The sequence below is a fragment of the Pinus tabuliformis genome, chromosome 9 (genome assembly GCF_031772625.1).
Source record: "Pinus tabuliformis cultivar Carrire ecotype Pingquan chromosome 9, CPIR1, whole genome shotgun sequence".
Lineage (NCBI taxonomy): Eukaryota > Viridiplantae > Streptophyta > Pinopsida > Pinales > Pinaceae > Pinus > Pinus tabuliformis.
Genome location: NC_142307.1, coordinates 363,302,272 through 363,374,360, shown reverse-complemented (window position 1 = coordinate 363,374,360; position 72,089 = coordinate 363,302,272). Strand labels below are relative to the sequence as shown.

The following is a 72,089-nucleotide window of genomic DNA, read 5'->3' as shown; positions in this document are numbered from 1 at the left end:
GTGGAGGCTTTGATATGGTATGATGAACCATAAAGTCACAAACATTTCCCAACCCAACATTCACGTAGATGAAGTGAAAGAGTGTCATGTTCAAGAGTGACTTGCTGCCAATAATAGGTAAAGTACTCTAGTTTTCCAATTTACCGAACCATTTCTCGTGAGTACCTCTTTATCTTTTACAATCTCGAGGAGGATAACATATGTTTGATGTGTAATTTCATCCTTCAAATGAATCCCTTTGAGTATTTTTAAATAACCCTAAGAGGGAGTAGTTCTTTCTTGTCATGTTTGACAGTTCCATCATTGTTTGATGTTTTTACAAGTCTAATGAAGCTGAAACTCGACTCCTTGTTCATGTTTTGAGAGTTTGAAAAAGAGGTGAAAAAGAAAACTCCAATGTTTCCTTTTCGTAAATTTGTCTCTTGAGTCTGAAAAGAAAGAAAATGATACCCATGAGAACCTCATACCCATGTTCGACTAAGCTATTCCTTTTTCATAAATAGTCTATCTCAGTCGAGAAAAGGGTTAAAATTATACTCATTAAACGTCTTTTCATTTACCTTAATGAGTTCTAAAAGAAAAGTTCTTGGTAACCTTTTTATGTTTTGAGACTTTGAAAATAGTTGAAAGATGACTCCAAGGGGTTCATTTTTCGTAAGTTTACAAAGATCGAAAAAGTGATAAAGGTATGCTCTTTGGTAAAAATGATATGTTTCAATTCAGACACCATCAAATCCAGTAAAAAACTATTAACCTACTCAAAACACCACTAAAAGATTAATAATACCTAATTCATCATAAAATTAGGTCATATTTAGGTCAAAATAATAATATACTAATAAAATAATCATTAAAATGACCATAAATAGGAAAAAAGTAATTCATTTTTACCATTTTACATTTTACCTCTTTGTGAATGAGTTTTCAGTGTTTTTTCCCCTAATCGTCTGCAACTGATTGCGTCCAATATGGTGGATCGTTTCAAGTGTCGTCACTTCCAGGTAGGAGATCTCACCTTGCTAAAAATTTTTATCATTCCAATTTTACATTTCATGCATATTTATTCCAGTTTTGGGTGGCCTAGGACTTTAATTTTTCTCCTAGCACCAGTGCAGCCTAGTAGTGTTGAAACGTACACTACGCAATAAAAGTTTTCACTATGGAGGGTGTTGCAGCACACTGTTTTGAAAAATATGTATAGACTGGGGGGAATGAATTAGTATTTTCAAATCAATAAGTTTTCAATTTCATTTCTTGATTTATGTATGCAACTTTACAGAATTGAACTAAGTAAACTTAATTGCAGTTAATTAATTTTCTGTTTATTTTTGTCCAGTGCATCAATACTTCATTAAACATTGAATAGATAGTAATTGTGTGAAGTAAGTAAAAAACCCATAACACATAAGAAACACACATGAACACTAGGATTTAAGGTGGAAACCCAGTACGGAGAAAACCACCTTCTCTTTTTGTCTCTATCTTCTTTTTAATATAAATAAAATATTTTACAATCTTGTACTGGCACATACTGATAGTAGTACGCACACACCCACTTGTAGAACACTACAACCTTCACTCATTCTTCAGCTCCTCCTGGAAGGGAGCTTCAACCCCCTGAATCTTGTACTAGCATAGACTTACACCAGTATGTGAGTGCCAACCTACAAAATGCTACAACCTTCACTCGTTCTCCAGTTGTTACTGGAACAGAGCTCCAATATCCTGATATGATTTACTAGCTACCACTGGAAGGAAGCTCCAACTCACCAATCTCCAGGGACCAGGTTTCATAAATTTTCATACTGGATCAACTACCAACATTTAAGCTCAATATCAATCATCAAATTGAAACGTATCTCAGTAACTCAATCATCAATCTTTGATACAACTGAATCAACTAATCACTGAAACCTAATCAACTGAAACTCAACCAAAAACTCAACCAACCAACTAGAACAATTAGATCACTGTAACCAGAACACCAAACAACTTATAATACATCAAGAAACCACATTTTGTTATTGGAAACCTTGATCAACTCTCTGTCAAAATATGTATGCTACTTTGCAGTAGAAAGTCCACTTGTGTAAGTGCCTTTCATGATGCATATCCGTGTACAGATATTAAGCTTTTGAAAACTAGAAAATTCAACCGCTATTACTCTAAAACATATAGTGAATTATACATAGATCATTCCGAAACAATCACAGAACTTTATCTGATGTTCAATCATGATCAACAAGTAACCTCAACATTCTTCAATCAATAAATCCACAATCAAAAGATCATTTTTTAAAACTTGATCATCAAGAAGACTTCATTGACAAAAAATAGAAACACATCAGAATTGATAAAATTGATCAGCAACCCTTTCCTAAAAACCCTAATTTCTCTATGTGTTTTCTTCAGAGAATATCTGTGTGTGTATACACCTTTTTTAAACCAAACCCACATGTAGACAACCTAGTAGAAACATATCCACATGTGTACACACCTTGAAGGCTATAAAAACCATGTACAAATATGCAAATTTAGATTCAAATCTTTGATGTAACATAGAACTTCAGACATACCTAAATCTCAACATACATAGAAAAATCATGTGTTAAGTCACCATCAACACAAATGAAATCATCTTATAATCATCATTTTCATCTCAGATCTATTCGACCTGATCCATCATCAAACTTTTGTGTTCATACTTAGTTTAGATCAAGCAAAGCATTAATAGCCCATAACATGCATATTTGCTTCAGATGTAACTATTCATAAGATTTCCATCGCTTGCACACATTGCAGACATTTCATTGCATTGATCTTCATCACGTTATATAACTTAGCCTTTTTGAATACCACAGGTCAAAACCATACTCCAACCAATGGTTTTCTTAGACAGGATCAAAACATCTGTTACTGGGCTCAATACCACAAGGAAATATCATTTCAAGTGCCCTTGTTGTTTAGAATACCATGGTGTAGAAACTGTATGTGCCTTTTATTCTTAAAAATAATGTGTGTACGATGCTTTTCTTAGCTGAACCCACTTATATTTCTTTAACTTACAACTCTATCTATCCTCTACCTCTAAAATTCTATGCCTTTTTCAAAACACTCTCTCACATCTATAAGCACATCCTATTTAAATCTTCAATAAGTAGGTTTCCATCAAGAGACAACTCATCAAGTAGGCTTCCACTCATCAGATAGGTGGCCATCAAGGAAAACTTCATCAGGTAGGTTGTGATTAAGGACAACAACTAATTCATAATACCAACATTGTCTCCCTTTATTAGGATGCGCTCAGCGCATTTCAAGAAGTTGTTTTTCTTATTTCACTCAAAATTCTCTCAATTTTTTGCATGAGATTCACTCTAATGGTTCTTCTTGTTATGTTTTAGGTTTCTATCAAAACAAAATGTCTCTAATATGGTGATAAAGGGAACATAAGGAACAATATATGAATTCTACTAATGATCCAGCCACCATCCAAACATTGAGAAACTATGGGCTTTTGAAATTCTTCTGGCTTCCTAGGATGAGGCAACAAATGGAGGTTTTAGAATATCTTGTTCAAGCATGGGATGTTAAGGCATAGGATTTTACGCTTGGAGAAGATATGCTTAGTGTAAAGTGGAAGATATATATTTCTTGATGGGTCTATAGGAGAGGTGCACATATCTCGTTATCGTTCTTGAGGTGCCCATATCTTGTTATCATTATCAGTACACATTGTAGACCTCGATCCCAACCAACCAGAGATGGGAAAATCGAGATAAAGGGTGTGATCTATTTTCACTTGAGGACAATCATGTTTATTATTACTAGACTAGATGAGCATTCTAACTTGCATTTGGCTAACATGTCCCAAATGCAGTATTATTTAAAGTGCATAGAGCCAACAGTGTTCAACTAGAGAGAGGGAGTACTAACAAACATGAAATAAGAAATGAATAGGGAAAAGGATGGAGAGTTGAATAACTTTGGGTATGGTTTGATTTGTATTACATTTATCTTGGAGAATATTCCAGTACTCTGACCATATCATATCTCACTTGAGCTCCAAGATATGAGAGTCTCACAGGTGAGGAGATGGGTGGATTACATGCCTAGACATCTAGGTCCATCATCTATGATCTTTACACTAGCCTTCTTTCGATGGTCGCACATGTAACTCATTATGATTGAGGACTACCCATATCCAAAGATGGATTTCCATGGAGACCCAAAGATCTTTCTTTTTGATGGCAAGAGATGGGGTGCCATAGGTTAAAAAAAACATTTTCATTATTTTTTGAGTTTTAAGTTTTACAATTTTTATATTTTTTTATGTATCTGAAACTAACTGTCAATTTTTACATGCAGACGTTGGACCCGTTCGACCTGTGGGTTCATCCTATATTCAATGTGATGGATATCCACAAAAGGAACCAGTTGGAGTACATATTGTCGTAGGAGGATGAGAGGTATTGTAGGATCTTAATGTGGTCAAGACTGTTGCGGATATCTAGTGGAATGTGGAGAGACTAGGGTCGATCAAAAACCTATGAGACTACAACATCATATTCTTGACATTCTTGGACATATCAACTAACTACTGTGTAAGATGTCTTTCATAGTTTATTTCTATCATGAGAATCATTAGGATTATTCTGCTAGGACGCTATGTAGTCCTATTTTGACTACATGTATATTTTTTGATGTGAAAAGTTGTGTGGCTATATGTGTCTAAGGCACAATTTTTTGTAAAACCAAACTTTATATATATATATATATATACCTATGAATGTTCCTTATGCATTATGTTATTTTATTCAATGTATGTGATGTGCATTGAGTTGAATTGACATATGTCATAAATATCTGTCTAAAACATGATTTGCTAATGCATCTATCATTGTATTTATACTTCTAGAAATGTGTTGATATTTGATATAATAAAAATTTCTTGCTAGAAGGTGAACCCTTAAGAACATAGTTATCACAATTGGAATTCTAAACTAAATAGACATTAGTCGAATGTAGCACTACAAGTTGTGAGTCAATTCTGATAATACTAGTACAAAATGGCTAATTAGTTACTAAAAAAGCAACTAAATTTTGCATATAAACAACTATTTTTCAGTTGGTGACCAATAGTATCTAATTTGGTACCTTATAATGTGACCAAATTTCAGTCATTTTCAACTTAGTGATTAATTGGTTGTCTCAATTTTATTATCTAGTAGTATATTTAGTCATAGATTTGGTCATTAACTTAGTCATTGAGTTAGTCATTAATTGCCACAATTAATGACCAAATATAGAACAAAATATATTACTATATTCTCACCCGAGAAAACCAATTAATGACCAAAGAAATATAACCAAAATTTTGGTTGTGTTATAAGATACTATAAATTAGCTGCTAATAGTCATATTTATGCAAATTTTAGTCATTGTTTGAAACCAATTAATGACCAAAGAAATGTGAATAAATTTCATTCGTTCTATAAGACACTGCAAATTAGCTACTAATAGTCATATATATGAAAAATTTAGTCATTATTTGTAATCATAAATTTATCATTTGCAATAGTGATTTATTTATTTTTGGTAGTTTCATATTCATTATATAAATGATTGATTTAATAGTCTATATTCATTTCAATTACTTTCATTAATAATAATTATAAATGAATAATTTATTCATATGTTAATTTTATTTTTATTCATCATTAATCAATATAAACTACTAATTTAGTAGTTTAGATTGACTTTATGTGCTCATTATTTATCAATGTAAATTAATTAGTATGATTTTGCAACTAAATTAATAAAAAAGTTATACAATGTGCATGTTCTTCTAATATGAAAAGACAAAGTTACATATGTTAATTACAATACTAAATAATATAATGTGAAGCTATAAATAATTTCAACCTCAAGTTATATTATATAAAATTTCAAGTATTACAATATGAGTTTCCAAATTAATATTGGTTGGAATACATTTTACACATGAAATATTGTTTCATCACTTCAAAATGATCCCAAGGCATTACACGTCAATTCACTAACTCGAAAGATTTGACCATCAGTTTGTATGTGTGTGTCTCATTTACAATATTAACTTTAAGGTTATCTCTTCTTTCTCTCTTTCTACATTTGTCGCTCGAGTGCTATTTTCATCCAATTTCTTCAATTTTTTCACCTTACTAACAATAATAATTTTCTCTTCTGAAAATGAAAGAATAGACAAAGAAAATTTTAAGGCATGAAATACGTTGAAAACTAGACTATAAACTAAATTAAATTATAAATTAATTATACACCATATACCTCAACATCAGTAATGTCTACCATTTTTCTCCAGAAAAGCAAGAAACTCGAACAAGTTTTCTTCAGTGGGGAAATAGTGGCCACCATGTGGCTAGATGACCTATATAAACAAAGAAAATAAAATGTCATCATATGAAGGAACACCTTTGAAACATACCATTCAATCTTCAGTAAAATCTTAGACACAATCATGATAACTAAGTTACAAGCTAAAAATCTCAGGTTGTAGATAACTTCTGAAAACAAGTGGGAAGAAAAAGAAAACCTATAATAAATAATGTATGATGGTTGGTTGGTAAATTGCATCATAGAAGAAACAAGAGTCATGTGATGGCAATGTCACACCTTTTGTTTTTTTTTCACACTATCACTAGGTGGTTTTTGTTTATTGTGCAAGAATGAAATAAGCCAATGTGTGAACTTTTAGGTGTTTTTCATGTAGCAGAATGTTGGGACCATTTTGAATAAAATAATTTATTAAGAGTATAAAATCCTTTTAAATTAAGTGCAAGAGTGATACGCACTAAATATCAAGTCCTAATATTGTTCCTTGTAAGTTATCTGTCTCTAGTGTTACAAGATTCATGGTTGGCTTTAAAGAAAACATGAGTTAAATTCAAAACATATTAATGATTTGGTTGAAAGTAACTCCAAGGTGCTACCTTGTCTAGGTTTGAATGGTAGTCTTCAACTTTTTAAAAATATAATTTTAATAATCGAGGAATCCAAGAAGAAAAAGGTGTTTCAAATTTATTGTTGGTATGTACACATAGCCTTTATTACTTCCACCACCATTGGAATCCAATCTCTCCAAACAAAATAGAGAAAAAATCTCGAAAAAGCAAAAAAAATTATTTATTTCCCCATATCCTAAACATCAAAAGCATTCTCGAACATGCCAAAACATATTTCTTTAGTATGGCTCTACAAGTTTGCCAAAAATTATGCTTGCATATACCACTGGCAACCCCAGTTCCTCCTCAATTCGTAAGAGCTGCCAAGGTGAAAATAAAGATTGTAAATAAAAGGTAGAATAAATAACTGACTCTAGAAAAATCAAAAGACCAAATTATAAAAGCACTTGATTATATTTGGCAAGTCACTCAGACCTGCAAGGGGCACCTATCTTCATTTGGCCATGAAGGTGCAGACACACAACCCTTGTAGATCACAAGTGAATTTATACCTTAATTGCTTCATGATAATAAAAAACCTTCAATACTCAATTATATAATAGAAAAATGATTAAACACTCAAATCCATACACACTAAGGTTTCACATTCGACACATATTGAACTCGCTAATCACTCTACACACATTAAAGCAACAAAATACAAAAAAATGAACATTATCATGGCCAAACACAGTGATAGATTTGCAATAAAGGTGTTTTTCATTTCACCAATACATACACACAATAAAAGAAACATTAAAAAATACACATCAATATCACATATGATGTAAAATTTTAAAAATGAGGGAAAGAAAGAGACTAGGAAAGACAACATTAAATCAATACTTGTGATGGATTGTCATTACTCGCCATCCAGCACATTTGGACATATTTAATTCTTCAATACTTTCAGTAACAAAACCAATTTGGTTCACCTACAACAACTTTGAAAAAATTATTAGAAATAATATGTCACATCAACAATAAATATTCATAATTAAGGATCAATCTATTTACCTTTAGTAAAAGAGAATTGTAATATTTTTCATTGATTGCCTTTCCAACATGCTGCACTAGTACATGTGCATATATCAAAGAAAATTGAGGAAAAAGTACAAAAAAACAAGATGACAGTGAAGAACAAGTTGGGGTAACGAAAATTCTCAATGATTAAATTGAAACTAGGTGTGAAAAGACAAGCAGTTACCTTTGGATTTATCACCAATAGGTAGTCCCCAGAAATTTTCACATTTTCCCTAAATGTGGCTGTAAACTGTCCATAGTGATCTAAATCATCCTAATCAATTGGGTCCTCTATAGATATAATTGGATAATCCTCAATAAATTATTCGTAAATCTTAATTATCTCAGATCTTGATATCTTTTGGCTACCACTGTTACTATGCACCGATCAAATTCCAAGGTAAGAAGATAATTATATCCAAATAAATAACATAATTTCTTTAATGGGTTTCCTTCTAATTAAAGCCTCTCGTTTATATATCTTGTTTACAATGGAAAAAAGGGTGTAAAACTTGAGCGATAATGGTGATGTTCCTTCTTCATCCATTGAAATTATTTTTCTGATGTTAAAAATGCTCACACGTTAATGCACATATTAATTATAGAGAGCATACTAAATGCATTGCATTGGTATCAATAATGAAAAATAGAGACTCACCTCCTCCTTGAAGTTCAAATCATACTTTTGATCCTTCTCAGTGTAGAACTAAGAAGTAGCTACATCCATGCCAATAACAACCTCCCAATTAAAACAATATTTCATGAGTAACTAATCTCAACATTATAGCTAATAAAAAATCCATAGAGGAAAAGAATAAAACTTAAAAATAATGCTAACCTTTCTAGTATAGCCTGCATTCTCAATGGAATCTTCAATAATTCCATGGCTCCTTTATTCTCCTCGAGTTCAACAAGATAACATTTAATACAATAATAATTATAGAACCAAAAAATGTCATAGTTTAATATTCACTCTTAATTCAATGAAGCACGTGAATGTTTGGAGCAAAGCCTCCTTCGTCTCCAACTTTTGTTTCATCTTGACCATACTTCTTAATTACAACTTAGAAGATGCACAGAATCTTGGGAAATTTGGACAAAACCAATGCAAAAAAAGAATATTTATTAAGAAGGAAAACTAAAAATAGATTATGCACATATTCTCTAGTTTAGTGTTCAAACTTTATTTATAAAACAAACCTGAAAAACAAAATATTGGTGAGGTGTCAAAGGAGCATAAGCATGCCTTCAAATAATTGTAAGATTTTGAACCTGTCTGCGTGGCCTCTCTAAATTAAGAAGATCCAATAGGTAGAATCATAAACTCCACTGTTACAATGATCATCAACATTTAAGCTCAGTTATAAATTTCAATATCTACTTATCTATTCTCAAGTACATTTGTGAACACTTGGATCTCTTAGGAATGAAAGTGATGATTCCATTACATGAATGGCTTGGATAAAATTCAATAAAACCTAGACAAAAAATAGTTTTGTAATTTTAAATTACAGAGATAAATTCCATATAAATCAAAGCTATATACCTCAATTTCAAGCATGTGAACCTCCATTAATGACATTGAAAGAATGTGCTAGCATCACCAAGATTTTTTTACCAACAATGTTAGCAATTTGCGGCATTGAATTAAGGTTAGTACCTACCAATGACATTACTATATGATCTCTCAATCAATATTGTACCTAATAAGAATTCCATAGACACTATAAATAGGAAACGTATAGGAAACACACCACTAAATCCTTTTCAAAAATCCTCTAGTTAAGGATACCTTTAAAGAAAATAGCTCCCTCCAAAAAGATTGGAACTCCATAAGATGAATTTGAACTATAACTTCAAAAATATTTCACAATTAATTCAAAATATTCCAACTCTAGAAGAAAAAGTACCAGATAAAGAGGTATCTCTTTAACCTAAGAACTTTCTTTACAAACAAAAAGAGATACAACTAATATTTTGTTTTCTCTAAGCTTTTCAAATTCATAAACATCAAAATACTTAGGCAAATATTTTGTATGAACCCGTTTAAAATAAAAAATCAAATAGTTTCAAAATATAATAGAAAAATGAAGTGGTGGACACCTTCTTTTTGCACCAAACCCATTGATTTTGAGTTCCATCAAGCTCCCATACCGTGAATATATTGAATCTAGTCTGATCTACTGGGTCCTACAAACATAAATATTAACTCCCATTGAATAATAATACCAAGACAAAATTTAAAAGTATGGCATAGCAAAAGAAAAGGGCCCTTCCCAATGGATTTGAATACCTTCCCCATCAGAGTAGGTCCATTAATTTTATTGAAATTTTCAACATCATGTCAAACAAAACTAAAATAAGATTCAAATCTACTCAATGAACTAACTATAAATATTATGATAAACTAAATATATATAGATTTTACTTCATTGTACTGGAAATACTCACATATATATATGATGAAAATTTGCATATCCAAATAGAAAGAATGGTAGTTTATTCCATAGTAAAAGATTTATAAAAAAAAATGCATGTTATGAATCTCATTTTGCAAAGATAACTCTTTATCTTCTATAATCTATTATTACAATGTCATTATATTAAATCATTCAAGGACAATAACACACCTTTGAGACACCCTTTCCCATCTAGTTCTTCCCTCCATTGTGAAGCTCCAATGGTTCATACACGCATGTTTGAATAACACAACCAAACTGATCATCCAAATATATTTTACATTGGTAAGTCTAACGAAATAGAGAATCATAAATTTTGGCACGTGCTGTTACCAGTTAAAAAAATAGATACACTAATATTATATTTACATTCACATAACATATAGTTGAAACTTACCAGGGGAAGCACCACTTAGAACAATAACTCTAGAAAGATAACCATTAGAAAGATACATGTCTATGTGGATATCAATAAAGAACATTTAATTTATACCACAATTTGAGGAGATAAAGAAAAGAGGGCACCGGAAGGAGAAGAAATCCTATATATCAAAACTCATACCAATAAACATAAAAAATCATGTTGTAAACCAAACAGCTAAGCATGCCTCATCTTCTAAAAGTGCAAGTAATGAAGTTGATGTAATATTTTCAATGGAATGATGGATAGACATCTAAGAAACTCAAAATAAACTATGTTCTTCCTCAAGATGAAATTGCAAATATAAACTTCAATGAAGATAGAAAAAAAAATGAGAAATGCCACATAAAGAGGTTTATCTACATTGTAGATATTTAAAAGAAGAGGGGGTATATTTTCAAGATAGAGATTAATGTAACTCCAAAAGTTAAAACATTATTATTCATGACCACTTGTATTAATACATTTGTCAGTATACATATTTATACATTAAACCACGTAAGTGAAACAATTGGTTCTAAACAAAGTTAACTAAGATACACAAGCTATATAGAACAAGTAAAGCATAGAAAAGGGCATTCTAAGAAATCAAACGTGCTACCCTTAGATGAATAAACAATAAGCCCACAATTAAATTGGAAATGTGAAATTCCAATTTCAATGGGTACGATGCCATCAAAGTCAAGTGGAGGATAGTTTTTTGAACGTTTGAGGAAACTAATAATAAGGTCATATCTCATAAGAGGTAGACATTGCCAAGATTGTGCGGGAAGAAATGATCAAATTACATTGATAAAGTGATATGGAATAAATTTCAATTGTCGTGGATTAGTCCCTCAAAAAATTAAAAAAAAAAAACATAACGTAAATTGTGGTTTTCATTGACCTATTTCAGTTGACTTCAACAAGACCACAAGTTTCATGGCAAAATTGTAAAATTTATAGTGTGCTTCCTAGCTTAGAAGCCAACTAGAGACAACCATTGAAAATCTGAATATTGACATTCATTGAAAGTATGAACCTTTGGATTGGTTAGGAAACAAACTAAGGGCTTTCCCTCACTAGTATATCCAACACCATATATATGCATTCCATCTTGATGATCAGTTGGTTCAACCCTTTCTTCTAAGGATTATTGTCTAGGGAGATCGTGGGAGCCATTCCCTCTATTTCCTACAAGGTTAGTGGCCACCATTTTAGCTAGAAGTTAATAACACCTTCCATCATGGAACGTGAAGTGGGGAAAATATGAGGGGAATTGGAAAAGTACCAATTTTCTCACTCTAAAAGTGAGTGGAATTATAACTCAAAAAAAATTATATGATTGTAAAAATGACCTGACTTGGTCAGTCCATATTAAAAGAGTTTAATAAAAGAAATTGAACTAGAGATGGAGTAGACAAAAAATTTGAAGGGAGTTGTTGATCAAAAGAAAATGGAGATACAAACATTAAAAGTTGACAGGACAAAATTTGAGGAATTGTAATAAGGTAAAAAATCCTCACTTTTTTCTTTAATAAGTCACCAAGACAACTTCAAAAAACTATTAAAAGGAAGAAATGCCTCAAATCTTTTGGTGAGGATATGGGGTGATTGCTTGAGCTCCTAAGCCAAATTCTCTAAAATATTAAAAGTTAAGAATCTGAACCATGAAATTTTAGTAAAATTAGTGCAATATTAAGGTTGATTTAGTTGAGTACAAGGAATTGAACCCAAAAGATACACACTAAATTTTGAACGCTTGTTAAGAATCAACATCAACATGACCGTAATCGAAAACAATCTTAGTGTAGGTATCAACCTATGAGAAATTGACTAAAGTATACACAATAAACATTTCACGTGTCTTCTTTATTGTATATTTCTCTTTTTTCTAGATTTTTAGCATCTAGCAGTGCTATAGACACTCCCATAATCTATACAAAATTTGTTGTATTCTCTAGTACCATTGAAGTATTTCTTGGTCCTCTGTTGGACATTATATTTCTCATTTTTATGCAACTAGTTCCGATCTTTTATTTTTATAATATATTTGGTTGTCAAAGACTTAGACTAAATTTGTTTCAGTGTGGTTTGTAACATGTTAGCTATCTTGATTCCTTAGACAAGAAATAATGTTAGAGTATATGGAAGATAATTGGAAGATTTATGCATTAACACATAAATTAGATCTCAAGATTGACCAAAGTCAACAAAAATGGGTTATGAATAAAGGTTTATTGTTAGACAATTTAAGACAAATCCTACCACTTCTCTTGTATAAAGTCATACTTTGATAATCATCAATAAGTGTCAATTTTTACCAATTATTCTATTTAATCTTAGGTTGACTGTGATTATTTCTCTTGTACATCCCTAGTCCGCACATTGGGATACAATTTAGTATGATATGTTAATGCATACTCCTCTGAGAAAACATTGGTTTCTTTTTTAGGCATGGTGATTCGAGGATTAAAGTTAAAAGGCCAATAGAAACTAGAGACTTGGTACAAAACAAAGAACTAAAAAAATCACATAGAATAGATTAGAAACCAACATTGAGCATGGAAAGTTAGCATTCAACAAATCATATTGGAGGTTCTCAGAAAATCCAACAACTACTCCACTGATAAATGAGTCAGAAAGGAAAAATCATTTCATAAAAGCATACACTCCAAAAATACAAACCTGAGTAAAGGAGGACTCCACATTTTCACGTTGTGCAAGAGAAAATGCATTTCACATTCCAAAAATAAAATTGTTTAAGCTAAAAATGTGAAATATCAAGTTATATACTGGACTGAAGTATTCCAGATAGCAAGACAGGAATATTTTCCTAGAATAAGGCTCGTAATTTAGTTAACTAACCATTATGCATCATGCCTAAATAGAACTACAAATAAAAACATTCTAATGGTGTCCAAGATATTCCTGACTAGAGTGAACTAAGAACTTTCCCTTCTTTAATGAGTTTATTTAGTAAGGTCTAGAAAAAATTGCCTTCTATATAACCATTAGTTGCTCCATCCATTTCTTGAAGCAATTGATGTAAGGAGCTCCAAATTGAAGATAAGTTGGTTGGGACCATAATTCCTTGTGTTGGTCCATGTACAATGGTGGTAAGAGGAGAAGCATATGAAGGAGTATAAAGTTGGTCATCTTGTAATTTCCCTTATACCTGAATACATACATAGCTTACAAAATAAAATAATCAAAGGAATGCCCACAAGACATCCATGATAAATTTAAGACAGAATGAACAGATATTTTAAAATTCAAATGGACAGAGTGGACCTCCTATTTGATTGCAGAGAAAATGGGTAAAAAAATGTTTCCCAACAAAAATATGTCATGGATTGGATGTGGTCTACATAGTGATTCTATAGTCATGGATTCCCATTTCTATTACATTATATGGTGATGAATAATTTGAAACCAACTTCACTGAACCATTATCATGTCCACACATATATTAATATCCAGTTTTTGGAAAAAGTATAGGGTGAAAGGAAGTAATCTAGAAATTGTATTTGAAGGAGGCAGAAAGGAACATGATCCTTTTGAGAGACCCCTCATTTCTTCTTTGGAAAAATGAAAAAAAACCTTGATGTGGCTTTGAGTAATACTTTCATATTACTTTGAAACTAGAAATTGTTATCAATGGACTACAGTAATAGAAATGGGCACCACTACGAAAGATGACAAAGTCTAAACATATTGTGGGTTATGTGAGTAGTTCTACATGTCATAGTCAAGGCCCAAAATAAAACCAACGGTACCAGCGTAAAACCAATGTCATAGCTATAAAATTCCAAGTGTAGGTGTAGAAACCAATGTTTCCTCCATGGAAAATAAAAGGTACAATTGCATGAAAAGTTACAATCTTTTTGCACGAATGAATTGCAGAAATGTGAAATGGAAAAGGAAACACAAGAAATAAAAATCTACCTATGTTTCAATGGCCTAACATCATGGATTGGTGATGTTGATTCACTTCTATATTTCTCATAGTGATTGGAGATCTCACACCATAATCTTGGGTAGGAAGAAAATTCCAAACGAAATTAGAATTATAAAGCTCTTGAAAACATCCAGTTTTCAAGATGTTATACCAATTGATATGATTTTAGTTACAACAATGCCAAATGGTTACGTATGTAGAATAAATAACAAGTGTTCCAATATAAAAACATATTTTTCAAAACTGTACCCATAGGTTATAAAATAAATTATGCATATTTAAGCATGTGGTCATGTTCTATTGAGTCACCTATGAGTTTTTTATAATGATAAAGGATAAATGCAAAAAAATAAAGTGCAAAGTTCCAAAAAATATAATATGCTGTCAACTGAGACCACCAAAAACATATGGACAAAGCTTCACCACCCAGGCATTTGGAAACCTCACATCATTTTCACAACACTAGTATATTACCCATGGGATGAAATAAGAAACGAAAAAGGAGATTGAACAATGTTGATTTAAGGAATTCCTTCCTATTTCTTATGATTTTATAGTGGGACATGTTTCAAAAGAAATGCACAGAATGTTGAGTAGAAAAACTATGGCTTAGGAGAGAAGTTCAATATCAGGTAAGAGTTTCGAAGTCTAATAAAATAAAGCTTTACTAGTTTTACATCATTTTAAACCATTAATTTTTGGAGGAGCTTCATGGAGTTAAAAGGAGTGAAAGTTGAAGCAAAAACAACATGGAACAAATGTTTTAATACTGGATGCAATGGCTAAGACTCTTTATTAACCCAAGAATTATTTAAATAATTTTAGGAGTGGGTGAACAACAATCCTTTTGATGTCACAGCACAACAATAGATTTAGCCAGTGGCCATAATATGAGTGTCTAATAGAGATCACATAAAATAAAAAATATGTCGCAAAACAATTCTACAAACCGATTATATGTAGGAGATGAAAACAGGGGACTCAGTCAAAAAGTGAGTTCTTTTTCCCATGTTTCCTTATATAGCTAAAGGGGAAAACACTTGCAAGTTTCTAAGGATAAACTTAAGAGAAGATAAATTTTAAGACTTGGAATGAAACAAAAGAAAAAATTATAATGGGTGAAAACTATTGCAATAGCCATAGAGACAAAGGAAAAAGTTGATTTCATCTTTTAGATGAGATGATAAGCTCCATATTCACTTTCAAACAATATAATAAAACTCATTGAAGGATACATCGATTTACATAACTTTACCATTTTATCACTTAGGTTCTTAAATAAAATTTATCATGTAGGTTATTAAATGAAAATTGATCATATAATTATTTTCATAATAGATAGAGGAAGTACCTTAGAAGTTAAAAAGTGGATTCATATAGGGCATCATGAGATTATCCTATGATGGTACTTACACACTGCCTACCAGATCATATTCAAAGGAAATTCAAGTAGCAACATTAGACCCACCATCATAATTTCTAGAAACATGCTTTATTCAAAGGCCAATTTCTTCGAAGGCTACATTTTGAACCTAGCTTGATGGATCAATCAAGCAAGCCATCAAAGAGGGTATCAATATGAAGCAACCAAATATAGATCTTTAGGACATAATTGGAAAGTATTGAAATAGGTAGATGCATTCCCTTACATGTTTCCTGATACTCTTTAAACCCACATTAATTTTTGGGTACGCTTGAGTTTAATGAGGACGGGAGGTCAATAGAGTAACGTATGTTCTTGGAAAATAGTTGACATAGTAAGGTTTACAATTTAGATTTCCTTCGTTCGCAAAATTATTTATGAATACTTGTGTTTCCATGAGGAATGCTAGTAGGTGTAGAAGATGTTGGTGCATGATTGTGAGCAAGGTTAGGGGTAAAAAGTGTGGACAATGTTAAGAAAGCGTTGAAAGAATTTAATGTCTAGGCTTGTCATTCATAATGTAGGATCTAAAAAGTAGTCATAATGTATCCTTTCATTTTGATATGAAACCATGAAGAGTTTGTTCTGTAGCTTTCAATTTGCTATAAATTGAGAAATTTTAGGAGCAAGGGATTTGTTGGTCTTTGGAACAACGACACAAAGCCATCATGTGGGTTTGAGTAATAATTTGATATTACTTTTAAACTAGAATTTTTTATCCATGGACTAGAGCAATAGAAATGGACCCCATTGTGAAATATCACAAGTGTTGAAACATATTGTGGGTTATGTGATAAGTTTTGCATATCATAGCCAAGGTCCAACATAAAACCAATGGTACAAACGTAAAACCAATGTCACAGGTGCACAATTCAAAGTGTAGGTGGAAAAACCAATGGTTCCACCATGAAAAACAAAAGATCCAATTGCATAAATATTTGCAGTTGTTTTACATGAATGAATTGCATAAATGTGCAATGGAAAGGGAAATATGTAAGGTACCACCTTACCAACCCTGAGTATGATACTAAGGCTGACTCAAAATGTAATATTATTTTATTTTAAGTTTATGTTTTAAGACATAAATGTTAATGCTAGGTCATATATCTATATTTTTATTTTTATTTTTATTGGTATTCTTTACACTACACACTAATTTCTACTAACTAACTAACCCACGGTGATATTAAACTGCTCATTAAAGCTACAGGGTCATGGTTCGTCAAGATCCAAAACTTATAACCATAAGTCTTAAAATCATATTTAAATGATAGAGTTTTTAGTGGGATAAATAATACCAATTTGTACAAAACACAATTTCCAATAAGCTAATTGTTCATTCTATTGCAATTAAAAGTGTTTAAGAGTGACTAATTTGATTTTCTTCTAAATAATATGCCTATGAATTCTTTGGTAAAACAAAGGAAAGAAAAACAAGATAATTCAACTTATAAAGGAGTTGTTTCAATTTATTAAGAATTCATATGTGAGCTAACAATTACAGCAATTTGCCTACCCAATTTGAATTCCATAGATTTTTAATTCAATGGAATCATCATGCTTATTCATTGAGATATTTCCAAAAACACGTTGGTTGCAAATCCTAAATTCACTTAGCCATATTTATAGGCAATTCATAGATGTAATTAGCTACAAACATTGAAGAATTATGTCAAACAATTTGTAAGCATAAAATGTACAACCATTGAGGCATTTTGTCAGACACTTACAGCCATAATCCTTAAGGTGATTTCACTAGAATTAACTAACATGAATCTAAGATTACATAACTTGTTTTTCATTGCCAGTAATGCCAACAGGTGAACCTAATACATAAGTAGAACTATCATCCATCTTCATTGACGCATATAAAAAAATTTAGGCACGTAAATGACTCTAAAAATTTAAGTAATTTTACAAATAGATCGTAGTGATGTAGCTACAACCATTGGAGAATTTTGAACAATGGTTAGCAGTCACAAAACTAGATGCTAACGATTAAATTGTCAAACAAGCAGTCACAAGTTATTTAAACTATCACTGTATTAACCATTGAGACTTTAAAACAAGAATTCCAAGTTTATATAACATAATGGTTTCATAAATAGAGATTACTAGGTAGGTCACAACTAAAAGAAAAAAAAACAGTGAAACAAACCACCAGGTAGCAACAGGAAATCTGTAAAATATAATAGCGTAAAGAACGAGATTCTGAAAATTTGTTTTTTAAAATCAAAATTTGGTGACATGGCCAAGGGGCACAGATACTGCTTGAAGTAAAACTAAATTGAAACACAAATTTCCAAGAACACGATTCTTTAAAACGACAACCAAAGAAATTCCTACTATCTCATTTATCACTTTTGTCAAACATATAATGTACAAACTTATCTACAACTGTAAAAAGAGAAGGAAAACCCAATGTGTGCTATCAATGTGTTTTCATATACTCATGGCATCCTGAATGCTATAGCCATTAAGACATGATGTCAATCAACTTGCAACAAAACTGTACAAAAAGTAAACCTACGTAAAATAATATACAGTTATTGCAAAATTCCTTCAACATTTAGTCTGTAGCATTTGATATACATGTATGTTTCAGTCAACAACCAAATAAGCAAAACCCATTTAATGAGCTACAAAAAAAAACATAGTATAATGTTGTCAACATACTTTGCAATGAATTTATACAACTAAAAAATATGGGAGTATGCTCCAGCAACAATATCCTTACTAACTCATTGTGAACCACCCGATTTTCATCCCAACCATATCCAGGAAGAACTTCTCCCCTTGGAACTCTCGAGCTACAAAATATCACAAGCAATACCAAAAGAAAACAATAGATAGATTTGTAAGGCAAACTAAGGAAGAAAATTTTCACTTCCTCTCAACACAACTCATGGAAAACCTGATTAGCTAGAGATTTTAGGATTTTAGTAAAAATTTAAGAATTATTTTCGAAGTAATAGGCTACTCTCCATATCTATCCCTCTCACCATTTTCTTTGAGTATCTTCCACTCTTGGCATCATAATCTTCCCCTAAGTGAGAATGCATGAGACTCATATAGAGTAGGAGCAACCAATTCTTGTCATAAATGAGGACTAATGTGCATGCATTGGATTCCATTTAGAGGAGTGTCACTTATGCCATTAAGGAGAGGTATGCATGCATTAGTTAAGGACAGTGTAAGATATGCATTAAAGAGAGTGTAAGGGGAATATTTTATGACATATTTTTAATGAGTGAAAAGGAGTAGGCCATTCTTTGGTGAGTGCATAAAATAGAGTTTAATGTATGACTTAAAAGAGAGAGAGAGTTACATAGAGCCATGAGAGTCATGAAGGAGATGTGTGAATTGATTGAGGAGATAAAGTCATAGTCTCATAAAAGATGATAATAATATTAATAATGTTGAGGATTCAATAAAGATTGAACTATTAGGATTGATTAATGATACGTTAAGTCGTTTTTCTTCAACTTCGCTTGATTACCAATTTATGCAAGGTGATTTACTATTTTTGGAATGTCGTGCTTGAGATGCTTGACATGAATTTCTACTTTTAGAAAGTCATTCCAGAATTGTGAAAATGAAATTTTATTTAAGGAAATTCATCCATGAGTGGTATTTTTCTTTTGGAGAATAGGGATTCCGCACCCCTATTTCATGCATCTCTGTGCCTTAGTAGATTGAGGATACCGCGCCCTCATCTACTCCAAAGATCCAAGATTCGACAACTTGACCTTTTTAAATATTCAAGACTTCGTGCCCTAAATATACAAGACTCCACGTCTTTATCTCTCTTGGATTTATGACGCCACACCCTAGTTTCCATGCTCTCTCATTTACTGTTCTTTGAAACTTTTCATTTCTTCTTATGGTATTGTTTGTGAGTTTTTACCAATATGATGGTTCGCTGGTAAGGCCTTGTTCAAAGACCTGCACACATTACAATCTCATTGATCAAAGGAATCAAATGAATTTCATAATGAAATTAACTTAATTACATTTTACCAAGAATTATGCATGACTTCCACAGTCACTTGGAAGAAATGACTTCCACAATCATTCATAATTGAACATCCTTGTTGGAAAATGACCAGGTACCCTACCACATCCTACTTAGTATAATATTAGACATATATAATCACACAAATCATGTATCATCCATAAATCATAATTAACCATGTATTCTGCATAACCATGATCATCCATCAGTCTGTGTGTTTGAATCTTGGATCATGATCCATGTCATATACCTGCTTCATAAATTAGATGCAAAAAGGGAAGCATATGTATAGCATTTACTTGATCAAAACCATCTAATACAGATAATCAAATATACCACACATAAGAGGAAATATAACTATATAAAACATTGTTCCCCAATCCAGTGTTTAATCTTAAATACATAAACATAAAAGGAAATATAACTATGTATATAAAACATTATTCCTCAACCAAGCGATCAATCTGTCATATATATAACTCATCAAAAATGACCCTTGATAGGAGTGAAAAAACTATTCTAGAAAAAAATGGAACACTACAAAACACAAGAAATAAAAATATAATTATGTTTGAATCTCTCGAGTTCATCGATTTGTGATGTTCATGCACCTATAGATTGCTCAAACTAATTGGAGAGCTCACACCATAATCTTGGTTACGGAGAAAATTATAAACAAGACAGGAATTACAAAGCCCTTGAAAAACTCTAGTCTTCAGGTTGTTATACAAATTGATATGATTTGAGTTAAAACAATGAAAAGTAGTTTTTTAGGTACAAGAAAGAGAAAGTTTGACAGTATGAGAATAGGTTTGTTCGAATTGTACACATAGGCTGTAAAATAAATTATGCATATTTAAACATGTGATCACATTTGATTGAGTCACCTACGAGTTGTTTACAGTGATAAAGGAGAAATAAAAACAAATAAAGTGCAAAGTTCCAAATAAACATATAATATGTTGTCAACTAAGCCCACCAGAAACACAGGGATATAGTTTCACCACCCTAACATTTGCAAACTTCACATCAATTTTACTACACTGGTATACTACCAATGAGACCAAACATGAAACCGAAAAGGAGATTGCACAATGTTGATTTAACAAATTCCTTTCTGTTTCTTATCATTTATAGTGGGATATGTTTCGAAACAAATGCACGAAATGTTGAATAGAAAAACTATGACTCAAGAGAGAAGTTCAATATCAGGTAAGAGCTTTGAAGTCTAACAAAACAAAGCTTTCCTAGTTTTACAACATTTTATACAATTATGTTTCAGATGAGATTCATGGAGTTAAAAGGAGTGAAACTTGAAGAAACAATAACATGGAATAAATGTTTCAGCAATTGATGCAATGACCAAGACCCTTTACAAACCCAAGAATCAATTAAAGAATCTTTTGGAGTGAGATAACAACAATCCCTTTGATGTCTTAGCACAACAATATATTGAGCCAGTGGCCGTAATATTTGTCTATAAGAGAGATAACATAATCGACATAATATGGCCCAAATAAATTTTAGTAACCAATTAGATGTAGGAGATGGAAATAGGGGACTCACTTGTAGAGTGAACTATTTTTTCCATGTATCCTAATATAGCTAAAGGGGAAAACAATTGCAAGTTCATGAGGATAAACTTAAGAGAAGATAAAATTTAAGACTTGGAAGGAAAAAAGAAAAGAAAAATTAGAATGGAAGCAAGCTAATGAAGTAACCATATAAATACAGGAAAAAGTTCATTTGGTCTCCTTATTAGATGAGATGATAGGCTACATATTCTCTTGCCAACAATATAAGAAAACTCATTGAATGATGCATCAATTTACATAACCTTTCCATTTTATTACTTAGGTTCTTAAATAAAATTTAACATTTAGGTTCTTAAATGAAAATTTATGATATACTTATTTTTTTAATAGATAGAGGAAGGACCAAAGAAGTTAAAATTAGGATTCATACATGGCGTCATGAAATTCTCCTGTGATGGTACTTAGACATTGCCTACCAAATCACATTGAAAGGAAATTCAAATAGCAACATGAATCCCACCAACATAAATTTCTAGAAACATGTTTTATTCAAAGCCCAGTTTCATCAAAATAAAATTAGTTTCGTCTTTCAAAATTTTCCAATTAGGTAATATATGATAACAATTGTAAAGCCTTCCTAGCCAAACTACTGGCGTAAAAAAATCTTCTGGGACTTGTAAGTTCTCTAGGTTTATTATCAACAAAATGAGAATAATGTTATTTTTAGACATTTGAAGATCAAACATTTAGTTGAGGACTTGGGCTCCTGGACAAGTATATTTTCATGATTTCCCTTCAACAATGAAATAATTCAATCATCAACTCTTAATCAATGCAACCCTTCAACTGGTGTCATTAACTATGCAAAAATGAATAATGGGAAAATAGGAACTTTGCCAATAACGAAATTTCAAGAATCTCAATTAAGAATAAAAAAAAAATAACCTAGAATCAAGCATGACAAGAATATATTTAATGGAAAAAATATGTATGCATTCCACTATTACCTAATAATATTTAGCTCTTTGGACCTTCATGTAATCCACGATAACAAATATTTTGAAGCATCCTTAGATTTTTATAATTCTCTTAAAACAACAACTACAATGGGAGTATGCTCAAACCTTTCAGCTTTGTGAAGGGCATGAAGAAGAATAATACAATTTTTAACACATATTTTACAACCTTTCAATTATGTTTCTTTAAAAACCTTGAAAGCTTTGTTGTCTTAGTAGGCCTTGACCTAGGTTCAGCATTAGGCAACCAAACAAATCCCTACACTATTGGCCCTTTCGGCATCAGCTCGTGGGGTGCAGACCGAAGTCTCACCCGAGGCAGTATGGGGGGATGCTAGAACCAAGTTTCTGCACCCTGAGATGGTCATGATGTCAGTTTATACCCCCTTCTCCTACCTTCGCATAGGTGGCTAAGCCTTAAGGCTTAGCAATCTACCCTTCATCCCACCCTTTACTTCCTCCTCGAATGTATGTGATTGACCTTTGCGCAACCCTAACCAGTGGTTTAGGTACTTTTGTGCTCCTATGACGATGTATTGTATAGGTTCTTCAGTTATCTCAAGTGTTTACTTATTCTACCAATCAATTACAATTATCTTCACATAAATTGATATTCTTATGTGCGTTTGATTAAAAAATATAATCACATAAATTCACGCATCAAATAAACATGGTAATATCAACCCAGATCACAATATAAATGGATGCATTAACAGAGACTTATTACATAGTAATTGTAGAATACTTCTATTTTTTGATATTTCTAGTTTAATACAGACTCTATCCGCCCTACATAGACTACTGTAGCGGTCCATGCACTCAGCTGCAGACTTCCACACTAGGCCTCTGATCACTTAGCTACAGAGCCTCTACCTATGCTAAGACCGAAGAGCACTTAGAACTGACCACCAAAAACTTCCAAAGCTACCTAAAGCTTACTTACTCAACTTCTTTTTATACAATCCCATGGTCTATGGACAATGAGTAGATATTTACATCCGACTTAATGCTTTACAAAATAAGGGTCGACAACCCTTTATGACTCTTGACAACTTCGCGCTCTGCAACCACAAAATGCAGAGACTTTACAATTTTATTACAAAATTGTCCCAAAACATAGGCTTTTAGCCCCAAAATGCTCTTGGGGGAACCTGTTCCCAGCAGGCGGGCATGGAGATCTTGGCGTGAATACCTCCCAGCTCGAGCTGTATGACTACCACCTTGGCGGTGCACTGCGCGGCCACCTGCTTCACTTCTTCAACCAACTACTTTTCTGTTGGTCTTGAACTATTAGCCTGAAGCTTCTGTTGAGTTGCCTACAGACTATTAAGCTTGCCTTCATTGAAGGCCATGACCGAATAGGCCTCGTCCAACCAAGGCTTCAACAGCGCCTTCAACACTGCCTCTTTGTGCTAAGCTGCATTTACCTATTCCTTGAGTGTTTTGGGATCTTGTAGCTTCACAAGTCTCTGTGTGAGGGCGACAATGTGCATTCTTCCTTTTACCTCGTCATAGCGTTGTTTTAGTTCTCGAGTCTTTGTCTCTAGCCACTATACACTAGGATCTTCTTGCAGGCTAGTTAGTACTTCGAATGAATATTTAAACAGCCGTGTGCAGTCTGCTATTGCACCATCTACTGCTGCCATCGCCTCTGTGGCAATGGTTGAGCACTGCTCCTTTACTTCAGGTGGAGTTGAAGGTTTGGCCTTCAACTACAACTTTGAAATATTGAGATTCAACTCCAGCGGAACCTTGGCCAAATCTATGGGAGAATCACACACCCCCATCGCAAATTTGCAAACATGCACCTCGATTGTTTCTTCCTTAGAATGGCCAACCCTGGCACCATTTGGCATGGTTCCTCTACGACCTAAACTATGTGCTTGTTTTTGTGGGTTATTGGTAGGCCCCAGTATTGCAGCAATAATGTTGCAACTCCTGGAACTCCCTTCTTTAATTTTATCAACCCGGTAGTTCGTAACAAACTTGGAAGCGACTGTGCTATATGCACAAGTACTAGCTCTTGTCGCGACTGTCACTTGATCAGCTGGCACAAGTCCGCTAGGAGCTTAAGCCAACTTCTATGATCTCTTAGAAGAATATTTTAACTGATGGATGAAATCTAACTCAAAGGAGACTAATCTTCTTGCAGAAAGAAACTAAAAAGCTGAATGGAAATGCAAACCCTAGCAAACCCTAGTTTTACCAACTAGCCCTACTGATGCAAGAAAAAGGATGAAAGCTACTGAAAAAGATTCCATTGATTCTTTGGAAGGTTAATTGCATGTGTCTAAGCTACTTCTCAAGTGAAATCTGAAAAGAAACATCTTTTTGTATTTTTGAGTAAGTTGGCAGAGTTATTATGCATGTGCTTTAACTATTTTTGAATGTGCAGAGGTGGATTGGTGAAAGGAAAAGCTTGTAGGAGGTTGGGAAGATTAGAAGAGGGACTAAGGGGTCCCTAGCACCCTTCAAGAGAGTCTCATAGTGATCGGATCTCAAGAAACCACTTTTGTGAGCTTCTACAGGAAGTCTGTAGGGGTTCTATAGGATGTACTGTAGCTTCTACACGATGTTCCGAAAGGGAATTTTGAAGGGCTGATGGTAGAAAAAAGGTGAAGAAGTGGGTATGGAGGTTGGATAAGGATTTTAGGGGGTTGAGGACCTAGTGAATGAGTCTAGGGAGCGATTGGATGCGTTCGAGGATGGAGGGAGCAATGATGCACAACACTGTAGAAATTATGGAAGAGTGGGAAAATGTGGCAAATGGAGTGCAAGAATCTGAGTGAGAGGAGGAAGCAGGTTGTATTAATGGAGGAAGGGTAGGCAAGGAGGTATCATTGGTGCTTTGCATGTTATTTTCCAAAGCTAATCAACAAAGACTAAGAAAACCAAAGATCTAGCTATTTTAACCTAATTTGACCTAGAAACCATAAACATGATGAACAGAAGTTTATTGGCCGAAAATCATGTAAAAAAACTATGGAAACCAAGCAAGAATGGATCTAATCATGCAATCAGAACTGGTACTAACTTTTGCAACTAAGAATCTAACACTAGAAATTGCATGAAGAAGCAAGACAGTGTTTTTATGGCAGCAAGGTCACCTTGGTCTTAGCTCATGGTCCCAAAAAGGGAGAGGTGAGATCAGGGGTTGCTTGGTAGAATTTTCTGAAGATATCTTCTGTACTCAAACTATCAAATCAACCTAAAGCATGAAAATCTATTTTAATCATCAAAAACGACCTAATTAACAAAGTAATATTTTAATCTAAATAACAGATTTTATTCTAGGAATGAAACAAAGACACATCAAAGTACACAAAGGAGGTATTGGGCACTTGATTTGGGCCCAACCCCAAGAGCTACAGCCTCCGAAGGAAGTTTAGAGCTGGTGCAAAGCTAGATTCATCTTTATTGATCAAAAGAATAGTTACATCCAAAAAGTTGTCTACAAGAAAAAGCTCGCAAATATGTTGAAATGCAGAGCTAACCTATTGCCTAAAAAATGACTAAAAAATGACTAAAATCGAACTTCCAACTAGCTAACTGAGCTGAGGCCCTAGGCCTTCTTATTTATACAAATTGAGGACCCGAACAGCCCTCCTAAACTTTAGGAACTCGGCTGCCAAAACTTGCAGTTACCAGCAACTTTACTAGCCCTTGCTCGACTGCCCTTGTGATAATCGATGTGGTGGCCCTTGAACTTCGAGATGGTGGTGGAGAATTCGAGGTAAGAGCTCATAAATCAAGGGGACACCTTCCTAAAAATCCCCTCCACAAATTTGGCTGCCAAGTGCTCATTTAGAACTTTGATTTTGTCTCAAAATTGACTAAAAATCTGGATAAAGCACACATTAGACTTGTTGGCATAATGACTAACCCAATTCACTATATTAGCATAAATATAATAAAAAACATGCAATAAACTAATGAGAATGGTGGATTAAGTCGAATTAGGAGGCTGAATGAGCCCATATAATTACTCATTTCTGGGGCTCATCAGTTATGTTATTCACGGCTGCAATGGCAGAGTCTCGTTGTAGGGCCATATGCACATTATTGATATGTTGTTCACTGATCACCTGCAAAGTCTAGCCTTGCTCCCTTGACAGTGCTAACAATGAGCCTGTCAACTTCGTTTTTGGTGGTTAGTGCTCTCTCTCGCAGCACTATCACTCCAGAGTCCTTCGCGTGTAGCATCTCAGCGACTTTTTAAGTACTGATGGTGAGGTTGGTGGACGTCGCACCGGTCTGTGATGCGCAAATATAGAGCTCATGCAAACCCATTTATATGGCCCTCAATACTTGTTGCTGCTACTCAAACTGTTGTAGTACCTCCACAGCGACATCTCGCACCGTATGTTTTATGTCATTCAAATCTCCCTCTTTTAGGGTGATTGGGTCGAGCGACATCTTACTGGCCTTAGATTTCTTCTGTGACCTAGCTTTTTCCTATTCTCTTGGATTCATGATACAAAATGAATCCTCTGCAGGTCTGCTCCATGTTGCTTTCTCTATCCGTTTGTTTCTTCCTCTGTTTTGGGCGAGGGCGACCTCACACCTTTGTCAAAGTCGCTCTCTACTCCACCTACCTATCCTTTTGCTTGTTTTGTGGCATCGCTCTCTGCTTGGGCCTTGGCCTCAGCCTCCTTCTTTCTCTTCTCGACCAACTGCACCATTTTGAGCTTTGCCTCCTCCTTTTTGCACTGCGCGGTGGACTTGCTCGATCCCACCACCAAGACTTAGGCAGTGCATCAAACTGCCATCCAATAATCAAGAACTACATCCATTGCATCGTCAATTGCAAAGTAAGGAAAGTTATGCCACTTCTGCTTAGGATCCTTCCATGCCCTGGTTGATACACACTGAAAGTCTCCCTTGAACTCCATGTACTCCTGCAGTTTGAAAAATACAGTAGATGACAATTGCAGCTTGCGATTGATAGAGATGCCTATATTCATTTCCATCAAGATCCAAAATATCTTGCTATCCTTAATGCGATGAGCATCCTTGGTCGCCCACATCGAAGCGTACTTTTCTGCTTCTGGCAAGTTTTGTGCAACTGAGGGGAATTGACTGTCTTTAGGCAGCTCCTAGGTGACTAGCACAATAGAAAGAAAGAGCCACGCAGAGTGGAAGGTCTTGCTGAGCTCCTGTGCCTCACAACAGTTCATGAGGAACTCACCGCAGAGATATCATGCCTAATTAAACTATACTCCTTCTGTGCATTGGGCCACTAGAGTGACAACAGGTGCTATCACTTCTCAGTGTCAGGTAAGTCCCAATCTTCCAATTTCAACAACAAAGCCCTCCCCAAGCACTGTCCTTCAAAGACAACCTTGTCTGGTAGCAGAGGTATGTGCAAGGTGACCTCGCTTTCATCACTGTCCTTTGGCATCGTAGTCTTGCCCTGGCATGGAGGGACATATTCAGGAAACTTAGTAATAGGATCAAAACCCTTGACTTGAGCATCCTCCACTTCCACCCCTAAATCCTCATCATCCATCAAGATGTCCTCAATCTCTTCCTCTTCCAGCTCCAATTTAATAGTCTTTCCCTATTCCTATGTGGTGGGCTTGTCATTCTTTGGGTTTCTTCTAGGTGACTCACACATGGGTGTCGCAACCTCCTTGCCATTTTTATCCTTCACACTCTCCTTAGTTAGGGTAGGCTTTGGTGTAGGCATCCGTGGTGACTTGGGGACTTTAGCTAGTAACTCTGTAACTTCCGAAGCATCTCCTTATACCTCTATAACAAAATCCGGCATAGCTACCTCAACTATCACTACTTCGACATCCATAGGTTTTGATGCTAGGATAAAGTCACAAATGAAGTTGTGGTCCAACTCTGGAAATCGACCAAATGCTAGGTAGTCAAGTAATTCTTCAAAGAATGTGTAGATCATGCATGTTTGAGAACTCACCAACTCAATGCTCAAGATGACAAGTGTTTTTCGTTGGGCCTCCACAAGTAATTTATAGGCCATTTTGAATTCAATCCTAACCATTCCCCCTAAATTCGGTTCATTAATGCTAGATTGGTGGTAGATTTTCAAGGATGTTACCCATAAATTTCATGTTAAATGCACCCGCCTGCTCCATTTGGCTGCATTCTCATCATCAAATCATGAATAGTGACTTTAATGGTCACTTTCTGGCTAACTTGCATGGTTTTTCCCTGGGTAGCGCAACCCTCTTCCCATTGTTGCACACCCTGTGACATCTCTTTGTTCCGTGCAATCCCCCGATCACGCACTGTCCCAACTTGGGCAGTGTAGTTTATAGTTATTTGCCTCCTTTTAGCTACCTGGAGTGCTAAGACTATGCTACCTTCATATAGTCACCTGGCCGGATCATTGGTGTGTGGCCTCAATCAGCTGCCATTCAAATTTAGTGGGAAGGGATCTCCATTCAATTTAACCAACTGAACTACTCTACCATCGGTAATCTCCTTAATGTCATAGGGCCCTAGCAAATGCATCCTGAATTTCCTTGGAAATTTATCAAACTTGTTGTCATATAACAAAACTATATCATTTACCTTAAAGGTGCGCAGTTTAAAATGTCAATCATGCCATGCTTTTTTGCGCTGCTTTTGGACCTGTTGGTGAAATCTAGCCAGAAACCTTTCTTCCTCAAGCTCAGAAAGTTGTACGAGCCTCTCTTCCAGGACTCCGCAATCTATCATACCCATGAGTGTCGCTATGCATAGATTAGGCACAATGTATTCCATTGGCATCACTGCTTCAACACCATATACAAGCCTAAATGGTGTCTGTCCAGTCAACTTTTTGCACGACATTCGATAGGCCCATAGTACTGTGATTATGCGCAGGTACCAATCACTTTGCTGATTGTTGCAAACCTTGGTCAACACATTCTCTCATACGTTATAGAATGCTTCGACCATCCCATTAGCATGTGGGTGATAAGGCATGTTGTTATGGTGATATACCTGAAATTCCTCCATCACCGCGCTGATAGTTTTGTTCAAAAAGTGTGTACCGTGATCACTCATCAAAATATTTGGACACCCAAATCACATAAATACATATTCAAAGAGAAACTTCATAGTGGTCATGCCTGTGTAGTCCTTCATAGGTCGTGCCTCCGCCCATCGAGTCAAATATTCAGCCGCGGTGATAATGTACCATGCACCTGTCTTCTTTCCTTGAGGTTGAATGGGTCCCACAAAATCTATTTCCCATTTCTCGAAAGGTTGTAACGTCATATGTGGGTTCAGAGGTAGCTCATCTCTCCACGATGGCCTGTTAGTCCTTAGAAACACGTCACATGCCCTACAGTAGGCTTTTGAATCCTGATGAAGCATTGGCGACCACAACCTTGCACCTAAAATAATTTTCGTGGTCGTCATTCTTGCATAATGGCCTCCCGCGGCACCCCACGTGCATCTACGAGGATACTGCTTCTTTAAAACTCTGGTACATATCGTTGCAATAAATCATGAGATCTCATTTTTTACATATGTCTAGCAATGACAAAAAAGTCTACTACATGCACCACTAACTCCTTTTTCTGCTGGGTGGTGTGGCTTTCTGGGGTAGTTTCGGTCATTAGGAAATGTATGATTCTTCAAAGTTACCATCCGTGATGCACACTGCAAATAGTTTCATGTCAGTAATTCTTCCTTCAAATTAGTGGGCCCTTATCATGTTTCGATGCGCAACAGATGGTCTGGTCCTGCGTTTAGTCATCTAGGCTTCAAAATAACTTCAAAATTGTACTCTTGGAACAATAGAAACTACCTGTAGATTCGTGCCCCCAACAGAGGCTTATTGACCAGGTATTTCAACACAAAATGATCATGATACATATTAAAATGTACACCAGCAAATAGTGTCTAAACTTCTGGAGTGCGTATACCATGGCTAGTCCTTCGCGCTCAGTTGTGGAATAGTTCCTCTCAGCCTTAGAGAGGCTCTTGCTTGCAAATGCTATAGGATGGTCCAATTCTCCTTTGCTAGCCTATGTCAATACTTCTCCCAGAGCTATACATGACAGGTCTACATGTACATGAAACTCCTTCTTCCAATCCGGGAAGACCAAAATTGGTGCAGTGACCATTTTTCCTTTCAGCACATCCAATATTTTTTGACAGTCCTCATTCCAATAGAATGTGACATCCTTTCTCAACAACTTCCCCATATGCATAGTGATCTAGGCATAACCGTTGATAAACTTCTTGTAGTACCTACAATGTCCCAATGTTGTGCGCAGTTGTTTCACACTCCTCGCCTCCTCCAGGTTAATTATCACCTAGATCTTCATGGGATCTACCATTAATCCCTGTCTACATACCACATGACCTAGCAGAGTCCCAAAAGGGAGACAAAACAAACATTTCTTCAAATTGAGCACAATATGGTACCTTCGACACATATCTAGCATTAAGCACAAACTTGCCACATGGCGTTTTACCAACCCAAATATAATATAGTCATCAAAGTACACCTCTAGAAAGTTATGAATGAAGTCTTTGAATGCAGCAGTGACTACATGTGACAAAATCGCAAGTGCATTCTTTAATCCAAAAGTCATTATGGTGTATTGAAAAAATCCCCATTCAGTCGCCAAAGTCATCTTTCTTCTATCTTCAAGAATGATTTTGATCTAAAGGTAACTAGAGAACCCATGAGTGAAGGAGTACGCTTCCTGGCCACCTACATTATCCAATACCTCATCAGTGAATGGAGTTAGGAAAGGGTCATGCACGCAAGTGTCATTCAACTTCCTGATATCTACGTGTTGGAAATAATACTAAGAGTGTTATCGGGAAAACTAGTGTCTATGCAGAGCTACTAGTCCCACTAAGGCTGGTAGCTACCTTAGAAACAAGGAAAACTAAAACTACATTCATTTTCCTTTATGAGAAACAGATAAGAGGGGAATAAAGGAGACAAACCTCTGTCTTGCACTTGGTTCCTTACTTGATTCCTCTCTCTTCTGATAGATCTTTGCCACTCGCTTTCTTATCTGCCCAGCTACAAAGAGCACTTGTAGAATCAAAGCAACATAACACTATCCAAGAACATAGACCTATTATCATAAACAATATAGGACCAGATATATATTGACCACACAAATGCATATACCATCAATCATACAAGAATGTGGAGGAAAACGTGAATAGATTTATTGATAATCAAGAAAGAGAAAAGAGGATTACAACCAATTTTTCTTACCCAACATCATCCTCTCAGCAAGAAAGCCCTTCTTCACCTCATGAAAAGCTTAGATCACCCAACACTATGATATTGCACCAAGAAACCAGCAACACTTCCTTACAAGATACAAAATTCCAGCCTCTGGATCTCTGGGATGAGGGATCCATATATAGATGTTTGCAAGGGGGGTGAGTGAGCTTTTGAGATTTGATTAGTGTCCTCTCTCTGATAGTTCTTGAATCAACTTGGAGATTGATGATCTCTTACTCATCCTTGGGTGAATGCAGAGAGGCAAGTGTCATAGGAGAAGTTTCTATAAGATTCCCTGCTCCTCCACCTTGCAGATTGACCCTACTATTTGTCCACTCTCGCCCATCGCACCCCATAAGAGGGATTTCCAAGATGCATCACACCTCCTGTGAGTATTTAGGTGGGCTGCAGCGTACTTTGACCATGAAGCAGGTGATATGGTCGAGTTTTGACCAGTTCTGAGCAGTTTTTCATGGAGAACTTCTGAGAGAAGATGTAATCAGTTGACCTTGTTCTTTTAGAGGTTGGAACAACAATTTTAGGGACTTAAGAGCCCTTGGTTTATGGACATTTATGATTGGGGTTGCAGTGCCCAAAAATGTCTATAACAAAGAGGGGGGGGTGAATCAGTACTATCAAATCAAACACTTTTTTATTTTCATACTTAGATTCATATATGCTACTTCTGTTAAGGGAACCTGTGTGTACATGCAACCGTGTCTATTGCAACTAGAATATATCCAGTAAACTTATGATTCAGTTAATCCATTAAATGTTGATCTTTAGTTAGTGCATCGGAACTTTATTAACCATATGAATGGTAAATAGGTTCAGTAAAATAGAACAGATCATCACACACAAAAAGAACACATGAACACCATGATGTAAGGTGGAAACCCAATGTGGGTGAAAACCACATGCTGCAATTCATTTCTATCTTCCTTTAATAAGAAACTTCTTTTTACAATATTTATGTGTTAGATCAGAATTATACCAATATGCAGGCTTCTACCTACAGGCCACAACCTTCTCTCGTTCTCCATCTTCCCTTGGAAGGTAGCTACATCCCCCTTAGCTCTTGTACTAGCTGATGTACTAGTATATAGGTGCTAACCTATAGAAGGCTATAAAATTTTCTCTTTCTCCAGCTTCTCCTATAAGGGAGCTGGAACCCCCTTAGCTCTTGTACTAGCTGAAGTACTAGTATGTGGGTGCTAACCTATAGAAGGCCACAACCTTCTCTTTCTTCCTCCAGGTACCACGTTTCATAAATTTTCAGATTGGATACTCATGGAACACAACATCATAATCTGAAGGACACGTTTCATCCAATTTTCATACTGGGCCCATCAATATCATTGAACCACACAATCAATCAACACTAGCATTATCAATATCTAAATCACCCAATACTGAATCATTGAAACCTTGTCAACATACTACAGTCACCAGAACATAGAGCAGAACACAAAACTCTGCAACAACATTAAGGTCTAATTGTATCATCAAAAATCATGCATCAGAGTGCATACACTACATGGAATAGCCTAACAAGCGTGTATACGCAACTTCACCAAAGTGAACCAACGTATATGTCATTAATTACTTACTTATAACTTCACTGCACTTCTTGACTTCAGACATACCCATATCATTACATATACAAGGATAATATGTGTGTTAGCAACCAGATCTAGTCCATCAGATCACATAAACATAAGTCATTATGATCCTGATCCATTATCAGATCTCATCCATCAACATTGAAGCTAAACACAATCAACCAAACTGAATATGCAAAATACTGACACCAGTAAGTAGTCACCAGAAATCAGACTTTGCATCAACTACCAGAACCACCTGTAACTTCAAATATCATAGTGTATATGGTATATGATACTTAGATGTATATAACTTCCATATGCACGTGCTTTAATCAAAGTCAACTAGCGTATACATCTGTAAATATTCATTCACAAGTTGTAGCTATTTCAAACTTAAGTTATACCCAGATCAGAACATTACATGCGTTAGTATACAGATCTAGAATAAGCATAATCAAACCATATAGAGATGATTCATTCCAAACCATTTGATCCCAATCTATCCTTAGATCTTGTTCTCCATCAACTGGTGAGATTCCTCATTAGCTCAGATCAAGCAAAGCATCATGAACCCATAACCTACATACTGGATCTCATACTTCATCAAATATTCAATACTTTCTCAGTGCCTTTGCCTAATGATCTTCTCCTCTTATAGTCTTAGGCCTTACTCAATACCATGTTCCAAAACCATAAAGATTCAATACCATGGACCCAATACCTAGGTTCAACACATCAGACGAGATACCATGGTCCAAAACCATAGGTCCAAATACCAAGAACTAAATACCATGGACCAAAACCTAATGTACGCACCTTCCCTTGCATGAAAGTGTGTGTATATGTATACGCACCTTTTGGTCAACTAACATGTGTGTATACGTGGCTTTATCAAGGGGAACTTGTGTATATCTCATTTTCTTCATTCTGTGAGCCTGAAATGTGATCTATCATCTTAGTAAGTTTCCATCAAGGACAATACCTTTATCATAATGTCAACAATATGCCCCTTTGGACTTGATGGCAAAGCTAACTTTCCATACTAAGAACTATCGTTTTAATGAGTTGCCATTGTACATTACATCTGAACTTGATTCCTTTGAGCTGCCCTACATCTCATGTATTCTATGACATCTAATATCTCTTTTGTAGATTCATCTAGTTATATATAAGTGAGTTGTTCTGCTACAAGTGGGTTGCCATCAGGTACAACACATGCATCATAATGTAAAACACTACGCATATCCTTATTTCATCCTTCTAATTCTTTTCCTGTACCACCATTAGGCTCACCCAATAAGATTCTTCTACGGGGTCAATGATGTCTATCGTGAGCATTTTATCTAACTCTAAGTGGACATTGTCCTTATACTTCAGATTGAGACAGTAATGTATTTTCTTAACTGGCTTTGAGTTGGGTTTTATCGTGATCTTCATAATGTTGAGGTCTCCTATTATCCCCTTTAACTTCGTAAACTTGGTAGGAAACAAATCATGGTATTCACAAAACAATTCAATGACCTTATCTAAATTTGTGTCATCCGAGTAATCTCCAATATTTGCAAATTTGGGCTCCACCTCTGTTCCAATATTTATCTGTTTAGTTTTCAACGACGTGGTTATATCAGGATTCTCGATCTGCAGTCCCTCGACCTCGTGGCTGCCCTTAGTTCCAGGGATATTAATCTGTCGGGGGTCCTCATCTTCTTCTTCAATAATCACGTTATAGCATTCCAGCGCATGGCTCAGCTGAGTAGTCCAATCAAGTTGAATTAGATCTAAAGGATCCTGTAGTATCATAAAGATCACTACTTTAACTTCTTGTAGCACTTCATCAATACAGTGAAACTCGTCTTTGAAGTTGAACGTCATTATGAACCCTTCACGCAAAATATCTCATTCTCCTGTGCCATGGTGGAGTTCTGTCTCCATGTACCATTTCATCAGGATGACATCCAAGGTGTGACAAAATAAGTGCACCCATTCAGGTTGGGGCTTCGCTCCATAGGCCTTAGCCCATTCGGGCAAGTGTTCACGTGGATCATCTTTCCTGTCATACTTGTCCATCACTCATATCTTTGGCTTCTCATCATCCTCCTATGCTCGCGCTAATCATCGAAACTACCTTTGTGTGTACCCCACCATCTCGTGGATGTAGTGCGCAGTGCCTAGTCCAAAGCCTCGAAGCACTACTTCCCTAGTACTTCCCTCTCAAATGCATCCAAAAACACATCCAGATCATTCAAGCCATCATAAGTGGGTAGATTTCTTACCTCTGATGACACAAAGCGTAGCAACTGGGTCACCATGTTACAGCTCAGCGTAGTTACTTCATGTAGCCGATTCTGCCAGCACTCTAATTCTTTGTTTGAGGTTGAGGTGCAGGAACTCTCGCTATCGCATGTAATTCACCCATCTGCTGTTTGATTCACCCAATCTTGGTTTCATGGTATTATCATATATATGCAGTCCAAATTGTCAATGTTTTCGTAATTGCAGACTAGTTCAGTATAGTGTGATCCTTCTCCAGGATCTAGGGTTACTATTACGCAAGGCGATTTCCTTTCAAATATCATCTTTCACTTCTTTAGGTTGATTACCCCATTCATGTGAGTAGCCCAATCAATGGAAAGGAGCACAGGCTAGGGGTTGCTATCATCCACAATTTCTATTACTTCAAAATCATCCAATACTCTTGCACCTTCAATATCTATAGTTACTCCCTGCAACCGTCCCATAGGGATGATCTTTTGCTGATTTTCCATCCTTAACTAAATCGGATACCACTACAGTGTAGGTTTCCCCATTCGCTTCCAAGTCTTCTTTGGAAAAATGTTCGTGTCTGACCCTAGATCCAGAATAACCTGATCCATTTCATATTCTTCTATTTGCGCAGTCAGTCTCATCTCATGCCCTCTCCTTGCCTTATTCTTACCAATATTCTATACCACGTTCGGTTCACCCAGAGTGGTTCCTACGCATTTATGTATAAGTTCCTATAACCCCTTCACAGTCTTGCTATTGCGCAATAGCTTCATGAAGGTCTCTAAGAACATCATAAGCATAGAGGGCTCCATTTCCTAAATAGGTTTGTCCCAGCTCCCTAAGGTAGAGGCCTTAGCGAATATATTCTTTGCTCCATGAATGGTTCATGTGCACACTCCAAATTAAATTCAGCCTTCTTCTCTGCAACTTTGCGAACCCACACACTGACTTCATGTTGTTTCCCCTTATCATTGCCTATTGCAATTCCACTTCCGAGCACTATATTAACTTTCAGATCTTCTACGTGAGGCTCAGCCCTCATCATCTGCAAGTTCTGAGTTGGCTATGGAGGTAGCACCCCTTTTCGCGTATCCTTGCTATCAGTGTAGGACAATCCTCAGTCTCATGATCAAACTGAGTGTAATATTTGCATGATGGAGGCATTGGGTTAGTGCATTCACATGCATAGTGTCCTGGTCCTCCACAATTGTATCATATCAACTATCCCCGACCTTTGCCAGGTCCTCCTCCATCCAGGCATTGTCTACACCCCTGAAATCCTGTCTGCACCATCCCAGTGCCCTGGTTAGGAGGCTGCATTTCTGCTTCAACTCTATAGGTGGGTGTTCTATCCATCATCAATTCATAACTTCTGCAATTGTGCTCATCATACCCTACCAACCTACAGAAGTTGCAGAACAATCGTTATGGTGTTTCTACAAACTTTTGCAGTAAATGGCAATTATCAGTCGTATGTTTCCCTGCTACCTAACATATAGCGCATCACAATGCAGATCCCGTCATCGACCCTGCTTGGGATTCTGGACTCAAAGGCATTGGTCCTCCTCCTGCAATATAGTTTACAAAGATCGGGCAATGGTGCTTGTCATGCCCCTAACCTTTACATTTCAGGCAGCATACCTCTTCGTGCACCTCTGGCCGAACTATTCTGTCCTCCATAAGAGTTTGCATTTCGAGGCAAATATTTTGCAACTCTGCATAGATCTACTAAAACCCTAGATTCGGATCTTGCATTGGTTTTCCATGTAGTCTTATTAAAATCTCCAAGGCCTTTCTCTGAGTCGTAATCTTCTGTTGTGACAGTGTAACCGTTAGGTGAGACAGGAGTGAAGCCATGAACCACTCGCCGTGCTGCCCATTTGTTAAATTCATATTAGCTTCATGCATTTTACACTTCAATCCCTGTTCCAACTCCCAAGGGGTCTCACTTGGTTTCATTATGATTTCCTTGAATCCCATAATCGAATGCGCCTTGGATTTAGGCCTATTGAACTCTTTATTTAGCGCAGTCTGGATCATTGCCAATGCAATGTTTCGATTATCATTCGAGTACTTTATGCACCAAGTTAGTGCACGATCTTGCAAAGAACTAACCAATGTTGTCTTCTTCATATGATCATCTGTGACGACTTGAGCTTTCCACACAACTTTTATGATGAACGAAAACTTGTCCAAGTCCTCATTTCCCAAGCCTTTAAACAATGGCAATTTTACGGAATTCGCCATGTTGAACTATGGTGTAGGTGGTGGCTGTGTGGGCGAAGTCACAGGTGATGGCGGTGAAGGTGGACGTGGTGTAGGTGGAGATGCTAGTTGTGGGAACCCTTGTTTTATCAACTGAACTGCACTTCACAAAGAAGCCTGTAATATTCCCTCTTCGTGACTCAAAGGAGGTGAAATCAGTGGGCTATATTTAGGACCCTTTCTTTGGTCATTCCTTTAAGTATTTGCACTTCACGTAGCTCCGAACATCAAGGTAGCTACATAACCTATTTTTTGGACAATAACCTCTTAATTCAAGTATTTAAATACATCAAGTAATTACATTGTGGACCTTTGAAAAAGTGTCACTCCACCTCGCTGTGACTGACTAAGGTATCAACCGCAAATTTTGTCACAAACCCTTCTATTATATGATCAATCCAATGATCGATAGTGTGAGCAATCTTATCGTTAGAGACTTCTAGTCTTTGTACTAACTTCGAGGTCTAGACAATAGGACCGTCAAGCCTCCACCTTCCTTGGCTATCCGCTAGCTTCATGATACATTCGTATAACTCAACTAGAAAGGAATAGAAAAAGGTTTCATGGATTTTTGTATGTAGGTACCTGTCTAACCACTATTCCTTTCTCAGCCGTGGATTTCCATTTTCTTGCGCCATGAATTCATGGATCTTTCTATCCAACCAGCCTTCGATCTCTTTCTTAGTTGGATTCAAGTGATACGACATCACACATCTCTTATGCAGATTTTGGTCCGAGAAACAAAAAAATTTGTTGGCTTAGTGAGCCCTGACCTAGGTTCAATGTTAGTCATCCAAACAAATCCCTACACTACTCGCCCTTTTGGCATCAGCTCGCGGGGCACGGACTGAAGTCTCACCCGAAGCAGTATGGGGGGATGTTGGAAACAAGTTTCCGCACCCTAATATGGTCGTGATGTTAGTTTATACCCCTTGCTCCTACCTTCGCACAGGTGGCTAAGCCTTAGGGCTTAGTGATCTACCCTTTATCCTATCCTTCAGTACCTCCACAAATGTGTACAATTGAAAGTAGCCCTAAACAATGGTTTAGGTACTTTCGTGCTCCTATGACAATGTATTGTATAGGTTCCCAAGTTATCTCAAGTGCTTACTTATTCTACCAATCAATTATTGTTACCTTCACGTAAATTGATATTCTTACTTGCGTTTGATTAACAAATATAATCACATAAATTCGTGCATGAAATAAACATGTCAATATAAACCCATATCGAAATATAAACAGATTCATTAACAGAGTCTAATTACACAATAATTGCAAAAAACTTCTCTTTATTGATATTTTCAGTTTAATACAAAATTTATTCGACCTGCGCACAGAGCTACGTGGGTCTGCACACTCAGCTACAAACTCCCACCCAAGGCCTCTGCGCACTCAGCTACAAAGCCTCTACCTACGCTAAGACCTGAGAACACATAGAACTGACTACCAAAAACTTCCAAAGCTACCTAGAGCTTACTTAACTCCTTTTTATACAATCGCATGGTCCACGGACCATGGGTATATATTTACAACTAACTTAATATTTTACAAAATAAGGGAGGACAACCCTTTATGACTCTTGACACCTTCGTGCTCCATGACCACAAAATGTGAAGACTTTACAAAATTATCCCAAAACATGGGCTTTTAGTCCCAAAATAGCTCTTGGGGGAACACATTCCCAACAAGCTTCCATTGCTTTGGTTGCACTGCTTGACCCAGTTATAAGGGCATTATAACATGCGGTATCAGGCTTATGGCCTATGGCTTTTAATTTATCAAATAAATTACAGGCCTCTAGTATATTCCCAGACATTTCCACACCATGAATTGTAATGGTTTATTTAATCACATCACGAGGATGGCCAAGCTTTTGCATTTCTTTCCAAAACACAAAATATTTGTTAAATTTTTGCACTCTACAAATCCCATTTATAAGTATACTAGAATTTCCTCCAGAAGGTCCAAAGGGAGTCCTAATAGTGTTTTAGGGTTTTTCTACCCTTTGAATATATATACAATAAAATTTTAAATAGAGGGAAAAGGATATAAGAGCCCTCGACAATTAAAACCATAGTGCTTGGACCATACATTTAACCTAGGAAATTACATGGCATATTTTAGTTGAAAACATGTTTATAAAACTATGTAGGTATCACGTGAAACAACTGGACATCCCCATTTTAGACTATACTATGATCATTCCAAGAATTGTTCCCAATTCGACACCACCTTAAAGCACAAAAATATATGGTTGTATGGCTTTCTTGGGAATTGGGTGGAATGAAAAGAGATTGGGACTTCCCTTTTTCTAATTTGTACTTGGAAAATTTTGGGTTAGTGAATTAGAGGCTACGACGTACACAATAAAGCATTGAAGAAATTCACCTTCCATTTTCAGCTTCCTTTGACCATTTACATAACATAATAAGTTCTACCCTACTTGAAGAAATTCACCACTACCTTGCCATTGTCAACTTCTTCAAAATGAGGGTTAAGGTTTTCAAGAACCTTCCATCCCCCTCTTCCATCCCACTACTCCTAAAATCCATACACACCCTATCCCTTCCCTGACATCCCATGTCCTTCAATCCATGGATGTCCTTGAATCGATTTCCAGTCTAATATTTTAAAACCATTTCATATTTGGATCACCTAAACCCATCTTTACACCACTCAATAAAATGTTATTTTTCATGAGATACACCCAAAATCCATTCTGGTTAGTCTCCCTCAATTGAATAATGTCCTCACAAACGCACATCACTCAATCTCACCATGTCATATAATTGTGCAATATATTGACAATACTAGCTAATATTTCTCACAAAATACAATCATAGAAGAGGTGAATAAAAAAAATGTGGAGGCTTGTTGCCAACCAAAAATATGTTTCCAACCAAATATTGTTAAATGATTTGGTCATCATCGTAGGCAATCACAACTCATTCATTAAAACAATCATTCCAAATGCCCACAAATCAATAGAAAATTAATCTCCTTCATATCAAAGCCCATAATTTCAACCTATTCTACTAAGCCCAAGCACTTATTAATTTGGTAGATTTTTTACCTTCCCAACAATGTACTTTGAAATAAAAAATATTAGGCATTCTAATATATCATATAAATTTACTAAAAAGGTCAATCCAATATCCAAATTATGGAACTCCCAAAGAAAAATTATAATGAGAATCAATTGCTAAGATCAACCACACCAAAAAAAACCCTAATTAGTTGGTTCCAACTCCAATGGAATATGAGTATGGAAAGGAATAATGATCATACATACCATGAAAATACTTGCTCTAACAACATGCAATGACTTAACTCCCCTCAAATATGTAGGGATATAAACACGAGCTCTTTTGAAAAACTATGTTGCAATTGGCACAATGAAGTTGACTAGAATGCTATTCACAATTTCATTCGTTCCACTTTCACATAAGACACAATGACAATGACAAGTTACATTTCAACCAATGTTGTTTCCAGTAGCTTTTTTCTTACAAATCTACACACCTAAAGAACATTAAAATTGTCGTGATTAAAACCCCTAATTAGTTATGTGGAACCTATTAAAATTTTGCCTACCTAGAGAAACAACAAAAGAAGGAAATATAGTGTTTCCAAAATACTAGATAATTTTTTAGTAATAGTGTTATCGGGAAATCTAGTGTCCACTCGAAGCTGCTAGTCCCACTAAGACTGGTAGCTATCTTAGAAGCAAACAAACTAAAACTACTTTCGCTTTCCTTTATGAGAAGTAGATAAGAGGGGAACAAAGGACACCAACCTCACTCTTGCGCTTAGTTCCTTGCTTGGTTCCTCTCCCTTCTGACAGATACTTGCCACTTTGCCTTCATCTACCCAGCTTCAAAGAGCACCTGTGGAATCAAAGCAGCATAATACTATCAAAGAATAGAAATCTACAACCATAAACAATATAGGACTAGATATATATTAACCACACAAATGCATATATCATCAAACATACAAGAATGTGGAGGAAAACTTGAATAGATTTATTAATATCAAGAATAGCAAAGAGGATTACAACCAATTTTTCTGACCCAGCATCATCCTCCCAGCATGAAAGCCCTTCTTCACCTCATGAAAAGCTTAGATCACCCAACACTATGATATTCCACCAAGAAACCAACAACACTTCCTTACAAGATACAAAATTCCAGCCTCCGGGTCTCTTGGATGAGGGACCCATATATAGATGATTTCAGGGGGGTGAGTTAGCTTCTAGGATTCTGATTAGTGTCCTCTCTCTGATAGTTCTTGATTCCACTTGGAGATTGATGATCTCTTACTCATCCCTGGGCAAATTCAAAGAGGCAAGTGTCACAGGAGAAGTTTCTGGAAGATTCCATCACGATCCACCTTGCAAACTATCTCTGCCATTTGTCTACTCTCGCCCATCGCACCCTACAGAAGGGCTTTCTAGTATGCATCACACCCTTTACACTGGGCAGGTGAGATGCATCGCTCCCTATGCTCTGGGCAGTCTGTATGGTCCAGCTTTGACCAGTTCTGAGAAATTTTCTGTGGAGAACTTCTGGGAGATGATGTAATCAGCTGACCTTGTTCCTTTAGGGTGTGAAGCAACACTTTTAGGGACTTAGGAGCCCTTGGTTTATGGACATGTATGATTGGTGTTGCAGTGCCTAAAAATGTCTATAATAGTTGCCCCTAAAGCATGAAGTCGTTAATCTTTTGATGTCGGGTGAAATGCTTTATCATGAGGATCCGAAGTTTTTTCGAGCTGGAAGGCGATCTGTAATAAGATACAATACAATACATTATCTTCAGAATATTTTTCATGATCTAGTTGAGGCGGGCATTCCCATGCTCAGCTTTATAAATTGATTCTCATGTACATAAGACAGACAACCGTCTGTGTGGCAGACTGATTATCATCTGTGCAGCAATGATGTACATTTGATGTCTTTATTTTCCTGAATATACTGCAGCCCAGATGGATGAAACTAGATCTAGGGTCTTCAAACCCATCCAATCTTCACTTGGAGTACAAGTCGATCCATGTGAAAGATGTTCTGGAGTCGAACATGGAAAGACATCGCCTGATTACCAGCCAATGATGTAAGCTATTAATAGGTGCGAGAGGAATCGCCGATAATGATGATGACCCTCAAGGTACTACAATACAATTTGCATGGTGTGAAAAGGGACTTGGCATCTAACACCATGTAAAATCTTTCGGTTGAAGGCCATTGATTTAAACCTATCGCTAGAAGTGAGAAACTTGCCATTGAGGCATGCAAGCTTCAAAGTACTAAAAGTGTTGTCCCTAAGTCGACTTCTTGGATAATGAGCTGATGTTGACAAGAAGCGACCCGTCATAGGAAGGCCTTAATGAATCCCATATCTACGACACAGAATGGAGTAAATGATTTTTGGAGGTGAAAACGATCTGATGATACAGGGCTCAGGGTGGCAGTCATTAGAGAATGGAGCGTGAATGTATTGTAGTAGATGAGACACAGTTGAATTCTCTGAGCAACTTCTGTTGAACATACTGGCAACACTATCATGGATTGGTAGCATTAACCCCAAATATGGATGGTGCGATGGACCAATGGTGATATGACCGATGAATGGACTAACCCAACCCGACTCGGACGTCGAGTGAAAGTGTCATGTTCAAGAGCGACTTGCTACCAATGAAATTTCTTCAAGTTTTCTTCCCAATTTTTCCCCAATCATTGCTGACCGGTACCTCTTTATTTTTGTCAAGCTTGAGGGGGATAACATATGCTTTCTCTATAATTTTCCCTTCAGGCAAACTCGTCGCTATGTTTTAACAAGCCTAGCGACATTGAAACTTGTTCTTGTCTATATGGAAAATTTTTTCACTATTCAGTTTTAACGAGTTTAACGACAAAGATAACACGGTACTTTTCAATTTTAGAGAGTCTGAAAGGGACGTAAGGGAGACTCCAATTGTTGTGTGTGGAGCATGATAGTTTATAGGTCTTTATTTTAGCTAGATATATACCCCAAGAAGTTCTTTACATCCCTCCATGCGGGGGGGTGCGGGGGGGACTTGTCCCCCCCAGCTAGGGGGTTCGGGGGCCAGCGGTCCCCCAGCGGGGGCTCGGGGGCAGCACCCCAGAAGCCAAAAATAAATGTAAAATTTCCTTGTAAAAGTATAGTAATTTCTAGTCAATCTAGGCCATTCATTAGGCGAATGATCTGACGGTAGAACTTATGTTTAATTTAGGGTTTTTTTCCCTAGAAGGAAACCCCTCTCTTTTTATGAGGGCATTGTATTTGAGGCTATGAAATCGATATGTATTATGTGAGTGAGAAACAGAGAGGTGACATTATGAGAGAAAACAAAGGATATTACAACGGATCTGTTGTAGGTTGTGTCTCTTCATTTTGCTGGATAATAGAAAGGAAGGACTAGCTGTTCGAGGTGGACATAGCCCAAACTAGGTGAACCACGTATATCTGTGTCTCTCTTGTTTTATGTGTTTTCTGTGTTATATTTCTGCAATATTTTATGTGTTCCATTTCTTCGTAATGTATAATTTTCTAGCACCAATAATCCCTTTTCGTCATATAATCCCTTAAGTCCGAAAAAGTATAAAATAATACGAAAGGGATGAATTTTCGGTAATTTTAACGAGCCAAAAAAAACAAGAACTCGATCTTTTTGTGTAATAATCGCTCAAGTCGAAAAAGATTAAAATCTAGAGGAGGGATACAATTTCTGGTAGCTTTAACGAGCTAGAGAGGCCAATTGATTGGAAATCTTTTCATATTTTATGTGTCATATGAAAAGAGCTTAAAGGAGACTCGTCTTTTGCAGAACGAGTGATAATTTCAAGTAGCAACTAATTCCAGGTAAGGTTTGGAATTTTCCAATCACGGCAGTGTCACAAGGATGGCTAATAGGATCACTTCTCGCAGCTGTTCCTCAAAAGGGGTAAACAATCAAGTGGAGGTGAATGATCGGCTAAAATAGAGTGGAGGTGATGGTAAGAACATGACCAAGGCTCAAAAGCTGATGATAATGCATTCACAATGGTTATTTATCGGGGATTGGTTCATTTTTTAATGAGCTTAAACTCTGGGGGAAACATTTGCTCATTGCTAAGGTTTAATTTTTAATGAGCTTGAACTTCACATAAAAACTGCTCGTGATAGTCGTATAATAAGGATGTCTCATCGATAGGTTCAATTTTTAGGGAGCTTGCACCATTTGAAACTTTGCTCCAGATCCTTTCATTATGCAAGCTAGGAACGACCAATCCTACGAGTTTAAAGGGTTGAGAAACTAAAAACTAGGAAAATAAATGGTGACTCTTTACTTTCAGGAAAAAAATTTGCATGCCCCCAAGCATAGCAAAGTAGAGTTTCCAGGTTGCCATAAGATTGTTCCATCTGCATTGCAAAAAAAACACTTCATTGGCGATGTCTACCGAAATAGAAAAAGGTGAGTGGCGGGGTCGCCTCCACTCACATAAATTTGATGAAGGAATCTTATTCCAGTCTAATGCCATTTTCCTAAATGGATGGGTGTGTTAGACTAGTCATATATCCTCCGCGCAAACCTACCCTATGCCCAAGGTTTTCCTACGGAAACAGACCATGGTGCATGCCCCCTGGGTTTCAGTCATGTCCCCCTGAATCACTTGCACTCTTCAGGTGGACAGACTGGAGATTTATGAGACATTCCTTGCGTGAAAAGACAATTTAGCGATGGCATTTGACTATTAGCTATGTGTGAGCCGGGGAACGAAAGCTAGTCTACGAGTTGGACCACTCGGCCTTCATGCAGAAAACACATTACTCTAAAGAGTGAGGAGACAATGGCTCCCATGCTATAAATATAGTTGTGCCCAAGGAGGAAATTATAATCTGGAGGTCCTTGGACTACCTTTACGTTCATATAAACGGTTTTCCTTCTCAACGTTATGGGCACATTGGGAAGGATCCCTAATGGTCAACTCGTTCCTTTGTCAAAGCCTATTAGATTTCTCATTTCAGACAGAAGCGATGATGAACCAAGTGCTTCCCAAGCAGTTGAGGAAAGGATACTCACAGAAGTCCCTTTATCTATGATGGTACCGACCATGATTATTTTGTAAGCTTGTACAATGATTCAGAATGGTACATTAGCCGGTAAATGGGGTCTACCTAGTAGATTCCAATCGAAGGAAACGACTAGGTTGCTTGGAGGTGGGACCAAATAGATGGCCGGATATGACTCTAACGAACTTCCTTCCTATGGTAAAGGAATGGGTAGATTGCCCCCATGTTCGTCGAAGTCTATGTTTACGAAAATAATTTGAACAATGTTGTTCTCATTCTCTTCGGTCATTGTATCATCTGAATATGGACCTTCCGAAGGCAAGACCGGGTCAACTGCCACCTCAGCCTTTTGACTTTCATTTGGTATGGACTCAGCAGGTTTATCTTCAACGATAGATGCTTTGACTGACCACAATGATGTGTCAGTCGGATTTTCAACTAGTGATGGACTCGGTAAGATTTTCTTGTATCTAGGAGGAAGCCGTAGAGGTGAAGCAGGACGGTTATCCAAGACTCTTTTAGCTTCATCTAGGAATGGACAACGGTGGACGACGTGATCACCTTCATATAGTTTACAAGGAAATTTACATTTCCTTTTTCTGCCCAAATACTTCGCTTCCACTAGTTGATGGTGTACTTCCAACATGATCTTTAGAGGTTGATGACACTGTATTGTGTAAGCAAGGAGACGAGTCCCTTAAGATCCGAGGAATGCAAGGAAAATCATGATGATAGTAGTCTCCTTTGCAAATGACACATGGAGATTTAGGCTTGGATGGTACACTATGTGGATTTTCACTAGACGATGCCCGGTTACCCCTTTTTGCCTCTGTCTCCTTCTTCTTCTTCTCTTTCTTCTCCTTCCCCTTCTTATCCTTCTTAGTTACTTGATTTTTGGCTTTACCAGCTTTATCAAGCAAATAGGAAGGAGGAGGGAGAATTGGATGAAGTAGAAGGTTGGGGGGTAACTTTAGTATCATCCAGTTGCTGACTCGATTGTTCAGGAATCACGGTGTTCTGAATGACGGAGGTCAAGAAGAGCCATATTGGCAAGGCAATCGTCAATACTGGAAGTCACAATGTGGCCATATGAGGTGCACCAACATCTCGCCAAGAGGAGGAAGGACTAGGATTTCCTCCAAGGGGAAATCCTTGGTTGGTGGACTCCATTTTCCTCAACCTAAGACCAATGCGGGAATGGTGATATTATTCCAATTGAAATAAATTTTAGACGCTTTGACACTACTTGTTTTTTCAATTTTTAAGAGTCGAGAAAAAACAAAAGATGACTCTAGTCGCCTTCGATTTTTAATGAGACTGAAGTGACAGGTGCTCAGATGGACCTTTTCCTTTAAGGAGTCTAAAAAGGAACAAAAGGGACTACTCTGGAAATCTAGACAGAGGGATTACCAAACCAATCGCAAAACTGCAAAATAATTTTTATGGTATGGTAGTCAATCTTCCTGAATACTATGTTCAGTGCATTGCGATCGATAGGGCGACAGACACGGCTTCCTATGGATAAAGGATATAGCCTATTGTGGTCTCCTGATATATACTCGATGGTACGTGGGAGCACAAGTTCGTACTGGCACTTGTCATCTCAAAGAGGAGGAATCACCCAACCAACAATGAAAGCAACAGTTACTAGGCTTTATGACGCTGAAATACGTCTGTAGCCTAGACTTCTAGATGTTGTGCGTTAGGTTCCAAAGAATTTTTATGTTAATTAAATTTATTTTACAGTTGATCTTTCTTAAGAAATTTGCCTTTCAGGTTCACCGTGTGATGTAGGTATACAATTCCTAAAATGCAATCTAATATGATAAACAATCGTTTAATCTTCTTTTTGCAATGAAAATCCTAGCTACTAAAGAAAGAGAGATGATATTCTTTCAACATAGAGCAGAGAGCACACATTAGATGCACTGTCCTAAATCAAACCAACAATAAGTTTAAATGCAAATGCACATACATGTATTTCTTTTTAGCTTTCTTAATGTGTGAATGACAAGAAGAATGCTAAATACAAATCTGAATTATCTTTTCAAAGCGACAGTACTAACAAATTTCTCTTCAAAAATGAAAGCAAGATAATGACGAAACTTTGTGATTTTGAATTGAAAACTGCTTTCGACACTTGAAAAACTACTAATTCAAATCAAATACAAGAGTAACTATATAATCGACCACCAAGAATGATAGGGTTCTTTTCTATGACTGAAAATGACACTTGCGACACTTCCAAATCAAGAAACGACAATTCGATTACGCTACTACTTTGTAAAAGAGAATTGAAAATGGAGCACAATACATAAACAGAATTCACAGTTCTTTGCACAATTGAGGTAGAATGACGGAAAGGAAGGGTGTTTCCATAGTGGTATACTGATCACAGATAGCAAAACTCCTGAATAGAGCTGAAAAGAGTGAAGAAAAACCAAAGCCTAGAGGCAAAATTAGCCTTTTCTGATCATCGCACCTGTAACATAGGGAATCCAGTATGAATCCCACCTAATGCACATGGGAGGTGTGATGCATATGGACTTCCTTGAAGAGAGGGTGCGATGGTACCACGACGAGACTTTTCTTGGCTCTTGGTCACAGTTTGTAGCTCAGTTAAGGGATTTAGTCCGAGCAAGTGACGTTCAATAAATATAAGTCACAAGGGTTGATCTAATGAGGTTACTAGAGCCACCACTAGGGAAATTAGAATGTTTTCAAATCGATTGTTCAGTTTATAAAAAAAACCCGAAGATAGACTGAAGCAGCATTGATCTACTTTGCACTTGCATAGCAAATGCAGTTCGAAGGCTAGCTAGCTTGACTTCAGGCCCCGTCTGTAAGTTTCTAAAACAAACAAATATAGACAAGAAAACAACCTATTCACTCCCTAGTGGAGTCCTCATTTTGTTATCAAGAAATCTAGTGTCCACTCAGAGCTACTAGTCCCACTAAGACTGGTAGCAATCTTAGAAACAAACAAACTAAAACTACTTTCGCTTTCCTTTATGAGAAGTAGATAAGAGGGGAACAAAGGACACCAACCTCAGTCTTGCACTTAGTTCCTTGCTTGATTCCTCTCCCTTCTGATAGATCTTTTCCACTTTGCCTTCGTCTACCTAGCTTCAAAGAGCATCTGTGGAATCAAAGTAGCATAATACTATCGAAGAACAGAGATCTACAATCATAAACAATACAGGACCAGATATATATTAACCACACAAATGCATATATCATCAAACATACAAGAATGTGGAGGAAAAATTGAATAGCTTTATTAATATCAAGAATAGCAAAGAGGACTACAACCAATTGTTCTGACTCAGTGTCATCATCCCCACATGAAAGCCCTTCTTCACGTCATGAAAAGCTTAGATCACTCAACACTATGATATTCCACCAAGAAACCAACAACACTTCCTTACAAGATACAAAATTCTAGCCTCTGGATCTCTTGGATGAGGGATCCATATATAGATGATTGTAAGGGGTGAGTCAGCTTCTAGGATTTTGATTAGTGTCCTCTCTTTGATATTTCTTTATTCCACTTGGAGATTTATGATCTCTTAATCATCCCTGGGTGAATTCAGAGAGGCAAGTGTCACAGGAGAAGTTTCTGGAAGATTCCATGACAATCCACCTTGCAAAATGTCTCTGCCATTTGTCTACTCTCGCCCATCACACCCTACAGGAGGGCTTTCCAGTATGCATCACACCCTTTACACTGGGCAGGTGAGATACATCGCACCCTCTGCTCTGGGCAGTCTGTATGGTCCAGCATTGACTAGTTCTGAGTAGTTTTCTATGGAGAACTTTTGGGAGATGATGTAATCAGCTAACCTTGTTCCTTTAGGGTGTGAAACAACACTTTTAGCGACTTAGGAGACCTTGGTTTATGGACATGTATGATTGGGGTTGCAGTGCCCAAAAATGTCTATAACAAATAGAGATATAATTATTGAATGTAGCAGTGGTTGTTTTGGCAAATGCTAAAGACAAGAGTAGGCACCAATAACTAACAATAATGAAGGAAAATATAGTACATTTATATGAAGGGGATGAGGATGGTGTTTTTAATGTGAAGGAACAATAAAGGTGAATCTTACAAAATAAAAACTCAAACTTGGAGGAAAAAAAAAGGAAAATGAAGAGAAAGACAATTTCGCTAAAGAAGGGGGATGAAAATACAAAAACATAGGAAGAAAATAATCCCAACATGAGAAACAGAGAAGAAACGTGGAGATAAAATTTCCGAAGCTCATAAACTAGTTGATAAGGATGTTACACATTTCCAATCCATATATAAAGGTTGTGACAGAGAAAATATTGCAAATATTCTTAACATATCCTCTTTCTACCCCAGATTTGTGACTGAGGAGGAAAATTAGCAGCAAATGGAGGTACCCTCAAAGGAGGAATTAAAATCCCTTTTGAGAATGAAATAAAAATGGTTGTAGATGGGTAGCCAATAGAATCCATATTGGTTTCTATGTCCTCTTGGATGAATATTTACTTAGGGTGATTGAAGAAGTGAGAAGTATAGGAAAAGTATTGGGTGCCTTTGAATTTACATTTGTAGAACTTTTGTAGAAAGATGATATAAATTCCTTTGATGATTTGAAACTAATATCCTTATGTAACCGCACTTACAAAATCTTGGCAAAGATACTACTAGTGAGGGTTAAAAAAATATTCCTCTGAAGCAATTGCTCAGGAGTATTTTGGTTTGCTACATGGAAGACATATTTTTATGCTATAGGGGAAAACCAAGGATATTTTCATACTATGAAAACAAAAATATCCCAGCCATGTTATGAAGCTAGACTCTCAAAAGCTTATGAGAGAGCTAGATGGATTTCCATTAGACTCCTGCTTATCAATGTTCAATTTGATCTTCAATTATAAAATGTGAAATGGATTATGGGATGCATAACTTCAATTTCATATGCGGTCATAATACATGGATTTGCATCAATTTTCCAAGATGATTGAGGCCAAAATATCATCTCCATTGTTATTTTTAATTATTGTTGTACGTCTTCGTATGACCATTCTGGAAGCTAGGAGGGTCGGCACTATATCATGGGTAAACATTGGAAGAAATTTATTCTTAACATGTTTTTAATTTGTAAACAATGTTCTTCTATTTAGCAATGGATCCCCACAATAATCTTAAAAGATGCAGAAGATATTATAGTTGTATAACATTGCTCCAAGTATGAAGGTAGATGTTCAAAAATATGACAAAACTTTTAAAAGAGTAGGTCTAGACCTTGAAAATCAGTTGATGCAAATATCCTCTTTTAAACCAATCAATTTTCTAGATGGATTTAAAAATATGGATTTCCTTTCTAAACGAAATGGGTATGGAAAAAGAGAGAGGCCTTTTCTGTTGGATAAGTCTCAGGCCAGGATAAATATTTTGTGTAATAGGTGGATTTTAATTGAGGGAAGATTGATTTTCACAAAATTAACTTAGAAATAATCCCCCTTTTTTTAGCATGATTTGGGTTTCATTCGAAAAGGTGTCTTGGAGACTATAAGAAAAAAGTGTTTCGAATTTTTGTAGTACAGGAAAAATAAGATGACAGGATTCCTTTAATTAAGTGGAAATATACTGCAAGCCTAAAGAGGATGGAGGATTGGGATTAAAGACTTTCATTTCTCTGGTAATTCCCTGACACCTAAGCATTTGAGTGATAAAGTTTGAAGGTGTGTCGAATCAGATAATATGGTAGAAATACAACACTTCATAATCCTTAATCTAGGGGATGAAGAATCCTAGAATGATTGTACCAAATGTTTCAACATGCCATAAGGATCTAATCTAAACTTTCCCTATTATTGGAGACTGGTTGGTTCGGAGAGTGGGGAATGGTCAACCAGAAATACTCAACTGAGAGTCCTAAACAGGATGCAAAAACATGATAAGACTCCCAACAGAGATGATAGAGTTACTACGTTACACTCTGAATTAGGTGTTAGACCAGGGTCTTGCTAGTTTATGGAAAGAAGAATGGAAAAATGTGTATTCATTGACAATGGAAGAGAATACAAGTGATCTATGAGAATTTTATTTTGAAAGTTTGCAGCATAGTTGTTTAAGACTCATTAATGAAAATAACACTCTTGGATGATCCAAACTGCATTTTTGGAGTATATTGCACGTGTGAGCTACAAAACAATGTTATATGTCAATACACAAGGATCGAGATGGTGGTGAAAGCTAATCTCGAAGCTATGGACCCCAAATATGACTCGGATATTTTTATGCCTTACCATTAAGAACAAGTCTGTGACTCAAAAATTTTCACAAAAAAGGAAAAGGCATGCCCCAGGGATATGTATGCTCTATAGAAGGGATGGAAAAATGATTTCGTACTTTCTTATAAAATTTTTGTGTGTTGAACGGGTTTGGTCAAAAGTTGATCGATGTACTGGTTTCAAAATGTGGCATCATAAAAAAGAAGTAAAGGACTTTGGGGTTCTTCCCTATGCCATGACTTGGGGTATATAGTTAGGCTAAAAATCTATGATTTTTTAAGGGAAATTTATTTTTTCATTCAAAATTATATCACAAGTGAGATCAATTTCCAAAAAAACTAAACAAATAAAGAACTTGGAGATCGAAAAATCTAAAGTCTATGGATTTTTTGATGGAGATTCTCATGGTTTTTCAAATATGAATCATGTCAGGGTAGCTTTTCTTCTCTGAAGATCATTTCCTAAAGTTCAAGGTTGGTTTATGGGAAATATAAAATAATTATGCTAACTTTATGGCACTTAAGTTCCTTTTAGAGAGTGTCATGGACAATAAGGTTAAAAAAATGTCGGTGTTTGGTGATTCTAGTTTAATAATTATCTAGATGAATGGACTCAACCAATTATTAAACATATATTTCATGCCTGTTGGCAATGAGCTGAAGGTAGTGGGAAGTTCTTTCAAAGGAAATTTCATTCACTCATATCTTCCAAGAGCTAAATGAGAAGGTAGATTTCCTATCAAGGGAAGCGCTTCAGGTTTCATAGGGGACTGTCATTCTCGAAGAGGATAGAAGAGCCATTGTTTCTAACTCTAAATACAACCTATGATAACATTTTTCCTATGTTTTAGTTTCCTTAGGATTGGTTCCAGGTGCAGAAAATAATATTTTTTGTCCATCATTATAAACATGTTCGTAAAAAAGATTTGATGAAGCCTTTTACATTTCTAGCAGTTAGATAGGGTCCATTTTATCAAAAAATAGGACTGTTAAGTCATGGGATCTTGAAGAAATTTTTTTAACAAAGGATAAACAAAAATCCAATTCTTCTTATAAGTCCTGAAAGCACATGAAAAATATAATTTCAATTCAATCTATGAATGAGAATTGTAAATTTTTCTTTGCAAAAGGAATTGTGATAATACAGGTTAAGATGTTCGTTTTAACTTCAACACCTTACCTTAATATTTAGTGGTAAGTTGTTAAAACTTTGAAGTATTTGTATTTCTCCTCTTCATAAGTATATTCTTATGAAATTGTAATGTTCACAAAATTAGTCCAAATTGTAAATAAGATTATGGCTATGGTAATTTTTTACCAAGGATTTATATGCTAAATCAAGGTCATTTTTCTAGTTTAATTTTTTGTTGTGTTAAAGTAAGAAAATGGAAACTTTACCAATAAAAGTTTAAAATAAATTAAACATGTTGTAAAGAGCACAATTGGATCATATTTAGAAGAAAAACAATGACATAAGGACATAATAGAATACAAAATACTTTTTATTAATTGTCCCTTACATTTCAAAATGGCATATCTTTATAAAATAAGAGAAATAACAAACTAATAGAAGGAATTCTTTAAAATTTATGAAAAATATGGTCAAAATGCCTAAAATATAAAGGAGCAACATGAATTAGTTGCAACAATTACTCCAAATGGCATGAACCAGCAGAACACAAGAAATGAAAGTTAAAACTAGATGAGATGATAGAAAATGTTAGTGTCCTCTGATGCCAATCAATGTTCCTATGAATTTTGTGCACATACCACCCTATAACTTTGTTAGTATTATATTAAAGATATATAACACTTCTTCTGAATTGCACAACAAATATATGTGTTGGAAATGAGTTGAATTAAAAGCTTTGGAATGATATACAATTAGAATTGACTTACAAATAGCCAGTAGTGTTGACTTACCAAAGAGCTCTAGATAAATAAAACTTGCCAAAAACTTAATTATCTCTCCTAGGCCACCTGTGTATCATGAAATTACAATAACAAAATAAATAACTTGAGACATTGATTGAGTTGGAAATCAACACTTGTGTATCATCAATGTAAATTAATAGACAAAATCTTGAAAGTGCAATAAAAAAATAAATAAATTGAGACATAAATTGAGTTGCAAATGAACACTTGTGTATCATTAAGGTACAATAACAAGGAAAATACTATGAGACATAAATTGAGAAATGACGAAGTTTAATAAGATATCTTGTCTTATGGATTTAAGAGGAAAAAAATAGAAATTGTGTTGAGATGACCTACTTAAATGTATAAAACATACTTTTATCCCAAACGATGAATTGTGATAATTGCTAAGAATGTTGTGGATGGCTAAGGTGAGTAGAAGATCCCATGGCGATCCTATAATCCATCATATGAAACAAGTGCCCATTCAATTATTCCTGCTGCCATGACTTCCATTCATGGTGAAGACTAACACCACTAGAGAAGAGAACACTTGGTAAATGTTGTTGTATTTCTCTTCTAGAAGGAAATATCTTCATCTTCACCAATAAGGATTCCATAATCTTCAAATACAACAAAGAACAAGTCATAAAATCCATTCCCACCATGTCAATAATTGCTCCTCAAAATTATGCTTCCCCTAATTGCAAAAAAATGAAATTACAGATACCATGGAGCTTCTTGTTCTATATGGTCCCATCAGAATGAGTTATGGTTCTTCATTACCAAAACCCTAGTTTTTATTCAACACTCATACAACTCAACCAAATCTATGTTGACACCTTTCACTCCTCACTTCCCATGTGATGAACAATTTCGATTTCCCTTCTCTAAATTGGAAATGACTTCACTCCACCTACGTCTGAAACACAGGATGCTCTGACCACAAATTGGGCTTCTGAAGGAAAAAAATTAGATCAATTCCTACTCTTCTCTATCTCCACTTCAATTTCAAAACATCAAATGTAGGTTTACTGGAAAACAATCATGACTACTTATCATGGAATATTCCCACAGACTTGAAGTGAGGATGATCGAACATGATTGAATCCATAGTTTTCCAAAGGATTCAGATGGTTGTAATAGGAAATTTAAAGGTCAAAATCGTACATATGATTCATAATAGGAAGATTATTTACGACGTAATTAAAATTTTATTATAAATAAATAAAATAAAACACTGAGACAAACATTATGAAAATCTCATGAACTTGGCAATGAAATGAAAGTCTAGGGTTTAGGGTTTTAGCTAGTATCACATATCAATACTCTGTTCCTCAGGATAAAAACAATAATAAAAGTCAGACATGACTATCTACTGGCTTCCAGAAATGACTTCTACAACCATAAACCTATTTATTTTTAATTAAATTATTTTCTATAAAGAAAACAAAAACATAAAAAAACACAACATCGCCAAAATATTAAAGTAAATGTAAAGATGAACACCTCTGAAGAAAATTTTAAAATGAAAAGGACTCTCAACGTGACTTGAAGGTTAAACTTTGAACCCTTTGATATCATCTAAAACCCCAAAACATAAAATTTTGCTTCCTTCCCTTCAAAAAAGGCCCTAACACAAAAATAAGTGTGAACACATAAACAAATAGTATGCCTTCATTTCTTTAACACAATGATTTATTCCTCGATGGGCCACTTACGTGAATACCTTTTGGATACTTTTTATTCATGAAACAGTAAAAGATTACAACCTTTAGAGGTAGAAATAGAATATTTTCATGAATTGTGTACTTACAGGCTAGTTATCATTGCACTCGCCCATTCTATTTGAGTTTCTTGTGATGAAGAATCTCGGTAGCAAGAGAATCCATTTTACCCATTCGTTCTTCTTCAGTGTATTCATCCTGCACTGTTCCTTTACTTGATAATGATCATACTCATGCAAATGAGACAAGAGAGGGAGATAGTTATAGATGAAGAAGAGATCAGAGTTTGCTTAAATTGCAACCAATTCCAACATGAAAATATTGGCCATAGGACACTAGAAATGGGAAAAAAAAAATCCCTGATGATATTTTTTGAGAAGATGAAGAGAAAGCATGTTAGGTAAAGGGCTTCAACAAAAATTCTAGTTTGTAAGAACAAAAATGCATAAAGTTAACAACATTTAGGTAAACTACAATGGAAAGAGATTGAAGCGAGCGTGATTAGAAGTAGGAAGAGAAACAATACCAAATGTTCTTGCATATTGACCAAATATGAGGGGAAATCATGGCTAAGGGAAGCCAAAATGAAAATGATAAAGAATATGCAAGTGTGGAAGTCTTTTTAACATGAAAATTCCTATTGATTTGAAGCCAGAGTAGCAATGTTGAAATTTCTCCCAATATTTTCTTGATGTAAAATGAAGGAGGAATCCTTCCCTAAGACACTTCCGGGAAATCGTCGAGTTCACGTATGATGAGGCTCACTCACAGAGAACATTGACAATGGGCTAACAAGGTGAGACAAGTGTTCAATATTGCATCGAGCATGACAAATTTAAACAATGTCACCACCACAAACCTCATCATATAAACACCTACCAGTGTAATTTTAAGTCACAACATTTGGAGATCACAACAAATATTTCTTTGAAGAAAAAGATATTAATTCCTCCTTTATCTCCTCCTCCTTGATGAGAGAATCAAGAAGACAATTCTATGTATATACTTTTGGGTTCAAGACTTTCTACATCATTTCCTCCATAATCAAGTATGCCTCGTCTATTCTACCTACTTTTCCAAACCCATATACAAGACTGCTATAAAGAACTACATTCAAAACTATGACTTTGGCTTTTTATTCCTCACAAAGCATGTATGCTTCATCTAGTATGTCAACCTTTTCAAGTCCATCAATAAGTGCTCCATAATAAATTACACTAGGAGAATGGCCCTTTATCCTCATTTATTCAAGGAGTTGGTAGGCTTTGTTCACCTTTCATTACTTGAAAAAACCATCAATGGTAGTGTTATATGCAAAAAATATCAAGTTTACAACCTTTCTTCTTCATTGAATATAGTGTTATATGCAAAAATATCAAGTTTACAACCTTGCTCCTTTATTGAATAAAACAAATTGTATGTTTTTGGTGCTTCAGTAGCCTTTCTAAGAACACATATTAGTATAGAGTAGGTAAACACATCTACAACATATCCATGTTCTTTAATTTCTTCAAAACTTCTACAGACCTTGTCAATCTCCCTTTCTCTAAGAACAAAGTTCATATCTACATTATAAAGTTTTAGATCTAGTATGCAACCTCTATGAATCACATCCTTAAGTATTTTATGCCCATAATCTTTCCTACCACACATGAAAAAGTTGTTAATAAGATATACATATACAATAACGTTTGGTGCATGAATATCATCCAACATCCTTTCAAATATCCTGTATGATTCATCAACCATGCGTTGCTTTCCTAAACCATTAATGAGAGAAGAATATGTCACTCCATCCCACTTACAAGCCTTTCTTTTTAAAATCTCAAAAATTTTACAGGCATCATCCAACCTCTGAATCTTGCACGACCTATCAATCATGATGTTAACTGTCATTACATTTGGAAACAGGGTTGCCTTGCATAGGATATCAAACATAATATTGTAGGTGGAGTGTTTAGGTTCTGCATCCTTTTTCATTTCATGAAAATTCTATAAGCATCATCCAGTCTACCTTTCTTTCCAAGGGAAGTAAGAATACAATTATATGCTATGGAATCAATTTTTCATCCTTTTTTATCTCATTATGTTTACTAAATTTTAAGCTTCATCAAGCTTTCCATCATTTCCAAATCCCATAATTAACATGGTATATGAATAAGCACATGGAACCTTTATGGTGAGTTCTATGTTGTCAAACAATTCTTCTACTTCATCCAATCTATTTTCCTTGTAAAGTATGCCATTCATAGTTGTATTCATTACTTCTTCTAGTGTGATTTTTTGTGCCTTAATTTAATGAAGGAACTTACAGGCCATATCTACTTTACCTATCTTTCGAAAACAATCTATGGAAATAGTATAAAAAGATAATACCTACACCCAATCCATTTCTTTTCATTTAGTCAAACAAATACAATGCAACATCAAGCTTACCATCCTTCGAAAATGCACAGACCAGGGTTGTAAATAGATAGGTCTTCACCTCATACCATATCTCCTACATTTATTTAAACATTGTAAGCACCATGTCTAGTTCATGATCTTTTGCAAGTGTGCCAATGAGAGTTCTAAAGGAAGAGAATGAAAAACTAAATTTAAACTTCCTCACATCAAGAAGCATATCAATAACTTTCATCAAAATTTTAGAATTTATGAATATCAGTTTAACCCAAGTAACATCCTTTGGCTCCAATCCAACTATACTAATCTCCTCAAAGATTTCTTGCAGATTATCATAGTGTTTGATGTTAGTGAAGAACATTAAAATTTCATCATATGATTTTTTTATTGTGTTGATTACATTTTTCTTTCTGGACCCAGCTAAAATAATTAAGTTTCATGCCAACATTCTTCTGTCTTTTCAATACTTCTAAAACATATCCAAGATGATACGTACTATTGATCTTTTCAAGAACTTCTTCGACATATGACTTGCATGTATCTTTATGAAGAATGTGGCATATTTCACTAAACTCATATCCCTTGCTTTCTTGTTGGCTATTATTATCATGCTCTTGCCCACATCCAACTTGCTTGCCTTGATCGAAATATCAAAAACATCAATTTTGAAATGAAGAAAATCTATTCCTCCAACACGATAACCATCAAGTAACATAAAGCCCATGTTGGTGATGAAGATTTGCAACTACAAGGAAAGTATCTAGCCTTAATAACAAATACCACTTTTTGTTTATTTTTAAGGATCCGGACAAGGTGAAAGAAACCTTGAAGTTGAAGGGACTAATGATAAAATGAACAAATACCAACAATGACATTTAATTCCTGAACAATTGATTGACACTTAAAATAACTAGTAACACAACTTCATAACTTGATTCTTTCCTAATGATAAGTATTTATGTTGTGTATGCATTCAAATTGATATTAATCCCATACATGCTAGGAATTAGAAACAAAACCTACCAAAACCAAACAAGAATGAGATTGTAAAGATAAACCAAAAATATAGATGCATGGAATTTAATACTAAGGTTTGCTTGGGAGCCTCCTAGCTAGTCGCAATGATCAAATAAAATGTACATTATGGAATCATGGAATACTGTGTTGATTTTGGTAACCAAAGAAAATTTTATCAAACAAGTAACTTGTCAAAGAAATTTTGTGGCGGTAGTATGCAACAACCCTTTTTATGTATGTACAAAATACACATGGAATTTATGAACAAGAAGTTATAATGTTGGAGTCTTTGGTGTCTTATAACAGAAAATATAGGGAACTTTCAAAATTTCATAATCTAAATAGATTGAAGTAGGGGACTCAATTGTAGAGAAGTATTTCTTTCACATTGTTCCTTCATGTGAGTAAATGGATAAACAATTTCATGGTTATAGTATCAATAACAACAAAACACCAAATGAATTAATATTGGAAATGAAAAAAAACAATGAAAAAATAGTCATAAGTTAACAAGGGAAAAATAGGTTTCTTTTGGTTGCAAGAAAAGTTCATTTCGCACATTCGCGGAGACTAACAATATAAGCCAAAAAATGAAGGATTTAGGTATTTGCACAAACATGCCCTTTTATCACTTCAACTCTTCAATTCCAATTTACCATCCATCCATCTGTCTACATATGCTTGAGTGTGTATGCATAAAGATAGGGAAACAACCCTAAAACAAGCATTTGTACCTAACATCATCACATTATCCTACGATAGCAATGATGCCCTACCTTTCTAATAGAGTTTAACGGTAATTCATGTAACATAATCAAACCCAAGTGCAACACTTTTAGCATAATGCATTTCTTGTTTGAATTTATATAGATGAAACAACCAAAAATGAAACCCATCAATTATTTCAGAACTAAAGGGAGTTGTGGTGAATTTGAAGTAGATCAATAAATTTAAGTCTTATGGGATCGACCTCTTATGGTTTTCCCCAAGTCTCTTTGTTGATATTCTGGTGTGATACCAATGTATTTGTAGTGATATTTTTTTGCAGATTTCCAAGGGACAATGGTTAGACCTATGAAGAAATTATCATGCCTTACTTACATGATGACAGAAAGGCATGGCATAAAAGGTATGTTTGTTGATAGTGTATTGCGGTACCAACATACTTGTAATGATACTGTTTTGATGATTTATGAGGGTCAATCTTTATCCCTTTGAAGAAATGTTCATGCCTTTGTTATATGACGATTGAAATATGTGGTGCAAAAAGAAAATGATAATAGTCCTTATAAAAGTAAAACCATGGTGACAATGAAGTTAAATTTAAGTGTATATTTTCTAACTTGAAATTAGCAGGAAGAGGAATTTTGAAATAATTTTTTTAAAACTAGTATATTGAGGGTAAATTATCTCATAGAAATAACTTCAATATATATTGACTTAGATCTACATTAATTCTAGATTTACTAAGTGCCCAGATAGACCATAATTGCTTTCCCTCTAAAAGAGGTTTGCACCTTAAGAGATTTGATCCCTCTCAACTCTTGGTAGATTAAGAGTTAAATGGATGTGGGCTAGTTTATTTAAACAAATAATATTTTTAGTTTTTAGTTTTATCATAAATACGTAAACAAATAGAAAAGTGATAATCAAGTTAAATGTTTTGACTTAGTTACCAAAGAACCCACAGTAAAAACCATTTTCGTCAATGTTTCAAATCCCAATAAGGATCCATCATCAGGACTTCTTGAATGTTGATAGCAGAAGAGCTTAAATGAGGGAGTTAAATGTTATTTTTAGAACTTTGAAGTTGCTTATAATTTACCACTAAGCGATTTATCATAAACATTATTTTCCACTTACCACATGATTAACAAACATTAGAAAACCTAATTTTCCACATGTATATAGTCTATACATGTATTTTAACATTACAATGTGTCGACGTAGTCTCTCTACAACCCTTTCTAGTGGAAATCATGTCGCTTCACTTGAGGCTTGGATTGCTTAAGGCTTAAGTAAATTATATATTCTTTACATCTAGAAGTAAACTCTCCCCCTTCCCTCTCTCACTCCTCTCTCCCTCACTCTCTCTCCTCTCTCTCTCTCTCAAGTCCTCTATCTATCAATTCCCCTCTCTACCTTTCTCTCGCACCTCCCTTTTTCTAACACCTCTTTGTCTCCCTTGTCACTCCTTCTCTCTCTCTCTCCACCTCTATCTCTCTATGTATTTGTTTTTCCCTCCGTCTCTCCCCCCTTCAACTCCATATCTCTCTCCCTCCCTCTCCCCCCTCTATTTGGAATATGCACGAAACATTTTTAATAGTGGTGAGGATAAAGTGTTTAAATATATCTCAAAAATAATTATGGGAGCAGTCACTTGGGTATCAAAACAAACCAACAACCTCAAGCCCATGTGGGAATACATATAGTTTAAATGCTTAAATAAAGGTGTGTCACACATATGTATATATATATATGTATATATATTATAAAGTATATATCTTACATATGTAAATGACACGAAGAATTTCAATTGGGATAATATTATTGTGGTGTAGTATGCAGAGGTAGCAGTTGGGTTAATAACAGGGGACAAAGTGGGCTTAAGGACATCACAAGTTACTTATGTCTCTTATTATAACATAGAAATGGGTATACGATGTATGAGATTAAAGTAATGGAGTTCTAATTGTATATATGAAATTGTAAGGGTTCATTGTAAAGGTGTTCAGTGTCAACATAATACTCAGAAATTTAAAGGAGGAATATGATTAATATTCCAATTACATCATGAAGAGATATGTCAAGACAAAGATAAATTGTTGTTAAACTATATTTATGCTAGTTGGAAAAAAATTTAGTGTGAAAATGAGGTACATTCACTTATAAGTTTATATTGTTGAAGTGGCACAATTAAAATTACTGCATAAGGAACTAGTTCATATTATTGTAGTACTTGTTAGGTAGTGATATTTTTGTTCCTAAACTAAATTAGTCATTCACATTAGTCATTTTTAGTTATATTACTTATTAGCTAGTCATATATTTTTACCCGGGACTAATTTAGTCATTTATGTTAGTGACTTTTTGTTTGGTCACTCAAGATTTCTCATGTCTAATAGTATTTCACTTGCAAAAGTTACGGTGACTAATGGTTTTACTCATTTAGTCACTAATTTCTCATTTGGTACTAGTGTAACTATGCGACAAATACTATGAGAAATAGCCTGATCAATGTGATATACTCAACGATATTATTTATAGAGAGACTAATAAAAATCCCTTGTAAACTCACTAACTCACCACCTGGGACATATATAACCCATGTTACAGAAGAAAGTTTTCGAGTACTATGACTAACGCCATCACCATAACCAACATATAGGTGAATGGATGTTGACATCTACAAATAAAATGTAAACATGATTAACATAAATCATAAGAAACTCTGAACAGAATACACCTATATACAACATGTACATTGTGAACTATGAAAAAATGACTTAACCATAGTATTTTTTAAGGTACAACCCATTTGTAGGTTGCACCAATGTAACTCCATAGAAATCAATAAGCTCACATGATACTTCAGGAGGAATACATTTAATAATGTATTGACTTAGCCACATTGGCTCAAACCTCTCGATCCTAACTTATGAGATTCTTTATTATAGAACAACACAAGGTCACCTTCCAAGAAGACATGAGGCTAACTTTCTTTAGAGTAAGACTTACTTCAAAATTAATTCGGAGATTCTTGAATAGCAAATCTGAAACACGGGTTTCTTTCCTCAACCGAACATGTGTGTGCACTATGACCTCTCTCCACGGGTCTTCAAATGCCTTCACCTTATAGTTCTAGGTTCTTTTGGACTACAAAAGTTGTCCTTAGACAGGCGGCCTAGTAGGCTTCAATATTAATTCAAAAACAAGATTACAAAGCTTGAAAAATTACAGTACAAGATCAAGACCAAGAAGCACTCCGTTCGACCTTGCCGCTTCTTTGCCTTCATCTTTCCTTTATAACCTCCTAAGAGAATCTATATCTATCCAAGAAATGACATAAAGAGTAAATAATTCAAGGTCCTGTCAGTATTTTCTTTCACCAACGGTGTCTACTCAACCTTTCCATTATAATAATTTCATTAGCTACAACATGTGATAACATTATCACATTGCTAGCTAATTCTAGATTCTTTTGTACAAAGATTTTACCAATATCCTTCGGACTTCGGTCAAAATCATAATCATCATCATTATCATTAGAGGACAATTATCTTTCGAATGCTTTCATTTCAAGACTCATGAGGTAGTTGTATTCCATCAACTTTGAGTATTCTTTGTCCCAACTAAAATCATCCAGATCTCGTGCGTTTGGATCGCTGTCCTGAAAGGCCTGAAAAGTATATTCCTCAACTTTACCTTTTGCTTTAGCATCTCCTGGTATTGTTTTGTTGTTATCTGGAGATGCTTTTGATGTTTTTCCTTGATCTTGATTTACTTTTACTTTGTGAAGATCTGGTTGTTGTGGGGTGAACATCATCTCTTGTTTTTCCCATTTGTTTAGAAATGATAAAGAACTAATATCAACATCTAGAAAAGAATATTTAAAAACTTTTTTGAATGATGGAAAAGGCTGAATTGCCAACTCAATGCCATCTAGAAGCTCCCACTTGAATATTTGGAACATATTAGTGGAAGTTTCAATTGCATGTTGCACCCATAATCTGCAATTTTCATTAATTAGTGCTTTTGATTTCCATCCCATTTCAAAAATCATTGATGTACAAATTTTGTTTGACAACAATAAACTAACAAGATGAACAACATTATTATTCTAGCTTCCTGAAATAATACTGATTGTAATTAACGCTATTTCATTAATCATAAAGCGTAAAACTTTTGGTTTGCCTTGAAGTTCATCCAATTGCTGCAACAACTATCATTTCTTGATTAGCTTCAACATCCCAAAATCTTTGAACCAAAGAGCCAGTTGTTTAATCATTTCGATATTATTACTGGTCTTAATTTCTCCTGTAATCTCATGACAAAAAACCTGCGAAAAGGGATTTGGAGAAATATCTTCTCTAAGTTGTAAACTCTGATAATCCCAAGGAGATGAGAAAGTCCTTAGGTATTGTAGAGTTCTCTGAACGCACTGGGATGTCCTAGTAGATGGCTTTTTCTACAAAATCCTCCCTTGATCTCCCAATCAGCAAAATTTTCAAAAATTTCATGTTGAGGCAAAGTATCAGTAGGGGCATAGTTTTCATCATTTCTCCATAAAAGGATGCTTCTAGTTCTTCAAAAATATCAGGAATCCTTAGTGACAAAAAATATATTTCCGAGTCTGCTTTGATTGGAATGGCTTCTAAATCTAGCATTTGGGCTCTTATATATATATTTAATGCAAAATCCACTCCTCCAATCAACTGATAATAATTTAATACTATTAAAATCCAAATTATATTTTCAGTGAATTGAGAAGACCACATATTTGATAGGCTTTTAAGATAGATCTTCACCTGCATGTTGGGCGATGTATAGATTTTTACCAAATCAACATCTAGCACCAGAGATATGACAACATTTTTAGACTGCCATGCTTGGCATCTCTGAATCCACTGGTTTCTCCTCAATTGTAGACCTACAACTTTCTTGATTTCTTCAGTCAAATGATTTGCATGACTTTCAAGGAGTATGAATCTCTCTACAAAAGTGCTGAAATTATCATCTTGGGGTCCTTTTCCTAGTATTACAAAGAAACTTCTTGGGACTATGACAAATGCTTTATTCATATCTTTAGTTAAAGAATCTTCTAAAAAAATAGAATTTCCAGGTATCCATTCAACATCAAAGTCAGATTTTTGAAACCAAATCTACCATGAGAATAATCTTCCTCTAGCAAGTTGCCTTGAAATTTTGGTAGGTAAGAAATATTTGAAGTTCATAGAATTAGTCCTTATAAGAAACTTCACCAGTGCCAGATATAATTCATTTTTTTGTATTCCATTAAAGATTGGTAAAGTTTCTTTTTTAGCAATTGAATTATTCTTTTGGCTAGGAGAGAATTAACCTGATGCATATGCACAAAGTATTTCTTCTTCCTTTCCATCTTCATTCTTCCTTTTCTCAAAAAGAACAACTGCCAAAAAATTATCAGAAGCATCAGTTTGTGAAACCAGAAGGCCATCACCTGGTGGTTGTAGCATTGGAAGTTTCTAACATTTTGATTTCACCTCTTTAACTGCTGCAGAGGCTTCTGCTAACGATCCTTCTCGAAGATGTTTTCTAATCGGAGCTGTATTTTCTGACAATCTAGGAATATATCTATGCACATAATTTAATACACATAAAAATCTCTGAATTGTTTTAGTGTCTTTTAATTCATTTGGAAACTGAGACAATTTAGTAAGAATATGGGGCTATATTTGAATTTTTCCATTAACGACATTGATCCCTGAAAAATCTATACTACCTAGAAATAGAACCATTTTCTTCTCAGCAAGGACTATACCATGCTTCTGAAATTCAGTCAAAAAAATATCTAAATGCTTGAAATGTGTTTCAAGATCTGGACTATGTACAAGAATATCATCAATATATGTTACAATAAAAATCATATTTCCCAAAAATAAAATCCATTCTTCTTTGGAAGAATGCGGGGGCATTTTTGAGGCCAAATGGAACCACCTTGCACTGATAGAAACCTACAGGGCATGTGAAGGTAGTTTTGTGTCTATCCTCTTCTTGGATCTGTATTTGGTAGTATCTAGATTTCATATCAAACTTACTCAATACTTTGCTATTTTGAATTTTCTGCATAATAGTTTTTGGTCTTGGTAAAGGGTAATGAAAACCCATAGTTATAGCATTTAGAGGTTTATAATTGATTACCATTATGGGCTTACTTCTCACTATTTCTGAGTGATTTCTAACCAGAAACGATGAACAAGAGTAGCGAGACATGCTTGGCTCAATAAGATTCATACTGAGCAGCTCACTTATTTGTCTCTGGATTTCTTATTCATTTGTGGGGATGCATGGGATTAATTTTCCTTTGACTCCATTGTCGTGTAGAGTCACTATCTCTTGTTTTGGATTCTCGACTGTCCAAAATTGTTATGCATAGCAATCTGCTTAGTTGACCATTTTGGGTCAATGCAGGCCTTTTGTTTATCTTTTGACTCCATCTTGTTTTCATATATTTGTAAAACTTCTTTCCAATTATTGGAGTCCTTAAGGGGATTGTGTGTGCCGGCTTTCTTTTGGCTATTTTCATTTATTGCCTTAGAATTTGCTATAGATAATCTAGGCACAGCAATAGCCTTCTTTTTTAAATTAATTATCAGCTTATCTTTGTCGACAGTGACTGGAAGCATAGAATTGATAAAAGGCATGCCAAGCATTAAACTAGCAGATGGATCAAAATGCTGAATAGCAGAAATTTTAACAATGCTCCCCCCAACTTTCAAAGGAATGTTACCCACATAATGTATTAACTGAACAGATCCTGCAATGATTTCAGACACTAGAATGTTTTGGAGTGGCTTCCAAAGAGATTTAAATAGAGGGTCGAGCCAAATTATTAGATCCTCCAGTGTTAATGAATGCATCTACATTTATCCATTCACTGCGGACTTGAACTTGGACTGGAATATAGATCAGACTATTGGTTTTGATAATATTTTTTAATAGAGTGTTCTCTTCTACTCTATTAAGTGTTGGGATTGGGACACTAATAGAAGCAGTAGTATTCTTTTTATAAGGAAAAAAATAATTTAGTTCAGGCAACTTTGGTATTGGCTGCTTACCTATTTGCTGCAATCGTTCAGAAACTGATGTAGCATCAAACTCATCTTCAGAAACATTTGTAGTTTCTTCAGTTTCCTCTTTGTCTTCTATTTCACTTACCTATGTCTAATCACTACAGTGCAATTCTTCAGAAATATCGCTATCTGAATAATAATTACAAATATTCATCGTTTTTACAGTGGGTTGACTAACATCTTCATCTTCTGAAGCTTCTGTTAAAATATATACATTAAAAACTTCATCTTTTGAAGTAACTAAAGACCAATCAACTTGAAATTCCTCAATTTCAACACAAGCTTTTAATTTCAAAGAGGAATTATTAGGACATTTGTGTGCAAAGTGGCCTTCTTTCTTATAGATGAAACAATAGTTGTTGTTTCTTGGATTATTTCTCCTTTTCAAAAATTTGAATTTTTCGAAAGGCTTCCGGGGGTTGGAGACTCTTTTGGGTCTGAATTTTCCATATTCCTTTGATTTTTTCTTCTTTTTAAAGGGTGTCTAGGGGAGCATTGTTTTGCAGACCTCTGAACTCGGTGTAATATCATGTGCTCTCTTTTGCCAGCACAAATATTTAACCTTTTCTGTACACTTAAAAAGGAGATCTACCTAATATATTTGATCGACCTGTTTATTCTGAACATCAAGATCTTTCATGATAAGATCTCCTAGATTACTGGGAAGCTTGGACAAAATTGCAATTTTTTGAGCAATGTCATTGGAAAGATTTGCCTTAAAGACCTTTGATATGAAACCTTTACCAAATTGGTCAAGATATTCTAGATCCTTTAATTCCATACAACTTAGATCTGTAAGGAGATGCTTTTTTCTCATCTATTGGCTCAGGTACAAATTGAGTTTTCAAGAAAAGTTCTACAGTAGCCAGTCCTACTTGCATGACCGCTCTTCTTTCTTCATCTAAGGGTCCTATCCACCATTCATATACAATTCTGGTCATTCTTTTCTCTGCTAGGACCATGATAGAAAAATTATCTAATTTTGTGGTGACCTGCATTTGATACAGAGCACCAATCCATATCCTGATTGATTCTTCAGGATTGGATGAATTATCTAAATCAAGAATATACCCACTGGAATTTGCAGCATATAAATCTTCTTCAATGTCTGGGTATTTTGAGACTTCTTTCAAGACATGAGCTTTGTTTTGGTTATTGATAGAGGGTAAGATAAAATAAGGAAATTTAGAAGCTGCCTGATCTAGAGTCATAATTTCTTTCATTGAAGAAAATTGTTTATCAGCTTTATAGGCCTCCTTTTTTACACTAGTCAACTTACTAGAAAGTTTTGAATTTGACTCTTCTGCACTAGTGGCAGTGAATGCTTCTTTTGTATCCTCATCTTCTTCTTCTTTATCCCAATAATTGGGAGTGCTCATATCAATGGTGAACTTCATAATTTCTTTGGATTTTTTCTTCTATTTTCTTTTTTCTCGTTTTCCTTTATCAGCTTTCTCAAACTGTTGTCCTTCATAGAGTAACCTAAGATTAGCATTTATCAGGTTTGATTGCTGACCCAAATCATCAAGGACATCTTCGGTGTGTGCACACCAAGTAGTCAGGTAATTTCCTATTTGATAGATCTGGTCAAGATCATTAGGATTTTGAAAATTATGTTCAAGTAATGGTGCACAATCAGCTCTGGTGGGTGGCTGTTTGGATTGAGAAGAAGAAGTAAAAAACTTAGTTTTTGATGGCCATTTTCCACCTTTGACATATCTATGGTTTGCATACTGAAATTCTTCTACAAGGGAGAAATTAGATACATATGTTCTAAACATCTTATTAATAGCAAGGAATGGATTTTCTTTAGGAATATACAAATGGTCTAACGGAATAGATACAGTGGCTTCTTGTGATGGATGGTTATATACATTTTAGGAAAAAGATTTGCCACCGCTAGTCAATGGTTGCTCAGATTTGGGAATGGCTGGTAAAACATGTTTTTGTGGCGCAAAGATTGTTCTAGGTATTGACGATCTATTCGACAATATTCGAACAGGACCATTACTTATAGACATTCTTCTTGTTTTGTTTCTTGGAGTGTTTGTTGATGCCAAAGATTTGTACTGAATATACCAGTCACTAGGAAGCGCTTCTTTGTCATAAGGAACACCTTCTACTTGATCATTACTGACCCCTACGGCTACACATTCCTTTAGCACTGGTTGCTTTAACTTTGGATGTACAGTGTTCGTGAGTTGGAAAGATGTTTGGACTAACACAGAAAGGTATTCACTATCTTCAACCATTTCTAAAACTTGGACACCGACTAATAATTTCTAGCAGTCCTTTAAATGGACATTGGACAGACTAATAGAATAGTCTAGGTAAATGGTAGCATACTGACAACCCAAAGAGAGATTTCCTAATATGGTTCCAATATGAGCGTGGTCATAGTTCTGGTGTCAAGTATCAAAAACTTCAGATATACATGGAGTATTAAGACCATGGAAAAATAGCAGGGATAGTCCTATCCTTATCCCTCCAAAATGAAAATAAGAAAACTTTTTCTCTTGGACATATTTTTTGAATTTTTTGATTTCATCATCAGAAAATAAACTCAAACCAACTATCTGTATAGACGGACCAGAAATTTTAATCTTCAATTCAACTTCCTTAAGCCATTTTTTTCTTGATAGACTGAACAGAGATGGAACCAGAAAAATTTCTTTCGAACTTAAGATTGGTAGGTTCTAACTTTCAGGATCCTCTACTTTCTCATGTTAAATAGTATCACTTTAAACGGACCGAGAATCGACATCAGAAACAATTCGTCTACCTGTATTAGAGAATGATATTAAGAAATTGGTCATGACTCAAATATTAACTAGACCAGAGATTTACTAAAGCAACTTTTATCTAATAAGAAATTGTATAACAAATGCATTTCGAAGGCTTCCTAGCTGGCTTTATACTTTGTCTATTGTTTATAGACTTCGGACCCGAATGGGGCTCAGATACAAAAAATAATTGGAATTCAAGCAGAGTAAGACTTACTTCAAAATTAATTTGGAGATTCTTGAACAACAAATATGAAATACAAGTTTCTTTACTCAACCAAACATGCACAGGCACTATGACCTCTCTCTACAGGTCTTCAAATGCCTTTTCCTTACAATTCTAAGTTCTTTTGGGCTACAGAAATTGTCCTCAGACAGGCGGCCTAGTAGGCTTCTATATTAATTCAAAAACATGATTACAAAGCTTGAAAAATTACAATACAAGATCAAGACCAAGAAGCACTCCGTTCGACCCTTCCACATCTTTGCCTTCATCTTTCCTTTATAACCTCCCAAGAAACATTACTTGAACATAATTCTCAAAATCCTAATGATCTTGGCCAGATCTATCAAATAGGAAATTACCTGACTACTTGGTGTGCACACGCCGAAAATGTCCTTGATGATTTGGGTCAGCAATCAGAGCCGATAAATGCTAATCTTAGGTTACTCTACGAAGAACAACAGTATGAGAAAGCTGATAAAGAAAAACGAGAAAGAAGAAAACAGAAGAAAAAAGCCAAAGAAATTCCAAAGTTCACCATTGATATGAGCACTCCCAATTATTGGGATAAAGAAGAAGAGGATGAAGATATAGAAGAAGCATTCGTTGCCACTAGTACAGAAAAGTCAACTTCAAAACTTTTTAGTAATTTGACTAGTGTAAAAAAGGAGGCCTAGAAAGTTGATAAACAATTTTCTTCAAAGAAATAAATTATGACTCTAGATCAAGCAACTTCTAAATTTCCTTCTTTTATCTTATCCTCTATCAATAACTAGAACAAAGCTCATGTCTTGAAATAATTCTCAAAATACTGTGCATTGAAGAAGATTTAAATGCTACAAATTCCAGTGGGTATATTCTTGATTTAGATAATTCATCCAATCCTAAAGAATCAATCAGGATATGGATTGGTGATCTATATCAAATGCAGGTCACCACAAAATTAGATAATTTTTCTATCATGGTGCTAGCAGAGAAAAGAATTTCTGGAATTGTATATGATTGGTGGATAAGACCCTCGGATGAAGAAGGAAGAGCAGTCATGGAAGCAGGACTGGCCACTCTAGAAATTTTATTGAAAACTCAATTTGTACCTGAGCCAGTAGATTAGAAAAAACAGATACTTACAGATCTAAGCCATATGGAATTAAATGATCTAGAATATCTTAACCAATTTGGTAAAGATTTCCTGGCAAAGGTCTTTAAAGAAAATCTTTCCAATGACATTGTTCAAAAGATTGCATTTTTGTCCAAGATTCCCGGTAATCTAGGAGATCTTATCATGAAAGTTCTCGATGTTTAGAATAAACCGATCAATCAAATCTATTGGGTTGATCTTATTTTTAGGTGTACAAAAAAGGTTAAATATTTGTGCTGGCAAGAGAAAGCACATGATATTACATCGAGTTCAGAGCTCTGCAAAACAATGCTCCTCTAGACACCCTTCAAAAAGAAGAAAAAACCAAAGAAACATGGAAAATTTAGACCTAAAAGAGTCTCCAACACTTGGAAGCCTTTCAGAAAATTCAAATTTCTGAAAAAGAGAAAGAATCCAAGAACCAACATCTATTGTTTCATCTGTAAGCAAGAAGGGCAATTTGCACACAAATGTCCTAATAGTTCCTCTTCGAAATTAAGAGCTTGTGTTGAAATTGAGCAATTCCAAG

The 72,089-nt window shown here is 35.4% G+C and overlaps 1 pseudogene; it reads right to left on the bottom strand.

The window, feature by feature from the left end:
- Positions 1 to 22,844: 22,844 nt before the first annotated feature.
- LOC149148712 (uncharacterized) lies at positions 22,845 to 61,284 on the bottom strand (annotated as a pseudogene).
- Positions 61,285 to 72,089: the final 10,805 nt, after the last annotated feature.